This window comes from Ylistrum balloti, unplaced genomic scaffold (genome assembly GCF_031769215.1).
Source record: "Ylistrum balloti isolate Yb309-2 unplaced genomic scaffold, AGI_CSIRO_Ybal_v1 Utg370024, whole genome shotgun sequence".
NCBI classification, from domain to species: Eukaryota; Metazoa; Mollusca; class Bivalvia; order Pectinida; family Pectinidae; genus Ylistrum; species Ylistrum balloti.
Window position 1 is genome coordinate 791,599 of NW_026782090.1, and position 72,089 is coordinate 863,687.

The following is a 72,089-nucleotide window of genomic DNA, read 5'->3' on the forward strand; positions in this document are numbered from 1 at the left end:
GTTTAGGTATAATAACAGTACAAAGTTTAGGTATAATAACAGTAGGTATAATAACAGTACAAAGTTTAGGTATAAAGTTTAGGTATAATAACAGTACAAAGTTTAGGTATAATAACAGTACAAAGTTTAGGTATATAATAACAGTACAAAGTTTAGGTATAATAACAGTACAAAGTTTAGGTATAATAACAGTATAAAGTTTAGGTATAATAACAGTACAAAGTTTAGGTATAATAACAGTACAAAGTTTAGGTATAATAACAGTACAAAGTTTAGGTATAATAACAGTATAAAGTTTAGGTATAATAACAGTATAAAGTTTAGGTATAATAACAGTATAAAAGGTATAATAACAGTATAAAGTTTAGGTATAATAACAGTACAAAGTTTAGGTATAATAACAGTACAAAGTAGGTATAATAACAGTACAAAGTTTAGGTATAATAACAGTACAAAGTTTAGGGTAGGTATAATAACAGTACAAAGTTTAGGTATAATAACAGTACAAAGTTTAGGTATAATAACAGTACAAAGTTTAGGTATAATAACAGTACAAAGTTTAGGGTAGGTATAATAACAGTACAAAGTACAAAGTTTAGGTATAATAACAGTATAAAGTTTAGGTATAATAACAGTATAAAGTTTAGGTATAATAACAGTATAAAGTTTAGGTATAATAACAGTACAAAAGTATAATAGTACAAAGTTTAGGGTAGGTATAATAACAGTACAAAGTTTAGGTATAATAACAGTACAAAGTTTAGGTATAATAACAAAGTTTAGGTATAATAACAGTACAAAAGTATAATAACAGTATAAAGTTTAGGGTAGGTATAATAACAGTACAAAGTTTAGGGTAGGTATAATAACAGTACAAAGTTTAGGGTAGGTATAATAACAGTACAAAGTTTAGGTATAATAACAGTACAAAGTTTAGGGTAGGTATAATAACAGTACAAAGTTTAGGTATAATAACAGTACAAAGTTTAGGGTAGGTATAATAACAGTACAAAGTTTAGGTATAATAACAGTACAAAGTTTAGGTATAATAACAGTACAAAGTTTAGGTATAATAACAGTACAAAGTTTAGGGTAGGTATAATAACAGTACAAAGTTTAGGTATAATAACAGTACAAAGTTTAGGTATAATTACAGCATTAATTGCTTAATCTGGATCGTTCCGTGTTCATCTTTCAACATTCCACACGTATTTGTAATTTCTGAATGGAATATATTACCTCGTTTACACTCCGTGTAACGTATATAATTACCTAGGTCAGTAACGCCCACACCACTTGCTTTAGCTTTGTAAATAATATGTGTCCTACTGGTTGTAATATCACCCGAGGTAAAGTTCATCCAGAAATACTCGATATATTTTGACACCAACTTTCAGCGTGTTATAAATAACCCATTATACCATATCTGACGTGTGAGTCAGATCCATGCAAATAATCGCATTGTTTAGACAATAAGTAGTTAAGTTATATAGCTATAGGCTGGGTCAGGTATAATTATGTAAAAATACATGTGATACCATCCTATGGCTATCGTGCCCTGTAGCTATATCTGTGTAACATATTGAGATATAACACTTGTCTACGTATAAAATTTTCCAGGGCTTTCAGTGGACATTTACTAAGCTTTACACATATTTGGCTCAACAGATTTCGTGCTAAATTTAAACATAAATAAAAACTGCAAAATGCCAGTGATCAGTTTAGTCTGATGACAGATTAAGATATATATGGTTAGATAACATATACAGTGAATGGAAGTCAGTCTACAGTCTTATATAAGATATCACAGCTTTTCGCACAGATCGACCGACTATACATGTATATCTGCTATTGACCTAAAATGTATGTTAATTTTGATCTAGGTAGGTAATATGGAAGTTGAGTGTAAACACTTATCTTCCATTTATTTCCAAATAAAGATGATGATGTATAACTTTGCATATCAAAGCACCGCACGTTTATTTATACACAGAATTAAATTCAAATTTCGTAAGTTAACTGTCGTATATATATACATGTAATTCTGAAACTGACCTAAATTTTTGATTCCATGATTGGCGGTTAATTTGTATCTATAAAGTCACACCTGTGAATACATCACACAAATAGACACAGTAACAAAATCTGCAGGCTTACATATATTTTGTATGTATTGAATTAGTTATCAACTTGTCAATTTACAATACTTCATGTATGTTGATTTAGTGTGTTTTTAACATTATATCGTACCGTAAAGTACAAATTGACATATTGAGTGTACCTGGTCACTTTTATAAATAGAACTTACCTGTAGTTCCGGTGATACAAAATGTTAATAAAACGCTTAAAATCCAAAATATCGTGGCCATTTTGAACTGCTTTTTTACACACACGATGCTTTGGCAGTTAACAATGCACGGAGAATGAGTAACCGGCGTCGAGTGCGTGTGTATAGGAAGTCACCGTGTCACATTCGGGAACACAAACACAAAAGCCACAGGTGAGACGGCAGTAGGGTTGTAAACCGGTATTCAGTTTTACCTGTACGAAGGGAGGTTACTCTGATTGCACGGTAAACGACCGTTTAATACAAACATTGACCTGAATTTTAAACATGCCTTAGAATATAGGATTAGTATTTCGTTCAGCAATAAGAGGGCCCATGGTCAACACCCTACGATACAGCAAACCGTTTATCAACATTTTGCCAATATTTCTCTACACATCTCCGTCTGTAATGAACGGGGATTCGGTATTACGACAAGGTACTTAGTTTTGGTCTTTTGAAGTAAAAGAATACGACAAAAAAGAGAGACCTATGTGTTATTAAGGTTTCTGACCAAAAGCAGCACTGCCGTCGTATTACTCAATTACTATAAAATAGATGTATATTTTTCAGATTTTAAAAATTGAAAAAATTGAAAATTAGCTGATATAAACTTTGTGTAAAGAGCAACTAATACCTATGTTTTTCGCCTAACCTAGAACCGTATGCAGAGTGTAAAATTAATAAACTTTCGTGGGTTGAAGTTTATATGGGGACTTTGGTAATACGTGTAACAGCAAGTTTGGTGTCCCCGTCATTTCGGTTTTCAACACATGGAAAGCAGCATTCTTGTTATATTTAATATTATAGAATTTCTGTACAAAGGATAGTGTAATATAAGTTATATTTTTTGCATGTGTTCAACACATGCACATAATTTTAATTCCCCTCAACAGTGTTGATAATTATTTGTTTCTAACGTAAAATCGACAGTATGTGTTATTGGTATACTAATGGCATGGTAGTTGCGAATCAAACATTGGATTGAACAAGAGTTAGATATAACTTTCTTGGGTATTCCATCATCTCACCGTCAACTGAAACTCACTACTAGTTATCACCGAAAAGCGGAAATTAATCAAACTTGTCCTGCAACATCCTTTTGGGCTGCACCGAACAAAGGATGTGCTCTGTTTGTAACTTGGGTTATACTTATTCTAAATACACAAATCCAGACTCAGATTGAAATTGAAATATTTTATTTATTAACAATAACAAATGACGACAGAAAATATGACAATTACAATTTCCTGTTCATTAACAGTGCACTAATCAACTGTAGTTAATGTTATCCAATCAGAGAGATCCTAAAAAATATACCCAGGACTACAAAGATGGGGATCAAATTACGCCATCATATAGCCAAACAATTCCATTAATGTTGGAATAAATTGCTCGCTATATCCCCATCCATAAAAAATAGACCAAAGAAAAGTTCATCGTTGTAAACAGGAGCTGATGACAACGCTCCCGCTAACATATTTTTATGGACGTTATAACTATGATTTAAGTCTATGATTTACTATACCAAAAAAACACCCAATGTTTTCTCTTAGTCATATAAAACATTAAACGGATATCAAGGTATGTTTTACTGACTTTGCGTGTTTAATGCAATTCCAGTTACGTTTTTTCGACACCTGAATTTGCTATGTATATGTGTTTTTTTTTTTTTTTTTACTATTTTTTTTTATTTTTGATTTCTTTCAGTTTAAAAGCCATGAAGAGATAGAAACATTTAAGAGTAGACTATAATCTAAGACCTATTTTAACCATGTATGGGTTTTTAGAATTTTTCGTATCCGTTATCTCCTTAGTCTGTTATCACCTAAATATACGTGAAGTCTGCCTGCAGACACAAATGGTATTTAGAAATGTTCAGTTTTGTAAAATGGCAATAAAATTGTCTTCACAGCAGTTTGATTCAACAATTTTTGAAGGAGTTAATTCCCTTTGTTGTTCTAGCTTTTTAACAGTTTTACGACAATTTCTTTGAATTTGATAGGCTTAATAACGTAATATTATGTTTTCATTACTACATTGTAATTTTAGAATTTTGGATTTATCTATCTATCAATTTATTTTTCATCGTTTGATCTTATTCAGAAATTTCTTCCCTCAGTTTTTAACATATTTCTTTAATAATTTTCAGACTTGAAAACCATAACGAGAGATTGTGTTATGTTGAATAACAATTTTTTTCAAGGATTTTAATCTTGTCCAGATATTTCTACGGTTTTTCCATCCATCCTGTACAGCACCGTTATTCCTCTTGATATTTTGAATATTACCGTCTCCATTTTTGTATTCTTTTCGATACAATAGATCCCGGATACTTCTAAGTAATGAGACGACCGTATGTTGTTCCGCCCCGCGCTATTCTTGTGTATGCTTGCCATTTATCAATATTATCATAGCCATTTTTCCAAAAACATTCCAAATTCAACATTTTAAATCAATCTCTGTAAAGATTCACTTTATTATAATGAGACTACGAAATCGGCTCTTTAGTTAAATATATATAGAGAACACACATAGCACGTGGTACAGAAACATTACATCATACATATATAATAAGATTATAAAATCAACCTCGTACTTTTTTTTCTAGAGTACACGCATGTATGTGGTATATACACATTATACTCCAATACTGTCTTGCATCATTGATTATGTGATTCTTTTAAAGATTTATTTATTGAATACATTTTGCATGTGTGTTACCCCCCCCCCCCCGCCCCCGCCCCTTCCCCTCTTACATGAATTAGTATCATAATTTACTCTAATGACATTATTTGAACATCAAAACTGAATTTAAATCTTAATTTGGCTTTAATTCAAAGTCCAATTTTATGCATTTCCCCAATTGGGGCCCCGTATTTGATAAGTCGTCGTGCCTTGACCCCGTTAGATATCGTCATTTGCGATTTGAGCACAGTGTACAGAATTGACTTCCAGCGATTTCTGTCGGTCAGTAGAAAACATACTGCCATCTAAGGTAAGACCAGCACACTTGGTTACTTCAACTAGTATGATATGCACAAATGCCCACTTCAATGGCGGACGAGGCATTATGAAAGGCCCCGTAGAGGAAAAAGAACGCCAGGCCACGTGTAGCCTGGTGGGGATCTATGTCTGGGTGGCATCACGTGGAAACAATATAATATATATATATATCATACAGTACTGCAAGGCTAGAAAGGCGATGGCGTCACTGCACAGTTTAGGTGACAATGACACTAAACTATGGAACAAGAAATCAATCGATCAATTGTGCGGTTTTTTGTATGGGTTACCTCCCATTAAACGTTGGTTCCACTTAGGATTTACAATGTTGTGGCAAACACAATTTTCTGAAGAGTTTTTTTCCAGAATAACGAGTACCTGATGTTAAGCAGAGCGAAAACGTTTTCCCTATAATAGAATGTCATCGTGACGTCCACCATCATCGTATCTTATTACATATGTATTTATTTCAATAACACCTCCCCTTCTCTTGTATGTCTTACATACTCCCTCTCAAGGAAATAACTCGTCCTCGAGTTTCCAGGGGTTACAGCGATGCTTGTGGGACACGACTAAGTACTATTCCCGGGTCCCTACATGGGCGCCCAACTAACAGAGGTCTTTTTTTTTTTATCTCGATGCCTCCGCTAGAAATCGAACCCGGGACCCCTGGCTTACTAGTCTAACGCTCGACCAATCGAGCTGAAGAGAAGTTCTCTCTAGCCGAGTGGTATATTGCAGCTAGTATTTTACCAGGGTTACAATAGTATTCGTCTCTATTACATAAACATTATCATGTAACTTCGTGGGGTGACGACACGATATGGATCGTGTTCGGGTTATGATATTTCGGTGTCCCTGACTGAGTTCATCATCCATGGGTACATTAACATATTAGAGTGGGTGCCGCGATACTCTGCTACTTATCGCCGCTAATGGGGGTTTGCGAGAACGTCCTGACACCTGTGTGTAGTAGTTATCGCGATCAGGAATTCTTGAAATAGAGATGATTTTATAAGCACGTGTAGACGTATGTGTATGATTGGCAGTCAAACAAACAGAAAATTATCAAACCTTACTGGTTACTGTTGTTCAACAATCCCAACTCAATCTTGTCCTCACATATACCAGATTTTAGCAGAAAAATGGTCCTTTTTGTAAATGGATATTTAAACTGATGTTTCGTCATTAACAAAGCATTTAGGGAGACAAGAAATTGACGAACATGTGATAAAGTTTTTCTTCTACTTGCATGTATGTATTTTAGACTTAACTGTCTGACTAGATGTATACAACATACGTCTCTAGTCTGGCTGCATTGGAGGACTTGTTCATTATGAGAAAGTTTGGTTGAAGTTGAAAAAAAAAAGTTTAAAAGATTTAATTTTCCTTCTTTCAGACACGCTATCCACTGCTACACTATTCAAGTAGTTTACCCCAGAAATCTCACGGTGCTTTCACGTGATTGTTTCATAGAAGGGAAATAACTCCTCCAAAATTAGGTACCGACAGTTGTCTGGGTGGTTAAATACGTCTTTAATGAAATGATGTTCATTTCAACTGTCATTGAATGCTAGAAATATTGAAATACCTTAATTTGTACACGGTTTGACGTTGAATTATTTGGACATCAAACTGATTATTTTTACGTTATTACCTGTATCACGCGCCCGAAAGATCGAGGCGGATACGACAGAAAGAACTGACATCATTACCCTATCTGGCTAAGGCAAACGCCCAACTCGAAATTCAAACGTGGGATATTACGAAATAAGAAAATATCTTATGGTTTGCACTGTCGGTATAGAATGAAGGATTCACTATAGAAGTTTTTGTTTCAGGAGATTTATTTATTATGTGTAAGTTCTATTTTATTCTGTTCATATTACAGTTCAGTCTGACCAGTTAAGATGGCGTACGTGATCAAGAAGAAAAAATCTGATGTCGTTTTGCCGTACCTGCCACTTAAAGGACAGCTCAAAGATGGACGCAAGGTCATCCTAGATTATTACAAGGACGAAGACGAGGCACAAGTCCATGCTATAATGAAGTATATCGTTAACGAGGAAGGCAATAGCTACCCACAGGAAGACCTTGCTAATGTTGACGACTTCCGGTCGTATTACTTGTCACATGACGTGTTTGTTTGTCGTGACGTCAATACCGCCGAAGTACTAGGAAGCTTTTACGTAAAACCTAATTTCCCCGGCCGATGTTCACATATATGTAATGCAGGGTTTGCGGTGTTGAAATCAGCTCGAGGATTAGGTGTCGGGAAGTTCATGGTTGGACATTATCTTCAAATTTCGCGTGATCTTGGTTACCAGGCTTCATTCTTCAATCTGGTGTTTGTATCAAACGAAGTGTCTGTGAAATTGTGGCGAAGTATGGGTTTCACTGAAATTGGGCGCGTACCCAATGCTGGAAACCTCAAGGGGCGTGGCTATACAGATGCTTTACAATTTTATTATGATTTGACAAATATAGAAAAGAAAGTTTAATTAAAGTGATTGAACAACATTTGGTATTTTAGGCTTTGGTGATCATATCAGAAAGATTTCATATGATAGTTCCTCATTATGTTTTATCAACCGGTGATGAAATTAACTTTTTCATTTTCGATTAAAAAAGATAAATACATTGCAAGGACCACTTTAATTGTTTTGTATTTTGAAAGCTTTCAAAACACTTTAAGAATTACTCTGGTGATTTGCAGTTCCCAGAAACCTGGGACACGGATCGATCAGTCCTGACTTAGGTGTGTCCCCGAGCGAGACGCTTTACCGTAATTGCTCTGGATAACATTTAGCGGACCTCCCGTATGTTGATCAATGAAGAAGCCACTTGCTACTACAATGAAACCCTTCCTCCAAATGACTCGCTGGTAGTTCGCAAGGCGATAAGATCAGCAAACGACTAATCCAACTGAATTCATATACTAGTATCAAAAATTGTTTATCGGAGTATAAAGTTTGCCTCAGACCAGCACCTAATTAAAGCTAAATGCCATACCTGTGTTAAATAGACCTGAATGGTAATAAGATATACAGAATTGTTCTGAAATGTTTTACTAGACGGTCGGGTTGCCTCCCTTACTATGTATGTGTAAGATACATGGGATGAAGTGACGCCTTTGGTGTCGCGTTTGATTAGATAGAAGATCTTCATGATGATTTCCCAAAGGAAAGTGTCCGTTAGATAAAGTAAAAACAAACAAAATAAAATCAACGTGTGTAGTATTGTGATAGACGAATTTATAAGTATTTAGTCCCGAGTGGTTTTTACATAAATACAAAACTCTCCATTCGCTAAATTTTTACGATACACATTCAATGATCCTGTCTTGTGTGTTATCATTGACATCAAATGTAAATCTTTGATTTTGTTTAGTGTATGAGAAATATAAATCCAGTAGAACACAGTTCTAGCAGTAAATCTCATAGATAGCTCCATTGGGATTTATGATCTCATAAATCAAACAAAATGAAAGTTAAATCCTTATATACACAAAAAACATATTTAAACAATAATAGCACACACAATTTAGATACAAACATTACATCGAGTACTCCCTTGACTGATAACTTAAACCCATTCGTCTTCTCCCTAACAACAAATAAGTTCCTGCATTTCAATGTGTGATGTAGCATCACTAACGAGTCCTACAAAGACGAAACAGCTGTGTGATGTAGCATCACTAACGAGTCCTACAAAGACGAAACAGCTGTGTGATGTAGCATCACTAACGAGTCCTACAAAGACGAAACAGCTGTGTGATGTAGCATCACTGACGAGTCCTAGAAGGACGAAACAGCTGTGTGATGTAGCATCACTAACGATTCCAAGATGGACGACATTGCTGTATGATGTCGTTTAATTCATTGTTTTGCTCAACCTGATGTGATTTTAAATTTGTTTGAAAGGCGCTATTCACTTGTTTTTCACTTGTATAGTCCTTCGTATGGTTTAATAGAAGTTTGCGTCCAGGTAGCAGTCAGATAGACAGTTATGCTCTTAAGGAATGATGAGGTTCATCACGGCCAATTATTTTCCTATCACAATGAGATGGCCTGATTATGACACAAAATAAAATAAGTATTTTTGAAGAAAAGAATACTGTAACCATGGCGCCTCCTGCCGTTGCCATGGTTTATAATAGTCGTCCTATGTTGCAACTTCAACACCCAATGGTGGCGATGGGTATGGAGGAAGATTACATATTTTTGGTTTAACAAAGTGTTGAAGCTGTTGTCAACTGGTACAAAAGGAAGATTGTATAAAAGATATAAAAGTGAATTGAATATTTCAAAACAGATTTAGAATTTGAATTCGGTAGGGTCGAACAATGAACTAACCCACATCATACATACAGCCGTGTAGTCCCTCAAGGACTTGTCGGCGATACCATGGGTCTAAATCGTTGAAATTTAGGAAGCGACATAGGAAAATCAAAATTGGTCGAAATCGAGATAGGGAGGTGCATCATTCCAATAATTTAATAATTATTATCGGTATAAATATCTGCGGACCTTTGAGAGATAGATATGAGATGTATGACATTACAAAATTATTTTTTGTCACCGCGCTGATACTGTAGTATCTTTATAGTTATGAGATGTCCTAACCGATTCAACATTTTGAAACTATACATTTTCTGTACAAATAATATGATATTCTCTTAGTTTATTCATTCCAACGCGATGTAGCAGAAAATATAGAAACGGAAGGCAAAAGTCTAAAAAATTGTACAAAAGACACCAGTGAGTAACACCAATCAATGTTGCATGGGTAGAAAGTAAAAGTCAGTCAGTTTAACAACAATGTTGTCCTTCAACGAACCGTCAGTTTATTGTAGAAATCACACAGTCAAGCCAGAAAAATCAAAATATGTCACAATCAAACCTTCAACATAGGAAAATCAATGTACATAGGTCACAATCAAACAGGCAACATGGGAAAATCAAAAGAGGTTAGTACAGATGTTTAGATATGTGACCATTCAGAGAACCTAAAACACCAGGTCACATTTAACAACGAGAACAAAATAACTCGACACAGTTCATTTCTATTAGATTATAAAGTAAATATGATATATATATGTATATATATAATACGTCATTTGAAATACAACAATTACTACTCAGAATAAATCTAATTTTTTAATATGTAAGAAGGTTAAATTGATTTCATCTTTCTGATTTTGTTGTGAACCACGATAGAAATAAACAAACAAGGAAGATTTGTACAAGTCGTGAATACACAGGAGTACAGAATGGTTGAAACCGTGCCAAAATGTCGACAAGATCTATGTAAAATGTGTCGAGGTCTACCGTTTGTTATTATCCACGTGGACTTGATATGACAAAAGACTCATGGTTATTCTGTCGAATTTATTATTGTCAAACAATCTGAAATTAAATGCCACAATTTTCTTAAAATTGTGTACTTTTAATGAACCAAACATTGAGGAAAAGAAAACTTTGTTATGTAAGTGTAAAAATGTACATAAAGAATAGATTTCAAAGCCTGTGGTGTTTGTTAAACATCATAATCAAGTATGGTTCGGATTGATGCCATACTGGCGCAATTCAACATTCAATATCAGTCGCCAGATGATACCATTAAATTCTTGAAATGAACAGCTAATTTATGACTAATGAAATCATTCATTCGTGTTAATTTTTCTCCATCAGATACAAATGTACGGAAGTTGACAGGCAAGGCACACTAGTCATAAGTACAGATCGGCTCTCGCCGAATGTTGTCGCTCTCTGTGTATGTAAATGAGTAAGAGACAGAAAGGTCAGTGTCACGGACATGGATCACTTCTGACCACAGACGCAGTCACTGACGTTGTATAATTTAGAAAGAAGAATGATGATACTGAATAGAGGAGTGGATGTTAGAATTCTATATATATCATTGTGTTACGTATATTTAAACAATGTTTTACAATTACCAGTCCGAATGGTTCTGACTATCTGTCGCGATTTAGTTTTGTCTTTGTTGCGGACCGATAGTCAGAATTCGTTGTTACCGTAAATCTGCCATTCCCGCCAATCTCGCGAGAATTTACTTTTTGATAGGTTTACATATACAAGTCTATGAAAGATTCTGCGTAGTGCCGGCTATTGTAAATATATTCGAAAGTAAAGTTGTCGAGGAAAATGAGTTGAAATACTTTATATGTTTACAACATTTTATTGTTTTGACACGGGCAAGTTCGTGGAGAAATGTTTTTTATCTTTCCGTCAATGTATGATTTATCGTACTGTTGTGAACTGTATAAAACGTTGCCTGAATGTCAAACCTTGCAGTTGTTATTAGTATTTAGTCTTTTTATGCTGACTATCGGTCCGTGACCAGGACAAAATCCTCGGATAGATGGTCAGAGCTCTTCGGACAATTCAATCACGTACATCTTCATGATGAGGCGTAACAAGCTAAGCAGTAAAGTGGCCTGTTGTCTCATCATTTTGTGCACTTATGTGATATAGAATTCAATGAGTGAAAATCAGTAAAGGACAGGGACTGTAATTCTATGGAAAACCTTTGAGATTAGCAAAGAACATAGACTGTGTAAGGTGTCTCATGTTTAGCTTCCGATATTTAAAATTAAAATCTAAAAATACTGGTAATCGTGCTTTCTGATATATCAATGAAGAAATAAACATTAACAGACAAATTAAATTCTTTTATGCTAGTTACTAATCCAAGATAGTTTAGGACTGTTGCATATCTTGTTTAATTCGAAGATCGTACATTTGATTGGTCAAAAAATAAGAATTTGTGATAGTTTAATCACAATGCTCTACTTTCAAATTTCTCATTTGCATATTCAGCGTGTTAACGACGTCAAAATTCATAATAATCAAAATAATTAGACTTTCAACGTCAGGGAATTAACGTCAGGAACAAGTGCGCGGTAAACTTTACTGGCACGATGGATCCTGAGCAAACCAACCCAGTATTCTGAAATCATGTGCAAAATTATCTAATGCTTGCTTATCTAAATATACATATGTGTAATGTAGAATGAGGGGATAAACCTACAGATATCAAATTTTAAACCTCCTTTTTAGCAGAACCCCAGAAACGGTTTGTGATTTCAGATGTCAAAAGTTTCAGAAGATCAATGTTATCCAATTTTGATATATAGCTAGATCACATAATGGATACAATAACACCACAACATATCTAAAAATAGACCGTTCGGTTATTCTAAAAAGCAGGAGTGATGACGAGAAGTTTTTAAGTCTAGTGGCGTTTTCTATTCACTTCAGATTTAATTTATAGTCATATTGAAAGTTCTTCCTCTCTTTCCTCATTAAAAGTGATTTTTCTGGCTAAAGAAATCACTTTTTATTTTACAATATGTTACTATATACTCATAACAACAACACATTTTTGGTGCTGATATCCATTGAAATCAACTTAGAATTTCCTCATATTTTGGTTGAAAAGAGCAAATCTTAGTGTACTTTGCTGTTAGCATGTTACTAAGAAAGCGAGACAAGCAAGACTTATCATTCTAGGACATTCCTGTAAATAAATAGATTTTTCGTACATTTGTGATGATTCCATTACATTCCAATAATTAAGCTTTGATAGGAATAAGTTTTAGTTTCATACTGGTAGCGCATTCATGATAAGCATGGGGAAAAAGGGTTTTCTTTTATACCAACATGAAACTAAAAATATTCCTTCCAGAACTTATCAAAAATTTTCTTAGCTAGCTTTCAAAAATAAAAATAACACATAAATGTATAAATTTGATAATCAAACAAAGGATTATTTTATAACAAATCACTACGCATAACATGACGACATTGAAAGCTAATTCGCGTCATTTCCAGTCATTTAAAAGTCATTCAGAAGTGGACACATCACATTCCAAACGAATATATGTAAATAAATAGATAAATAATGATAAAATAAAATAATATATTTCCCCCCTGATAAACTCATTACGTATTCGCTGTTTATTGTTTCTGTACATTGTATGGTATTTGAATATTTTATGATGTTGTATTCCGTTTTTTACGTCATTAAATGATGTGAATGTGTAAACAGATATTTCATTCATATAAAAAGAAGTTACGACAGATCCGCCGTAGGGTAGTGTGTTGTCATTGACTCTTCCTGTCATTATCACGTGGGCGGAGCTAGATGCCCTTTTTTCATCGAAAAATGAAAAGATAAATCGACAAATCAGAAAGCTGCATTTCGCGTTCAAACGACGACAAAATAATTATGTGAAAATAATGTCCATTTATACAAAAATACTTCTATTCCATAAGCATGCATGTACATCTGTTTGTTACAACTTGTGTGATATTATTCAATGGGATAGCATTTTTAAAGAAAATTTTCTTTGGCTCTATAAAAGTATCGCATTGAATGTCGCATAATTAGCTGTGAATCTTAATGTTGTAATAATACTTTATTCCACGTACGTTTTTGTATTCATGCATAAGCAATACTTTAGCACATAAGCTAGTTCTCAGGACATCACATGTAGTTTTATAGATGAAATAAAGAAATGTAAACTACGTAGATCACAGTGATAAAGTGTATGTTGCTACCGCAATACGTGGTACCATGATGTTTTCATTACATTCGCAATAGACCCTTTGTTCCCAAATTCTCAGTGTTCTACCATGTATTCACAATAGGTAACCGTGTTTCATTATGAAGGATGACACTTAACAAAAAAGAGTGAGATAAACATTTTTTGAAATTATGGAAGAACCATGTATAGGATAAGACGAGGTGAATTGGGGCTTGGAAACAGATTTCTGAAGCGTGATTTCAAGTCCGGTAAAATATGAGGTCATATTGCTTATAAAACGTCACATTCGCTTCTCCTCTCTCACGGATGGATGACTCACGTCATCATCACCACAAAGCATGAAGTACCAGGCTGTTTTGACGTCACACTATCGTTAGAATGTCACGTTCTTTCATAAACATTAAATACTGAAATGTCAACAACCTGTATCGCAACCAAATAAGGATATACACTTGATAGACAACTAACAGAACTGGAGCTTTTCCTATGAAAAATATGCAACCAAACTAACGTGCTGCATTCATTTGTCATTCTCTAGACCTTAAGAATGGCTGATTGTTGAACATTTGCCGTTTCTTCCATGACGGAGAGATACGTATCTGTGCTTGATATACATCATTAAATGGTCTAGGTAGCACGATAGAAGTAAAGCGTAGTAAATGAAAAATGTTGTATACATAATCTTATCAATGAATAATGAATGACCCTTTCAAATAAAACACACAAAGAAAATACCAACATGGCAATCACTTTTGTGCTTTAGTCAATAGGGTAATAAGCGAAACCAACACAACAGATATCGGACTATTCGGTAAAAATATTTTGTCAAATATGGACATCTTTAGAAAGTAGAAGTAAAAATTGCCTATACAAGGATAAAGTCGAGGGTCTCTCTCACCAGTGCAAAATTTGCTCTTCTTGATAACAAGACAAATATCTCAAACAGTGGATCATGCTTCTGCTGACATATTCTAAGGAGCTGGGTTGTCAGTCGTCTATAGTGACAGAAGATATTGGGCATTGAGATACTGAAATTGGTTAAGATGCATCGTTAGAGTGACGCCAAAGACATATGCAGGATGAAGAATAAAAGGATGTAAAGTGTAGGTAATAATGACTCTTACGTTACAGTATTACCTATCATTGACGGTCGTCATAATGATTTCATTGGGACAGATTCTGTTGTCTCGAGCAATATGACGTTGTTCGTTAACGGTTCTCAGTTGTTTATATGGCGGGTGTTGTTGATGAAGCAGAAGTCGAGTACTATTTCGGAAAACCTGGTCTTATTTTCCATTCCTTTTTAGGCTTAGGGCTCTTTTTGTTTTTGTTTTTTTGTTCATATTATTCCCTAGATTCAATGGCTTAGAGATTGATTATTATTCTTTCGGCAAGTCGTGTTTTCTCTCTACATTTCGAAAACTGGTGAGTCTTTTATTATCATCCCCAATTCTGATGAGTATGTCTACATTCCGGACAGTGTGTCATCGATATAATAACATTAATAGTCCATGAAACCGCACCATAAAAGTTGTATTTGTTTATAGTTGACAAAAGACTTCAAACCAACAAAGACTGAAATTAATTGACGTAGGTACACCGCATCATACTTCTAGCTCCTGGTGATTTATGATGTAAAAGATTGTACTCTCTCCTGGTCATCCGCGGTCACAGGACAGTGCAAAAGCGACAAATAATGGATTATTTGGGTCCGGCGTGAAGGCCTTATTTATTTTGTCACCTGCTCGCCCTGATATACAAGGGGTATATATATAAATAGCTGGAGTGTCGGATGTTAGTCCCCATAAAGATTCCGGTCAGTATGGATACCATCAGACTATTCGTTATATTCGCTACTGCAGCATGTATTGTGTCGGCACAGCCGCGCGGTATGGGAGCACTGATGGGTTCAGCTATGGACCCTAGGGTTAGCAATAGTATGGTCCCTGGTATGGGAAATGGACAGGAAAATGGAAAAGAACAGATGCCAAATTTGGCTCCTGGAAGTGGAAGTAATATGGGTAGCCGACTGTTTATGATGAACTATTTGAGACAACAAGAATGTAAGTTTTAATTCATTGGCGTTAGTATTAGATATGTCTCTCTGTTCTCCAGTAATGTTTTTATTTATTCATTCATTTATTTCTTTATTTTGGTCATAAACAGAATTTATAGGATTTAGAAAATGAATTTCCTACTTTGCAAACGTATAGTTGAGAAAGATAAAAGGTAGTTTTTAACTTCATTTACAATCATCATGTCATTTTCTACAATGTAAAACATTGTACAAGATCAAGTAAATAGTGCCTTTAAATATATAGATACAATAGTGCCAAACAATGAATTGATCTTCATCGTACTGATGTCTCGTCCTCATTAGACCCGTCAGCGATGTTCAAGGCCTAAACTTTGAAACCTTGAAACGACTGACAAAAATACAAAATAAGCAATAACATTGTTGGATAGTGTTTTATTTAATTATAAGAAAGCTTAATTGTCTAAGAATTAATAATGCCACATTCTCTTGGTGATTTCTTTGAAGTAGAGTATATGGTTATTTTATAATGTTACAACACAGTGGCAGGAGATGTGTGAACAAATGTATGTTATTCCTATCAAACGTTTTGTTTTATAATTGTCTGTATGTCAAGCGTCAGTTGAATTTGTGACACAAAATCGCGATAAAGATATACAAATTATTTGTCTGGGAGTCTAAGAATATTACAGAAAGGCCAGATACTTGCATTTTCTGTTTTGAGTGATTTTTTTATGATTTATTTGTATTTACCCTTTTCATACTTTGAAATATAGCACCAACTTTATACACATAAAAATGTCGTTGTACGATTTCTAATTATATAGTAGTTATTATTATCTAATCACATTTTTCTGTGTGGAACTCGAGGCACGTCGTCATATTCCTCCGATATCATGTTCGTCAACTTTTAATTCTATATTGTTTTATTTCAGTGTTGCTGCCGTACATGATGTGCCAGACATGTTTGCAGTATTCTAACTTCGTTACCTGCATGATGATAGAAATGTGTTCATTCGTCAACTGATGTAGTGTTATCATGTAAAAGACTCTATTAGACAATGACCTTTTCTTATGAGAGGGTAGTTTGAAAAGATTTGGTAGATATTGTCAGTGCTGTTTACTGCGTTATATCACGCTATAATTGTTCTTTAATAAAATGACTTGTTTTATTATCTATCTGTGTCAGTCGTTTTGTATTTTATGATGTCAAAAGTTCGTACATTTATATTATCAAAGCCAAAAGTAATACAAAAACACTACAGTATCAAAGTCTTTTAAGCTATTTCCGATACAGGTAAATAAATCACCAAATACACCTCATTATAACTGGAGAACTGCGGTTACAATTGATCTTTTTTTAACATCCCATGAAGATATTTATTTCAGTTCAGTTTTGATGACAAGAAAGTCACATCGGTTGACAGATTATTTGGTAACTAAAAACGAATTTGATATTTTGTTTACCTCAAACAATACAACTATTCGTTGTAAAAATAGCAACATTCCCGATCCTCCCAACAACAAAGATGATGAAATTGGCCTGCCTCTAACGGTCTATAACTTACATGGGTCACATACATCAACTGATTGAAACAGAGCTTAATTCAAACATGGCATTACTCAGTATTCCTTTTAGTATATATTTGATAACAAGCTGTCAATTTAATTCACTGTAAAGTTTCCAACAAAAAATCATCTTTATGCAGTTAATAAAATACTCTGTTTAAACGTGTTTGTAACGCAATGATACACATTTTAAAATGCTATGAATATTTGGTGCCCTGGAATTAAATACTGTTGCATGCGAGGGCTCATAGGCAATACGGAGGTCTTTGACAAAATTTTCTTCCATAACGTGTTACCTATCATGAGCGAGTGTAAGTATTAAGAAAATGGTCACGTGACACTAATTAATCATAACAAACACAAAATTTTAAAATGTACGATGCTTTAATAAATAATAATGACAAAGTGTTTGATGATTTTGAAATACTAATTTCAATGACGCTAATGTAATGTTTCTGTCTGCACTCTTCATTACAGTTTGTATAACGTCATCAGAATCAGATAGTTGTCCACACATCTTGGTATGAAATAACTACGTTGATGCAATGCTGTTGTTGGTGACATTGGCAAAACAGTTGTTATTGCAAACTGTTGTGATATCCAGATAAAAGTTATGAAAGACATGGTGTCCTAACATCGGTACTAGCTTTAAGTCTCGTGACTAGTTTCCACACATTCCCATCATAGAGCAAGTCACCATATTTCCTGTGGCAGTCCTCATACACATCTGGCACATCATCAAGGTCCTGACTGTAAAGTAAAAAAAAATTGTGTCTCTTTAAAACCGACAAAATAGCTTATTTATAGACAAACATATATAGGAATAACTATGCTATGAACATCGTCTATAGGTTGAAGGCACATGTTTTCAAATCCGCATGATCGAATGAATAAAGAAAAGTGCAAATCCATGTATTATTATTATTATAACTGTGATTCAGGATTCAAGTACAAAACTGTGTACTTGAAAAAAACGAAAGTAAAATCAGACATTTTTCTTTCACTGTGATATTTTTACATTGTACATCACTGCAGATTGAAGTGAAAACACCCGAACTCGTGGCTATCGTATTTTCCCAATGTTATCAAATCGAAGAGATATAAAGAAATCAATGAAATGATGTAATTAAAATCGTTAAATACATATATTATACTTAAATTATGATACAGAAACATGAGAGTTGATAAATCAAAATATTAACTGGCATTAAAGGACAGTTTTTATATAAAGTAAGTTTTAATATTGAGGATAGCTAAAAATTGTCATTATAATCATGATCAAAACTCATAGAACAAAATGTGAAAGGTTTACACGGGAACTCCCAAAAAAGGTATAGCAAAAATAAGACCAGGTGTTCCGGAAGATTGTACACAGAGGAATCTTAGAATAACATATACAATTCAAATCTATATTGTACGTACTTAAACTTATATCAGTGTTTCCACGAATCTAGTATGCATTTCTTCTAAGTAAATTCGTTGTTCGGGTAAGTATTGCTGATAATAGAAAAAGTGTAGAACTATCGACCAAACACCATGTTAGAAAGAATGATATACTTACATTCAGGTGAATCAAACATCGACATCATCATTAAACCCTGCATTCCATTTTGAGCAGACACGCAGCTGATCAAGGCCAAAGCCAGAACAAGGACGACCAAACAAGTCTTCATGGTGCTAGAGCAGCTGTAAGCTTGAGAACCTCAGAGATGAACAAGTGAGAACTGATGCCAGACAAGTGCTCCGGACCCTATATATATACCAAGAGTCTTGAAGGAGGTGCATGCAATCTGTCCCTTGCAGGCACCAGTTAACAGTGTGTGTCTGTGTCCACACCTTACATACTGTTAGATGATTGACAAAAAGACAATTCTGTATTGATATGACGACCTGGTCCTGTCGAATAGAACACAACATGGTCATTTCTGTTGACATCCATTGACAGGTCAATACGATAGTCTGGGTCAGAACACCATAGTTGTATCATTGACACCACATGTCTTGTTCTTATAGGTTGTCCAATAAATTGAAAAGTTTCTACTATAAAATAAATTTCATATGAATTTACACGTCAAATGTAAATTGGCATTTTATATATTATTGTTAAAAAACTACATGTAAATATTTATCTGAAAAGGTCAGAATAAAAGTTAATAGTGACCATATATCAAATTCCTGTATTTAAGACCTCAGAACCCGATTCTAAATGAGGTTGCACATGATTAATCTACAATGTTGGACTCCATTTGCTTTAATTCAAATACACATAACCAACTTCAGAGGAAAATCAAGATGAGTGAAGTGATCGTCTTCATCGCAAATCATTGTGTAATGACTGAATCGAGTGATATCAAATTATGATGGTTTTTGCTGTATTGTGCATGTTTATCTAAATGTAAGTTTTCAGTGATATCATGGATGATGAAACCGTCAAAAACATAATATATGTAGTTTTATCTTTAATATGTCAAACTTTCCCTTATATGTTTACGTCTAAAACAGTTACTCTGCAATGTACAATCCACGTCGTCATTTGTAATTAAAAAAAAATCTTTTTTGTACTTAACAATGTCTAACAGTACAACAATCTTTAACTCTACAATGGACGAAGGCTTTTTTTCCAATACAGACGAATCAATTGTTCATATCTAATATTCAAAATCAGCATTGACAAAAATTGAGGCGTTAGGACTGCCATTTGACCCTTTTCTATTGATCGCCATGATAAACGATGGCCATCTTGAAGAAATGCTTGTTTTACAACCAAACTTTGTCGAAGGAATTATATTATCGTCTATCTTCAATTTCGTTATTTCAAAAGCAATGTATTGATGCTTGCAATTGTGTTATCTTCTATGAATATAAATACCGAACCTAATATAGATATTAAGTTATTGAATTTTGCCTTTATTTACTAATAAAACAACAGTCGGGACAACTTCAAGCTCTTGCTAATATTTGTAAATATAGGGTGGAAGAAGGAAATTGCTGAAGTTAATTTGATGTGAAATATTAAATTTTTTTTTATAAAATTCTAAAGTTTGGTACATAGGTAAATGAATGTAACTTATGATTTCAAGGTAGCAGACTATTTAACTCGTTTTTTTTCTTGATTCAATAAAACATTCCAACATTTTTTGTATACATATCGCATCCAATAGACATATTTTAATGATCCGAGATGTATGACAACATAGAACCAAGCCTATACATCAGACTGCGTAGAGACCAGAGACTCATTGTATGTGTGATTGTCACTTCACGTAATAGCTTACATGTCACGTGATTAACGACACGTGATGTTATATGTCATAGACATCAAAGTGTCAGAGAAATGTCACACTATAAACTGAAAACAGACGTTTATGAAGGTAGTGTTCAGATTTCGTACAAATGTTCTTCAAATTTCAGTTGTTATTATTAAAGTATTTAGATAAAATTTCTTATTTTACTGAAATAAACAAGTGATAAAAATTAGTTGACATTTCGTGGAGATTTGGCAAATGTTCCTAACCCATTGTCCGGTGGTAGGTATTCTTAGAAAAAACCACCTACTTACAGATTCTATGAATATCATTCAATGAGGAATTTGCGCCAAAATGCTTGTGCTTCTTCGATAGAAACAATGTCCTTGATAAAATATTTTACAAATAACAATACATCAGAAGAGAGGATATTTTGTGGTATTTTATGTTGTCGTGACACCGAAGTTCATAACATGATTGCAGATTTAACGCATTGGCACATTTAAATACACTTCCACTTTCCGGAAATCTTAATAATATTTATAACGATTAACTAAATCTAATGGATCAATGTAGCTTTAAGATTACCTAAAATTACGTTAAAATAAACATCAATTATCAAAGGCATTTTTATAGTTAAAGGATTTCATGAACAAAAATGCGACATTGCTCAATGGAATTAAAAGTCAATATTCTGATATCACGCCATGCAGCTAGGTTAAGCAATGTGTTAAGACATTAATTATATAAAGTTGTTAAAGCATGTTCACTGATAAGCTTTCCATTCGGGAGTTATTCATTCCGGTTGAAAATAACTTAAGGTTACAGAAATCATTATCAGAGATACAACTCTCTCAATATAGTTAAAGAGTTAAAATCAAATTATCATGATTTGGTCAAAATAGCATCAACATTTATTTTAGTCATTTTAATATGTTTTACCTTTTTTTCTTGTAGTGGTCAAATACAGTCAAATTACACTATAGTCTAACTATATTATAACTAATGTTATATCTATAGGACACTTTAAGGTCGGGTAACATGTATATGACCTATAAATTCTTTATTGAAATCTGATTTCAACTTACAAATAAAATTAGTTGATATTTAAATCATATTTGTTAAAGTTAAGGTTACATATCATAGTGTTCAAAGTTTAGTTATTATTACGTGTAAGTTTTGAGGTCAGTCTACAGGTAACGTGTCACGTGTTGGTGGTCATGATATTAGTAAAGTTAAGCTATATTTGTTATATCAAAATTATATTCATATTGACCAAGTTATGGTTTAAGCGAAAACTGTACGAAAGACATCCAAATGAATATCTCCCATTTAATACAAATCTGGATAAGACACAAAAGAGCTAAACAATGGATTATACTGCGTCATACAGCCGTATAGTGTCAGTAATACTATGAAGCCTAAATATTAAACCTACATGTAGGGGGTGAGTGAGGAAAATCCAAAGAGATAGAAATAAATGTCCAGATGGAGAGGTACACTAGCCCTTGTGTTTTAGTGGTCAAACGGAGTTTGATGTGACTTGTAGAAGTGAGCGTTTAAGCTAGGTTAAACATTTGTAGAAATGATTTCAGTAGTAACCCGTAATTTCTCATTATAAACATATCGGCTATTGCTGAAGCCAGCAATATAATCATATATCTGTTCTATAACATTGACTTTCTAATTACCAGGTATTTAAAACAGACAGACATATAAACAGATTTGATACAGGCCACAAACGTGTATAGCACCTGTCAATGAAATAGCATTTGATAAAGTACTGTAGAGCCAAGTAAGGAATCACAAATGCATTTAAATCCATCAAGAACGGCGTTGTGTCGTTTTTAGGTTACATATTTGGAATAAATGTCTGACTTCTCACATTATTTTCTTCGATATTTTGACTTCCGCTATTTTAATATACTCCCGTGTGTATCATTTATTATCTATAACAGTTGTAGTCTATCATTCACACTTAACTAAGAAGAATTCCTGTGATTGGACATGTATATGTCAGGTTGACATATCGACTTCAGCCTGGGGCTTTTGTCTATAGATCATGGTGGTCACTCTATATGACCCTCAAGGATTCTTTAGTGTCTCGGAAAGCTGGTCACTGGTTCGGTGCAGTGTGAACTATAGTCGGCCTCTATATCTCTATTTCTGATGTATATAAAGTGGAAAAACAATCCAACTTGAAAATATTGAACAAAAGACACACAATTAAATAACACCTTTCATTACAAATTAAGAATTGGATATAGTAAAAACCAAAGTACAAATAACAGCTTCCTCTCTTCAGGATCCGTCCGAGATGCTACGGACTTAACCTGAAATCATTAAACATAGAAGGCACTGTTTCTGTATCCTTTTTTTTCAATTGAGCTCAAAATCAATCTCCATTAAAATATATATGTGATGGTGAGTTCAATTTAGACTGTCCTGACACCGTTTTATGTAGTTGCACCATATACTAGTTTCTTAAACGGTAAAATAATGAGACGGAGAATAAAGTAATAACGTTTCTCTCCGCAATCACGTGATATCTAAGTAATGTAACATGGATTAAAAAAGAAAGAAGCCATTCAAATGAGCTTTCTGTGTTTTAAGAATTAAAATACAATAAATATAAACTTGAATTCGATGCAAATAGTTTACAGTATCAGTACAGTCATTGGGGTTAGATAATAGTAACACTTGGGCTGGGCGTTAATGAGAAATCAGACGTCATATTTGTCATACAAGATTAATGTAGTAGCGGCGATCCTATTTGATGTCTAATATCGTTAAAATCTACACCACCATACCGGATGTAGAAAACACAGGAGGGAGTTAGATTTTTTTTTTATTGATGTCAGTTTTATGGAATTGCTACGTTACCTATGGATGTATTGTAGTATGTAGTGATCAGGTGTGTAAAAATGTGTGATAGGTAGATCAGTAGAACTGTCTACCATCTTTGTAAATCTTCAATATTTATATTGCACTAGGTAGCATACACTGCTTTGTTGACAGTAGATAGTGGCTAGCTTGAAATCCGACGTACTGTTTGTTACACCCAGCTTCTGTTCCCGATGTGGACAGTATACACTGTGGTTCAGGACAGAACTTACATGGTGGATTTATCAGTTAAACATGAAGTTCCTATCCTTGTTCCCACATGTTTAACTATAATGTACAATGACGACATCTGTATCTTTTTCTACATCAGATTAAGTGTAATCAAATTAAAGACTTTCCCTGTAATATTTACCTGTCTATAGAGACTAGTAACATTTGGATCCTAATGTAATCATTTTTATTTTAATTAAACTTCTATATAGAGGTCACCTGTCTATAGAGACCACCTTTCTCTGATCCCTAGAGTGATTTATGTATATAAATGTGATTGTATAAGGAAAAATGTTAACTCTAGCCTTATGCTAATAATACCATACATCATCTATTGATTTTGTCTACAGAGAAAAATATTGTGCTGCTTTTTCACGAAGTAACGCTGAAAAAAACCCAAAACGATAAGATATGTCATATAACAAAATATTGACAACAAATATGAAGTTGCTGAAAATAAAATAAAAACAAATCAATTGTAGAGATAACACCTCGATCGATTCGCCTTGGGTTTGTCTCTCTCTCTTAAACCTGTGTAATTCTTTTCCGTGTCGTTTCCTACTGCAGCTGTACCTAGTTTTTTGTCTGAGGTAATGAACGTTAATATCGCACCTTTACTCAAAACATTATTTTGTAGAAATTTTTATTCAAATATTTACCTTGGAAATTTTGAAAAAAAAAGTGTTCAAATATCAAAATTGGAAAAAAATATAATTTTGATTATAAATTTTCTCAGCCATCTTCAAAAAGGTGTGATTTTCACCATATCGTTGTCGCGTTGTGTTGTTAAAATCTGACATTTTATGAGTGAAAAGAGCTTGCTGTACTGAGTAGTAACAAGCAGGTGTGATGGTAATCCCCATCGGAAAAGTGACAAATATAACTATAGTATATGTATACATGTATAATTTCTCATCTGAAACATCTTTTCTGATTGAAGTGATTGCTTACTTTACGGACACATTTTAGGTATTTTTATGATACGAAACTTCAAATAAACAAGTAAACAAGCCTGCAATCGAAAGGCTGGGAGCGCTCCCTCGTCACGTGACCAAACTCAAGTCCATATCTTGTCCAATCGTCTGTTAATTACTTTACATGTACGGTTCACTCACCGCACCATGCTGATTAATATATGTAAAAATGTTTTATTTACGACGTTTGTGGTCTTCGTCAAGTTATTTATTTGTTTACTTAAAGTTTACATGGTTTTGCGTTCTCGTTACAGCGAAGGTCACACGAAGGCACTGTCCTTACAAGGGTCGAGGTCTGAGGTCACAAGAAGGCAATTCAGAGGTGCCATCTAACAACATAAACGCCACAACCGGGATACAACCATACTACAGCGCCTAACAAGATATTATTGGCAGGATGATATAGAGGAGGGGGTGGGGGAGGTATGTAGATGGTCAAGGTGATGCCGAAAAGAAACGGAAAGCTACATAATATACGTTGAAAATGATATAACATCTATTACCTGACAATATCTAAACGTAGCACATACGTAAAACAGGTGCGATAATAAAATATAGATATCAGTAGAACTAATGTTGAGGATCCAGGAGATGCCGAAGAGAAACGGAAAGCTACTTTATGAAACAAACAAGAAAATCAGATACATTCAATTTGTATACTGGAAAAAACATTTGTTATATTTGTACAGTCAAATTATCGTCCCGAAACCCCGTGTATCAAAATCCAAAGTATAATGCCAAATCGGCAAAGAACTGAAAGTGACAGTATAATAGTATGACTACTGTAGGGGGAGGGGGTTGATTGAGATATCTTATCTGGAGCAGGAGAGGTTCCCACACTTAACACGAGGCTTTCATGTATGCTGAACTTCAAAAGTCTTATCCAAGGATCGAAATTTTCATTTGTGCAAGTTTATCGTCCAGATGTGATGGAGTGTGGTCTACTTCAATTTCTAATCATTACAAATGTATGATCCGGAAAATGTTTGAAAAAGATAACCCATATTAAATAGACGATGTCCTTAGTACAGACATATCTCACAAGAGCAATAATGTTAACATTTGTGATTCAGAACTGTGTATACATGTAAATAGAAATGAAATTAGCTTTGATTAGAAAATTATTATCTTAGATGCATAATGCCGTTAATATCCATTCTTAAAAAGAAGAATTGTTCCTGATTATGTTTACCGTAGTCATTGAACGGGGATATTCTCTTTAGAAATGCTTTCAGTTTGCATATATATGAATTGTTTTTGCATAATTTGCGTCATTCCACCCATCACCCCAGAATTCGGAGAAAGTCTGGGTACGCAGCGCGCAATCGCTAACATTGGACACAAGTTTCAGAGGTTGTACTGGTACGCCAGGCGAAAATGATGACAGACAAGTGTGGCCCTTTATGGAATCATAGTGAAGACATGTTGGATAGATCTAGTGAAAAAGTACGACGAGGATTAATAGTATGTCCAACATTTTCTTGTAACTGGGTGACTGAGATGCAGAAAAGGCGAAGGAAAAGTTTCCTTTATTCCTGGTAATAATAAACTCCATGTGTAGCTCTAGAAAACAAAATTGGCGGCTAGTGTAGATGTATTGGCGCTACAAATAGAAGATCGGCTTCTAATGAACAGGGCGTTGAAGAATTGTCTAGGTAAACCTGTTATTATAAACACAAATCCTTTCCAACACGTTTGTTAAATACATTTATGATGTATTATTCAGTATTGTGATACATTTCTGGTGAATATTTAAGCACATTTGACAACACGCTTTGGTAAATGAACGCAAGTTTTATCTGAGACCTATTGTAGGTGTCCGGTTCTATTATCAGAACTATTTCCCCGTGTATTTTACATGACTGAATTCAGGCAATGTACTAATTTCCAAATTTCCAAGAGCTGGACAGGAATAGCACTAAAAGATATTTAAGGAGAAAATGTGAAGACTCTCAAGGCCAGCCTTGTGTTTAAAGACCACTGACTGTCTTGGCGGGCGTCGGTTCTACATAATACAGCATTTTACAATAACTCCTGTAATTTGTGATTGCTTTTCAGTCCATGTTGAGTTTAACTTCACGTTCTGAAACTTTTCTTGAAAGAAGAAAATATTTCTGAAACAACGAAAAACTTTAACGTACTCGACTTATGTGACGTTTAAATTGTGGAGACATGTACTCCCTAACATGAGTGCATTTTCTACAACTGAAATTATTTTGAAAGACACTATCTAAACACACAACGTTACCTCTCTGTACCATAAAACGTTGAGTGTAAATGACACAGTGTGTAAGACTGTCAACAAAAGTACTGTGGGTGGACCAGCTACCAGTATAACTGACTATACAAAACTCAATCAGTTCATTACCTACATGACACAACATCGAACTTCGGTTAACTTTTTATTGCAGGACAACATAACACAGCAGTGAACAAAACTTATAAAGCAAAGAGAGTAAATATAACAGTGTACACTGTATATAGTTATACAGTGACTTTACAATATCTATAATACAGAGTGAGTTATCATAACATGGTATATAATAACAGTGAACAGAGAAGAATTTTGAAAACAATAGTTTCATTTTTTGAGCAATTAAAGATATATTGAATATATGTAAATATGTATTTACTGATATGCACAGTAGTCCAGTGATTTTACCCCAAAATAATCCTAACTTTAAACTAATTCCAATAAAATTTATTTTTGGTATGTATTACTATTTAAACAAAGTGATCAGTTTTATAACAGGAAAAAAAAATTCTCCTGAAATAAAAAAAAAATCAGGAATATTTTTTGTCTGACTACAGGTTTAAGATCATAAGGAATGTCACCTATCTCTTACTATGTACATCTATCTGTATGAAAATCCAAAAATAAATTCTGTTGTAATTAGTCTGAAGTTCTGTTTATGATTGGACAAGAAACATAAAAATATATAAAACGTATTTTATCTACAGTATGTGTTTACATATGGACGAAATTATTGATAAAACATGTAAAGGATGCTGATTCAAAGGGAGATCACTCTTACATCAGTTAGGTATTAAATCAGAGGTAAAATAAACACGATTCACAGATAATGTAAAATGTAAAATTTTGCCAAAATTAGGATTTTGTCTTCTTAACTGATTTGGCATATTACTGCACATGGTGCTTCATTCTGATTTATTTTTTGTAAAAGAGATAGAAAAGCAAAAGAAACAAAAAAAAAAAAAAAAAAGAGAAATACAAACTAGAGGATCATTGAAGTACTCTGACTGGAACTTACTTAGCTGATAATAGACATGTTATACAAACACTTTTATAACAATAATTGATCCCTGATGATATATTACACTTGGGCAGTAGATAACTATTGCCAATTTTCAATAAAAACAAATCTATATTTATTTTACCAGATGAAGGAAAACAGACTAACAGTAAATATTGCAGACCATCCTTCCTCTGCTCCTGCATGTGGTACAATGTATATATCAAAATCTGATGTAAATATCACTTTCTTTACACAAAGTTTGCACATTTTTTTGTAAAACCAATAAACTAAAGTGTAACTGACTATATCATACTATTGTACATTGTATCAACAAAAAGAAAACAAAAAAAGTTTGAGCCAAAGTCAGTTCAGAGTGAGCTGGTTGATTAGTGAGGTGCTGTTCGTTGGGTGTGGATACCGAAAGGTATGCTGGGCAATGAAATCAATCACAACATACACCTAGCGTCACCAGTAAGAGGGATATTTATAGGCCAACTAGTTTCCTCTCTGATGCAAGGCTTTGTCAGGGGCACAATGAATATCAGACACAAAATTAGCTAGCCTGTAACTTTCCCACTGACCGGCGACACTTGGTGTGTGGTGTGATTGAAACTTACTTGGATTATATCAAAAATGTTCTAACATCGACACAGCAATAATCACAATATCACAACTGTAACCGTCATTCATTCAGTATTGCATCAATGATAAAATACAGGCTTTTACATTATTACTCCTGAGTCGAACCAAAATAATAATAATAATAACAGTAAAATAGCAAAGAGAAATTCGAGCATGACTAAAACATGAAATGGGAGCTAGACAGTAAGAGCCATTTGTACTATAGAAAGAGAACCACAACTACTATAATGCTGTGGGTTTTTTTGGACAAAATGAACCTTAATGATATTATACATATCGAATAAAAGAAAAGATTTACAAGTAGTGTAATTTTCTATATCAATAAGGATGTAATGCATTTGTTTCCTTTCATCAAGGAATTCATAAATGATATATAATTGTCTCATTCTCTTATGAAAATATTCTGTCTGTTTAAACAGAAATAAACCAAAAATATTGTACAAAATAATATGTGAAGAAATATATTGTTGAAAAAGTATGCACACAAAATATTTATACATCTGTTGTACATATGTAAAAGATAACAGAGATAAACATACACAAACATTAATGAACATCTATTGTAAACAACAAAGTCTTAAAATTCAAACATCTGTATGTTTGTCATAACTTATGTCAACCTTCCTTGTTTTGGTTTATGACAATAGAATGTAGACCTTTAAACACCTAACGATGTCAATCATCAGAATTTAATCACAAACAAATTTGTTTTAAACTTCTGGAGGTTTCATCTTTTGTTGACCACAATTTCTTTGAGGCTATTATTGTACAATATGCTAAAGGACTAACACATTACCTATAACTTAAGTCAGGAGGTGGACTTATCACATCAAATTGAAATAACATTTATTTGTAATTTTACTGTACAGCAGTTTGATATGTGTGGGCTTATAATCAGACGTTCCCTTATTGCCAAGTATGTAGGCTACCTGTGTTTCTAACACCCAATGACAGATATTTAGTCACCAGATGTACTTTTATTGCACAAAATTAAATAAAAAGTTTTGTTGTTGTTAACATTCTATTTATACTATATTGCTTTGGTAAATGTGACCTATTCTAGTCTCTGTACACAGTGTTCACAACAAACAGGTTACACATGAAAAGTCCAGAATGGGGAAATGAAATGTGATTGAGCCATATATTAAGAACGAAGAGAGGTATTTCATCATCATAATCTCAAGTGCTTTGTAGATATGAAGTAAATCTATGATGACAAATAAAGTACTGATGGAGGGATATAATACTGAGTAAAAAATCTTTCAGAACAAGGAACATACATGTATAATGGCAGTGAGATAAATAAGTTTCATCATATTCAGTATCTTAGATACTCCAGCTGAATTTGAAAATAACAAACCTGACTCGCTTACAGGACTTACATACAGCTGGAGACTTACATAAAGTTTGTTGATCTATCCGTCTTTTAATTTGCTTCTAGAAAAAAAAAGAAATCTGTTTTGTTTCCAACCAAGACGGCAGAAAATATGTGTGTAAGAAGTAATTATGTCTAAACAGTTAAATAATATGACATGTTTCCCTATTTTGCTGTAACGATGTATATTTTGATGACAAGAATATATAAAGAAAAGTCCTTAATATGTCTAATCATGCTTTCTTTGTCTTTTTCTTGCTTGACTTGGATGATCTTCCTTTGTGACTTGAGGTGGACTGTTTTTGAACCATAGCTGAGCTGCTGCGATGGCTGTGGGACCCCCTGTTATGGTGCTCCAGACTTTTCTCGTACAGTGGAACCATGCTGCGCACCATTGCCCAGTAGTTATTCTATTAAATGAATACAAAATAAAAAGACTTGTTATATATGAAATACACCATTTCATTGTAGCATGTGAAGGGAGCATCATTCCCTTGTGTTGCTACCATATCAGTATGGAACTCCTTAGATCCTTAGCCCTATCTTATGCAAATATTGAAACATTGTCTTTTCCAGGGATTTTGTTTATTTTGCAAAAGTCACTTGCCTAGTTTACTTTAGAGTGCTACCTCTTTGACATAAACAGACCAAATGACACCAGTCTTCAAATATGTAGCCTTAAATAGTCAGGGAATAGTAGAGCTGAAAAAGGACATCCCTGCTTAACTTCTTCAATACAAAGCTAACAATTTATCAATCAGTCCTCGTATATCTGTGATATATTACACTATTTTGATAAGAACTGTATGGGTCATTATATATTTTAGTAAGTATAAATGGATATATGATATTTTAGTCTTCTATGTATAGTATGCTTGCTATATCTTAATCTTCATAATTAATGTTGTTTATGTAATATTAATGTGAAATCATTCTGTGATATCTGTGTATATATTACTGCAGGACCATATTGTAAATTAGATATTTCTAAATATGTAATTCTGGATAAATAAAAGGTATTATTATTGAATAGTTTTCCAATGGAGTTAAATATTTGATTACCTGGAGTGTGGTCAGTCTTGGGCTAGGAGGAATTGCCGCTTCAGCCTCAAGTAACTCACCAGTATCAGCAATGTTCTGCAATAGAGCAGAAATGAGAATTTCTAGTTTCTACTATCTGTTTTATAATGAAACATGAGAATAGAACCATGATTAAAAAAATCTTCTAATTTTTTCTTACTACGTCACTGTCACTTTTCATTGTATATGTATTTGTCCTGTATCTACCTTTAGTAAATGACTATATTCACTTTACAGTTTCTAATCTGGAATTAAGCACATTCACTTTACAGTTTCTAATCTGGAATTAAGCACATTTATTTTGTTAAAGTCAAAATCCTGGCTAACAATTGTATAAACTTATATATTAATGATAGCATTGTTTCCTATTGAACTTTGATTTTCAAATTGTTGTTGATGCTTCATTTGTGTTATTGAGTTGCATGATTTCCTTCTTAAGAAAAAAAGACAAAACTTCTTAATACACGCTTGGGAACTTGCTGTGAAACATGGTGAATACTGTTTGTACAGTCTTGCATGAACGTCCTCAACAGACTTCATCCTTTGTCTCTTATGTGCACGAAACCTGTACTGAAAGTGATCATGATATGACCTCTTTAATTCGGTAATAACTAATATAATTCTTAAGCAAAGTCTCAGGAACATATCTGACATCCTTCACATAGCATTTCATTTCAATCATTTCATTTCAATTCAGGTACAACTTTTACTCATAACCTGCAAATGAGGTGTGAATTATCGATGTTATACCTGAAGAAATTGTTCATTCCTTAATCGTGCTCGCTCCCGCTCTGCTGTCTCTTGAAGTATACGACTATCCTGACTTCTTGTGTAAGATAAGCTATAGTTCATCAGAGCCTCCCTCTGGGTCAGTCTTCAAGAAAGAAAAGATGATGATGAAGAAAAGATGATGATGATGATGATGATGATGATGATGATGATGATGATGATGATGATGATGATGATGATGATTGTGTTAAGGTTTATTGCATGTATGATTTCACAAAAAAATCAAAACATATTGGAATGTGTAGAATGTGAACTAGCTGTAGATACAATTTCTTTCAAAATTTGAAAGTAATAGGCCTACGCCAGGCTACGGAATGCCCCCCTCCCTTTCATTCCATTTTCAAAACAACGACTGTAGTTGACTTACATTTCCTCGTGAAGTCTACTTAGCTGAAGTTCAGTTCGGGTCCAGTTCGCAAGCTTGTCATCATATGTTTCCACTGCGTCATATCTAGGATCTGTAGGTCGTTTCATGCCTACGGCACTGGAAGCAGTGCCTGCACTGCAGTCACTGTTATTCTTGTTGACGACGACGCTGTATGGAGAGTACCTTTTCAAGGGAGATAATTTTGAGAACAAAATGGTCTTCGTTAATTACGAAGTTTCTTTTTTCACGTCGATTACTTACATACTAATTTTTAAGCCAAACAAGGAAAAATTATATAACATTTATTACTTGAAAAAATAATCAAGGATGTGAAATAGATCTCATTAGATCATGCAAAATGGGGAAGACACATACACAGGACGGGACTACAAGTTTTGTACTACATCTATCTATCTCAAATAAACGCTTGATTGATATTACCCATTCGCCAAGTCTTTCAAACACTCGGTAATGTTTAGATCCAGGTTACGCAAAATGGACGACGGGGAGGCTGTAGGTCTGATTTCATCGAACATATCGAAAGCTTTCTATTTGTACACGAAATGGTAATCAACACAGTAACATAATGCATAATATGATATCTTCCAATCATATTGTATTTAAACATGACATTTACGCAGTCATATATGACTGACGAAGAACAACATGTTATGTCTGTAATGTACAGCTGAAATAACCCGGAGACTTTTTGTTGATGGTTATGAATTACAGGCTTCCACTTAGTGTTGTCTAGATGAGTGAATTATCTATTGACTGTGATCGGGGGATCAGAGTACGCGTATTCTGACCTACCTTAGTCAGTAAAACATAAGCCCTGATTATGCATGTATTCTGACCCAAAGTTGTACTGTAGTTTTAATGTTAGGTGACTTCTTTAGAAAAGCTGCTGTGCATAAATTATGAAACATAGTTAAAGTATTCTGTATTATTTTTATAAACTGACCTCAATTAGTGATGAAATGTGCCATTTTATGCAAAAGTTGACACTGACAATATAAAAATATCACAGGTTAATCTGGCTCCATAGAGAGGACTGTAAATAAATATGGGTAACTCTTACTTTTAACTTATCAAAATTCACAGAAAGTTCACAAAGTACTGTTTTTTTTATTTATAAATTTTAACAATATCTGGTTTACATTGCAGCAATCACAATCATGCACTTCAATTAATATGCAGGCAGCCGTTTGGATGTAGTATTTAATAGTCTGTTATACAATGTATTGGGATCATTACTTCTTGAGAAGTGCTGGATGGAATTTTCTCATTTCATATCCAGTTATGAAACTCTTCAGAAAAATATTTGAAATGCTGCCATCTTGGATTTCGGTGATGTAAGTTTGTTATTGCTAATTCTCGAGAAGTACTGGATGGACTTTAAGGGCCTCGTGATTCCTAGTTGTGCCCATTTGATTTAAGGACTGATCAGAAAAGCAAACTAGCATGGTGGCCATCTTAGATTTTGACAGTAAGAGTTTGCTATTTCTGGAGAAATATATTTGATGCATCTTTTTCAAATTTCAAATGTAGGTTTCATTGTCAATTGATAACCATCCAATGTTGAGAGTGTATATGTATCAGAAAACAAAGTGATTGTCATATGACAGGCCATCTTGGATATGACAAAGTTTACTTTTGTTATTTCTTGAAACGTAATGAAGAGATCATTCATATATGGTTTACCCTTCAGGTCATTAATTTACCTAATTTTGATCAGAAAAGCATAATGGCTAACAGGCAGACATTGTACAGTTTGTTGATTGAAGTTTATTTTCTCTATTTCCTGAGAAGCATGCATGTATTTACATTATTGATTTTGGGACTAAAAAAATCATCAGAAGTGTTGAATGGATTATTCTCACAATTCATTTGTTCTACTTGGTCCATAGCCTACTGTTCATATGAAGTTATTCCTTTTGAAACTGAGTAGAAAAAAAAAGTTTATTATCATTTCTGTTTCTAGGGTGGTACTCTCAATCAAATTTCATAAATTAAGAGTAAATATGAGGAAAGAGGGAAAAGATCCAACTCACTAAAGAACAGATAAAAAGCATACAATAGTGGGTTTCAAGATCCCTCTGGGATCTCACTGTTTTTTCTCAAACTATTGACATTCTGATTAAAATAGATAAAACATTTTATAAAGTGAAACCAATGCAGACGGCCATTTAGTATTATGTACCACATGAACATTCTTCTGTTATAAAGGGTTTTCAACAGCTACTGTCCTATACAAATTAATTTGTCTTGATGTAGTTTCAAGAAAATGGACTGTAATTACACAGTGTATTTTCTGTAACATGCAATTGATTATTTGTATAATCAACAGGGCATCGTGACAATTTGTTTAAGATTTGATTGTATAAAATTACTTACTATCAGTAATGATTATCATACCATACACTTAAGAATCCATCTTTTCGTTGCAGATATAACAAGGTATTTGCTACAATGGAAGACCAAGAAGATCTGGCTGAAAACCTAGCCTGTGTTCTTTGTCATGGACTGTGTGGTGATAGCACCTATTCCCTGATGAGCTGGCTCCGAGTGGCCACCATCAAAAGCGTACTGCAAGAGTCTATACCAGGAAGAGCTGAGGAATTTGAATCTCCATCTAAATTCATCTGTACCAGGTACAATTTTTTAGCCAGATGACCTGTAGTCATCATGCTTTGTCTGTCATGGTCCGCCATGCGCCATCCGCAGTGCATAAACTTTTGACATTTCAAACTTCTTCTCAAGTTCCACCTGTGGTATTGAGCTCAGACTTGCATGAAATAAGATGGTCCTTACCATGTGTTGTTATTTTTTGGGTATATTTAAAATCCAAGATGGTCGCCATCTTGAAAAAACATATTTTAAATTTCTTCTCCAGTTACACTGCTGCCATGGAGCTGAAATTGGTGGGAATGTTAAGAAAAGGTAGCCAACAAAACAATTTTTGATACAGCAGCCAGGTAGATCATTTTGTAACATGACTTTGCAATCATGGTTTTCCTGTCCAACATCGATTTCAAACTTGTTCTTAAGTTTGAACAGTTGGATTGAGCCCCAACTTTACTGTAACAAATTAGGTAACACTTGTTGCAGTTGCCTACTCCGCACCAAAACTACCAGCTTCATAGTAAGATTTTATTAAAGTAGAAAAAATAATCCTTCTTCCAGCTAAAAGTGTTTGTAGTCAAATGACTGTTAAAGCCCATGGGCCTCTTAATAAATTAATGTTTGTGAGATCGAGCATTGGTGCCTGTGTGATTACCATATGCATTATGATCATCATATGATGAATCATCACACATACATACTGTGTATTTATTCCTAATTAATACTTTTTTCTCCATTCTTGAAATTCAAGGGTTTTTGATCACTTACAACCCATACAAGTTGGAAGTGATCTTGATTGCAACCCCTGAAATTTCGAGGATGCTTTCAGTTGCAGTTGTTTTCTTTTTCATGTCATAAAAGTATTACTGTTTTTAAAGATAAAACAAAACTTGAATTGTGTGGCAGCTGAAATCTAAAACGTAGCAGACAGGATGGGCACAGGACTTGTACATGTTTGGCAGATCTATATTACCATGAATTGTTTGTTTTCTTGGTCTTTAGCCTTGTGAACAGAGTGATTTTGAGGTACAGTAGTTGGTGATTTCCTCATGGGAAACTTGTCATAATGAATATTCAGAGCAATAAGGTTAAAGTGTTTTGTCCAAGGCGAAACCATATCAGCACAGACTGGTTTGTTTCTCAACTTCGTAAAAAACCCAAACTGCCATTGATAGGGATCATCACACCACACACCTTGGGGTTATTTAAGCCAACATTCTCACCAATGAGTTATCTTAGCTCCTTAACAAGCAAGATCATTTTGGGCTGGGTCTTCTTATAGTGTCTGGTTTGTATCTCATTCCAACACATACAGGGGGCTCTTTGCAGCCATCCAGAGCAATAAGGACATTGTCTTGTCCAAGGACACAACGACAGCAGTACCGACTAGTCTGTTTCTCAACTTCCTGAGAAACACAAACTTCCAGGGATAGGGAGTTTTAAACTACTCGCCACAGATCTTCATCAGAGGTTACGTAGGCCAATATTCTACCAACTGAGCTATTACAGCCCCAGTATCATAAAACTTGATGATGTACATTTTGTTTTGGTGGACAGCTTACTGTCAAACCATACACCTGTGTATATGTTTGAAATACACTATGTATTACCTCAACCTACATATCACTGACTTTCATGCCAATAGATAGAAATTAAATTTGATTAATCATCACTTCTTCAAACAAAATATCCAAGTAAAGTGAAATTCAGGTTTCTGATGAATGTTATCATTTACATACAGTAAGTATTTCACAGACATGAGACTTGTACACATTTGATGCCTGTAATGATAGATTTTGTTTTGGTTTTAGGTGTTACCATGCGATGGATGATCTTGTTAAGAAGAAACAGGAAGCTTCTGAAGCAGAAAGTTTTATACAGTCTTTAGCCATGTCAACAGAACAACAAACACCAATAAAACAGGAGAAGAGCACCTGTATGTCTGTCATCACATTGCCGGAGAATAAAAACAGTACTCCACTGAAATCCGGTGAACCCAAGAAAGGTGAATCTAGCAAAAAAACAGAGAAATATAAGACATTTTGTAATTAGGTATTTGTGATGTCTTTAAATCAACCATAAAGAGGTTAGAGTTTTGTAAATGAGCTGAAAGTAATTTTTATGTCCTGTTTTTGACTCTGATGAAGAGGATCTTATAAGATCCGGTATCAGTTAATAAACTTAAATTAATTAGTGTGTACAATGAAATAACATTTTGTCTTTATAGTATTTACATTTTTCCTTCTTGTAGATATTTAAATCTTCATCACTTCAGTTTTAATATTTTTATATTACAGGTGCTGAAAGTGACAGCAGGAACAAGAAAGATTCACTCTTCAAACAACAATCTGTGACATTGACAAGATCAGGAAGAGAGTATGATAAGAGGAAATTGCCAAATATGAAAAATGACACACCACCTGTACCTAAAAAAACACTGAAGCAAACAGAGATTGATTCCAGTTCAAAACAGTTGCCAAGTACAAGTAAAGGGTGCCAGAAAACTCTGCCTTCTAGAGGTCAAGTTAAGAACACTAAAACTTCTGAAATTAATAAAAATTGGAGTCAGGGACAAGGTAGAAGGAGAGGACGACCCAAAAAATTATCAGTAGGCATTCAAGCTTCTGAATCATCTAAAATTTCAGATTCCATCACTAGCACAAATCAAAAAAGAGGGAGAGGCAGACCAAAAAAATTATCAATAAGCACAGCAACTTCTGGATCTTCTAAAGCTACTGGTTCTGTCATCAGCACAAATCAAAAAAGGGGGAGAGGCAGACCCAAAAAAGTAACCAGCAAAGATCTATCAAACAGTGGCATTGATTTTAATGTCACGAAAGACAAAGAAATGTCCTCGACTGTTCTTCATAATAACAATTCATCCATGCTTATAACAGGTATGTTAAACATGAATGATCAGAGACATTCTTTGATGGAAATGGAAACACCAGCAAACGAAGGAAGAAATGGACAGGAAACAAATGTGTCTGATGTAGTAGGGGAGATAACCTCAGATCATTCCTATCATTTTGGAAGTCCAAGAGTGTCTGGACAAGAAAAGATTGAAAGCAACCAACTCAAAGATATATCAGATGAATTTGAGTGCAGGAAAGCTGGTTTTACTGAAGGTGTGGAAAATGATGGAAATCGTTTAGAAAATGAACACAGTGATGATGATCATGAGGATTTAGAGACAGAAGAAACTGTTTCTCCAAACAGTAGTGAAAATATCAGTAATGACAAGAGAAATCCATGCACACAACAAATGGATGAAAAGAGGATGACAACAAGAATCAGATCTGGAACCTTAGCCAGAAAATTTGTAGTGTTAGACAGAGGAAAACTTTCAAAAACAAACAAAGTTGTAATGGACAAACAGTCTTTACAATCAGGTAAAACAGTTTTACAATTAAATCCAGGTAGAGATTGTAGCAGTAGAAGTTCACCAAAGAAAATAGTGTTTCTTAAAGCTAGTGGCTTAAAGGCAAAGAAATTAGAGGCCAGATCCAAGGAAAGTGAAAAACAACTTGACAAAGGAAGCAATGAAGGAAGCACTGATTATAATGCTGAAGGTAAACGTATTTTACCTCTTCCCAAAATCAAGCGAATCAGGAAAAGACGTAAGAATGTTGATTCAGAGGAAATCATTGTTAACCCAGAAATATGGACTTGTAGTCAATGTAAAGCTGTTAGATATGAAGAGAATGAAATACGGGATCACATTCAAATAGAACACAATATCACAGAGACTGAAAAAATTGATCAGTGTTTGTCAAAAAGGGTTGTCCGATTTGTTACACAGAAAAGTGCAAATGCCAACACTAAGGAACGCTGGTGTAATTCTATCAAAGCCAAAGAAATAGTGTCATTTACATGTATGATTTGCAATTTGAAAATCAGCAGAGAAAATAATGCTTTAACTCACGTTCATATGACCCATCATAAAAATAGAAATGATGCTCCCAATTATGTCAAGAGAAATGTTAGTCTTGAAAAATCAGACAAAGAGGGCTTGTTCTCAGAGAATGATGTGAGTGGAACAAACCGGAAAAAGACAAAAAAGACTGCGGAACAGATTAAAGAAGAGAAACTTAAAAGACGTAGAGTTTTAAGGCTTGTGAAAGAGCAATTTCAGACCAAAGTTCATAAGTGGAAATGCAAGATATGTGGGCAAATGTATGTTTCTAAATCTGCTTTAAGGCGACACATTGTCAAGCAACACATTGTGGCAGATTGTGATATCAAAGCAAATACAATTCGTGTACTAGTAGACCGAGAGGTAAAAACAAGTTTAGGGGATGAGGATGAAGATTCCTCACTGTCAAATAACAACGAAAATGACGATGGTTCAGGAGATGTCCAATACTTGAAGACTGCATACTCTGAGCAAACCAGAATGGAGGATGGAAAGAAGGGAGCTATTTCAGGACGAGGCAGGCTTAAACATGGACACAATAAACCCTGGAGGTGTGGGTTATGTACTATTTACTACTTCCACAAGTGTGACGTTTACAGACATCTGATTCAGAAACATGGATTGACACGTGAAGATGCCAAGTCTCATGTAATTCAGGAAAAATGGCAGGAATCTACAAATAAAAAATACTTTGCTACAAAAGTTGAGGTTTACACCATCAACAACCCAGAGGAAGAGGATTATGAGAAATCAGCCGACACTGAAGGCGAGGAAGAATTGGACCCATACAACGAAACACAAAAACCATGGAAATGTATTAAATGTGGAAAGAGACTTCCAACCAAGAAGGCTGCATTACGACATATGCGCTTCCCTCATGAAATATATGGACCATGGGCAAGATACCATGTACGACAGATTGCTCCTGAACAAGGATCAAAGTCAAAGAAAGTAGAAGATGAATTCCACCTTGATCGAGACCTGCTTTGTGTACTCTGTGGACGAGATTACTTCAGTCAAGTGCAAGCCGCACAACATATCAAGGACTGCCATCCTGATATATCGGACACCATGACAGATGATGTCCTTTTAAAAAAATCACAGGGTTCAAGACTGATCGTTTTATCCCTTCCAGGGGAGGTAACTAGAAACTATCATATCGATTCCAAAGGAAGAATCAAGGAAGTTGATTTGGAAAATATACCAAGTTTGAAACAAAAATCCAGCCAATGGGATAAAAAGACATTTACCTTTTTTGACGAGGAGATGGTAGAATCGGAAACTGAAATTATTGATGAAGAACGAGAAACATCCTTAATCACTTCTTCTGAAGAACTGACCATAACTCATGCAGACATCTTTTTCCTGAACTGGGAAAATTACTGCCATGAAGAAGAAAGCACTGAATTGGTAGTTCAGGACGGACAACCATGGCAATGTAGCAGATGTCAGAAAGGGTTATCCAGTAAACTGATAGGAGTTCAGCATGTAGCCCATGTACATGACATCAAAGGTCCTTGGGCTCGACACATCTTACAGAAAACTAATGAATGGAAGAGCCTATTAGAAAAAACCATTCTACCAGAACGTGATTGGCTCTGTGTGTATTGTGGGCGGCACTACAAAACCATAGAAGATGCCCATCGGCATGTTAAAGGATGGCATCCGATGTTAACGGCAAAGGTACAGGAAAGCCTGGTACTTCAGAAGAGTGGGGGATGTAAAGGTATCATCCTTACCACAGGTAATGAAGAGAACCTGACTTTTCTCATTGACAGTTGTGGAAGAATCAAAGAAGTGGACACTAAATCAACAGACTTTGAAGATTTTGTCAGGAGATGTTCTTTTGATTGTCAACAAGACGATAGTGGGACAAATTTAGATGAAGAGTTTGATGTGCATTTTATTGATACAGATGACATATACACACACCAGGCAGAAAGAAAACAGGAAAAAAGAACGTCATCCAGTCAAGTTATTAAATCCCAGAAGATGGTTTCTTTGTTAAGTTCTAAAACAATCATAGCTAACGAACACAGGGAATCAGAACATCAAGAAAATATTACAGACATGACAACAGCTTCTCTAACAACACCAAACTCATTTACAGACATGACAACAGCTTCTCTAACAACACCAAACTCATTAGACTCTTTAGGCACTACAAGGGAGCAGAGAATATGTAATTATAAATGTTCAAATCCAAATTCTCAAAAGAAAGAATATGTGTGCCAGTCCTGTCCATTGGTATTTAGTTCCAACAAGCATGCATCGTATCACCGACTGTATCACAGGCATGCGGTGCGATGGCGTTGTCGGAAGTGTGGAGAGGCATTCTACTACATCAGTCACTTGGCAGAACACATCAACAAAGTTCATAATGGAAGCTTTCTAAGCATCATTCTAGACATGGAGGAAATTCTTGACAACAAACCTAACCCCAATTCGTTAGCTCAAAATAACAAAAATCATACAGAGTCCATATCAGGAAAGGAAGCTCTCATAAAAAATTTGACACAAAATGGAGTGTCTGACGCAGTGATTAACACTATCTCTTTTGTCACAAGTGAAGACAATAGAGAAGAAGACATCAACAGGGGACAACCTTCTTCAGCTGCCACGAACGATGAAAAAGAGGAGAAAGGTTCATCAGAAGATGTAATTGTGGAAGATGGTTTAAGTGGTGCAAAAATCGATAAAGAACCTGACAGCCAATACCCTGATGAACAGGACAACTCCAGCGAGCAGGAAGAAGAAGGATTAAGTGATCAATTAGATTTTGAAAGTGGAAATTACAATCCAAGTGAGAAGAGAAAAGGAAAGATTTCCTGTGAGGTGTGTGGTCTGTTTGTACCAGTTAAAAGTATGCAGAGTCACATGACTCTGTTCCATGGTGTCATGACTTATCGATGTATGGAGTGTCATCAGAATTTCGTCTCACTTGAGGCTGTTGATAACCATGTACATCAGGTTCATGAGGGAAGGTTCGACAATGACAAAAGAGTTCATCCCTGTATTATATGCAACACTGTTTGGAGAAATAGACCTGACCTTCTTGATCATCTGGACAGACACAAGGCTGATGGCTGCTGTTGTACTGTCTGTGGAGAGGCATTTCATAACATGAATAAGCTTAAGAGTCATATGTCTGTACACAACTCGTCTTACCAGAAAGGCAATGATAGACATCAGTGTTTTATCTGTGGAAAAAGCATAGTCACAATGAAAAACTTTATAGCACATACACGGAATCATTATGATGAGCATCACAAAAAGTTTCAATGTGAAGTCTGTAAGAAATTTGTGAAAACCAGGTCATGTTTGGCTGAACATATGAGAAACCACACCCATGAAGATATGCTTTGTCCGTATTGTGCAAAACAGTTCACTTCCCGAGTAAACTACTTGCGGCACATTAAATACCATGAAAATCCGGAATTGTTTTCATGTAAAGAGTGTGGTTTGCAGTTAAGTACATTGACTGGATTACGTCGTCATCAAAAATTTCATCATACTGTTGGACTAGGCAAAACAGTATGTCATATTTGTGGCAAAAGTTTGCGGAATCTAAAATGGCACGTCAAGCATGTACACGGTGACGAAAATCGAAAATCAAAAAGGCCACCAAAGAAAAGTCGTACATGTGAATTTTGTGGCAAAGTTTTTAGGCTTCCTCACATGATGGAGAGACATAAAGTTGTCCACACTGGAGAGAAACCATTTCAGTGTCATTTCTGTAACAAAACATTTAGCTTCAGAACATCATACAAGGCACATCTTAATTCCCATCCTGAGTATATGCCATACAAATGTGCTGTTTGTGACACCCAGTTCCAGATGGAGAAGGATTTCATAGATCATCGAGCACAATGTCGAGGTGGACAAAATGGAGTTGAATTCCCCTTTCAATGCGAGGTCTGTAAACGTGTGTTTAGGTCAACTAGGTCGTTAAGAACACACTTGGACAGGAAACACCAAATGGAGAAGCACAGCCAGCTGCCAGGAAGTATGCGACACTACTGTCAAATATGTCAGAAAGGCTACTTCTACAAGGATTCTCTCACCAGGCATATGTATTCAGCTCATAGAGAGAGAAAAGAGGAAAGTGTCATTGATGAAAATATTATCATTGAGGAGACCAGTGCACCACAGGAAGAGAACAAGGATATTCTGAACTCCACGTATAAATGTGAGCTTTGTGGTAGTGAATTTAATCTCCTGGAGCAGCTTAATGAACATGTGGACACACATCACTCTGATCCAGGGTCAGGTATCAACATTCAAGTATTTACTAAACAACAAGATGGAGTACATGTGAATGACCTTGATAATTCCAGTGTCATTACAATAGAAAATGAAGAGGCAGCACAGCTACTTAGTCAACTGCAACTACAAATGGAGGATGGACAAGAGATGGTGAATGTGATCATTCCTATAATCAAATGATGTGATTCAAAGAGATAAAACACAACTTTTCTGCTATTGGTTATTTTGAAAAGCAATCAGTCTTAATGATATATTGATCCATGCTTAACACATAAAGGCTTTCACTTCAAACTGGACTAGATGTGAATGCAAAATAAGTGTGAATTACCCTGTTTTTAATATACACTCTGAGGTACAAGGAGATTGGTCTACTGTATATGTACCAGTATGGATGGGCTTATTACCAGACATGGGCTTGTTGTCAGATAAATAAAATAAATCCATACTTGGTTTTCATCATATATTGACACAGCATGTATATAAATTCACAATGATCCTGGACACTCCATGGGATATGATCACTTTTGCTTTCTGCACTTATGGAACATGTCATTGCAAAATTGAAGGCACAAGCAAACTAATTTGATTGGTCTAGAGCAGGTTCCAGGAGAAAGAAACTGACCAATCATAGACTAATACACTCCTCTGAAGAATACAAAGGAGAAACACTCTACTTAACAGCCAGAACAACATTTGTTTGATGTACATCGAAGGAACAAACTTGTCTTTTTGTCTTGTCCACAAGATGTAGCACATGCAACCTTCAGTTTTGCCATGACAGTTTTAGAGGTGCAGAGCAAAAGTGATTGTAACTCCTGGAATATCGAGGATGACAATGATCTGGTTTTGTTTTTTCTTGAATTTCCTAGTCTGATATATATATAATCATACCTGTGTTCAGATTTTTGTGAAATGAATTAAAATTTTGGATAACTTCATTTCATTTTTTTAATTGAAGTGTGTGTGATGGAAACTCAATTCATTGGTGAAGCATTTATTTTTAGAAACCAGTGAACATAAAAAAGATCAAAGATTCAAAGTAAGCATTATCAAACCCACTTTTCCATCAATTGATCTTACAGCTTAAAAAGTTGCTTTTCAGCAAGAATATTACAAAACAAAGTTTAAAAAAAAATAAAAGAAAGAAAGAAGAGAGAAAGAACTGTACATGGTTACTGATAAATGATATGTAAAAGAAAAAATAATGTATAGCTAATGTGTGAAAGAGAGAAAAATAGGTCTTCCATGCTGAGTCAACCAATAAAATCTGTAGATACATGCATACATTTGAATTTGTCAATCTCAGTTTTAAACTTTCGTTTTGTTTTGTAAATACATGTACTTTCAAATTCCCATAACACAGAATTCTGATTATTTTTTTTGTGTGGAAATAACACCGGTGAGTGGTGATTCATTTGAAATGTTGAGATTTTTGCATTCATTGACTATTCTTAGTACATGTATCTTATAGTCATCTTCCAAAGTCCTAGATATCAAGTTGTCATTTTTAGCATCAATAATACATTTATGGTAGCCATAATACAAGTTACCTTGGAATTTAATTTCATAGTTGTTATACTAAACATACGCCTTGATCTTGTGAAGTTATAAAAATCAAACTTACAGAATGTAACTGTATATATTATCTACTTGCTGTTTTCATTGTTATAATTATACCATCTTTACTTAGCAGTGTGTATTTACCTATAACTCTATACTGTAAACATGGTTAATTCTGTGGGCAGTTGATTTCACAATTTTTTCGCGGGTTATTTTTACAATTATTGAACCTTCTCATATCAAATGTACACACTTCAGTATGTATAGTTCAATATGTTTGTGATACATCACTAATTCGTAAGCTTTGGTAAAATTTACGTGATCAAAGGACTGCAGTATATTTAGTTTTTAGTGTAGGCCTAAATTCCCCCCAAACGTTAATTTCCATGTTTACTGTACATACGTAGTTATATACATAACCCAGACAACTTTGCAATATTCTGTACTTACAAATTCATTGTACTACAGACACAAGACAAAGAATGAACATCTGAAATATACAGTGTATATCTGAAGCAAACTACAGTTACCTTGTTAATACCTTGTCATTCCCTGTTGTGCTTGTTTAAACACACTACATTGTGAGGTGCTCCTTTAAAACATACTTACCATGTTGAAATTCTGACATTTTCAGTAATGAAGTTCTAATCAATAAAACTGCTTACTATGAAAATGGATGTTTGGTTTTTTGTGGTAAACCCCCTAAAATACTGTAACCTTTGTTGTTAGAAAGAACAACCAAGACCGGATTCTCTTTCTCCGCTCATTAATTCAGTGGATGAATACAGTAATAGCCTGCAATATATAGCAGACAGGTTATATTATGACTAATTTAATTTACAACAGATAAAAGAAAGGTAGGATACATTGAATATGAAACCGATAGTTGTTCGTACTTACCAGAGAAAGAACGAAATACAGAGTGACAGGTTGGGAATAGTTGTATTTATTTCGTTTAACTGGTTTAACGCCCATTATTACCGTCTTTCAGTGGATGAGTATAAGACAGAGACGGGTGAAAGTGAATAAGCACACATGCGCAACTTGCTCACTATCACACCAGATTCACAGCACAAGCTAATTTCATGTCTGCTGATGGCAATGTAAAACAATTAACACCTGGTTACCATTTCTATGCGAGATAAAGTCATCTAAAGTTTCCAACATGATCAGATTGTTTCAGAGAAAGTTATACAAATTTCGGGTAGTAAGAGTTGTACAAAAATAATTTGCTGAAATGATGATGCCAACATTCATATGAAAATTATTTATAACTTGTTTCTTATAAGCGCTTTTTTGCACATATCATCACATCAAATCGCCCTAAGTCCGTTGTCAGTTGTCCGTCTGTCTGTCCGTAAATATTTTTGGTTATCGCTATTTCTTGAGAAGTGCACATGCTGGTTCTCATTCAATTTTGGGACTAATAAGAAAATAGCCAACAGGTGGCTACCTTGGATTTTTACTTTGCAAGTTTGTTATCACTATTTCTTGAGCAATACATGATGGATCATTCTTAAAATACCTATATGGGTTCCATTGGTCCGTAGCTATGTTCTTTAGATTTTGGGTCTGATCAGAAAAACAAAATGGCCGTCGGGCGGCTATCTTGGATTTTTACTTTAAACCGATTTGTTATCATTATTTCTTGAGAACTACTGGAGGGATCTTTCTTAAATTTCATATATATGCTGTCCCTGGTCCGTAATTATGCCCTTTTGATTTTGGGATTAATCAGACAGGCGGCTTTCTTGGATTTTGACTTTTGAAAGTATGTTATCGCTATTTCTTGAGACCTACTACATAGATCTTTCACAAATTACATGTGTATGTTTCCCTTCATCCCAAGTTTTGCTTGTTTGAGTTTGGTACTTAGCATAAAAAGGAAATGTCCTACAGGGGCCATCTTGGACTTTCACTTTGAAAGTGTGTTATCTCTATTTCAAGAAATACTGTTTAGATATCTTTTACATTACCTATGCAGGTTCCCCATTGTCTGTAGTTATACTCTTTTGAGAACCACTGGAGGGATCTTTCTTAAATTATATGTGTATATTTTCATTGATCCCTAGTTTTGCCTGTGTTAGTTTAGTACTGATAAAAACAAAAAAAATGTCCTACAGGCGGCTATCTTGGAGTTTGACTTCGAAAGTTTGTTTTCTCTATTTTAAGAAATATTGCATAGATCTCTTTCAATTTGTATATGTATGTTTCTTTTGGTCTCTTCTTGTGTACGGTTGATTGTGGTACTAATCACAAGAAACAAAATTGCTTCTGGGCGACCATTTTGGATTTGGGAGGTAAATATTATCATCGCTATTTTTTGCAAAGGGATGTTTAGATTTCAAACTTTCAAAAAGCAATCAAGATCTCTCTTGTCAAAGGCTTACCAGACCAAAAAGTAATTATATTTCTTCTCGTTTGTAACTTGCTGAAACGTCAGGATATTTTCAACAGACAAATCAGATTTATATCAGACACAACTGACGGAGACTTTATATTTGATATTACTGTTATGATACAGGCCTAAAGTACAGTCACGGAGTGTTTTCGTTGTTGTGAGACATTCGTTTATAAACCGTTAAAATCGTTAATTGTGTACATTTGTATGGAACACTTAAAATGTATCCATTGACCTATTTACTTCTGTGAATTATCATAAACCGGTGTGAAATGATGTCAAATTGTAGCGTGCAACCTACAGTCACATGCTTACTTCCCCTTTAGCTATTTCAGACCTTTCGGATTTTATCGTAGTTCAAGACCTATATTCCGAAGTGTTCTAGGGAATTCACGTGCTGAAGGGCAAGTAAGTAAACAAATCAAAACAGGAAAACAAATTAACGAAATTGAGCTTATTTTGATAACTTATGCGAAGATGGATCATGATTGAATTTCGTTCGGTATCGCACAGACTGTCAAATGTTCCTAAAGTGTGTGCTATTGATAATGTAACTGCTATACGATATCCAGAGATTATAAACACACAGGGGTACAACAGATGTAAGACCACTGTTTTATTTTCATGATTTAAGCATACTTTGAAATTTGTTGTCGATTGCACGACAGTCGACTGAAAGGTGTGGACTGATAGTGCAGAAGTGCAACGAATTCTGCAAGGGAGGTGATTCGTGAAAGGAAATGTATAGAAACGATTAACTAAATAGGATACCACAACTTGTGTGGAAAGAACAACCATTTTAATTTTTATTGAACAGATGCTGTCCTTGAACTTTAATTATATCAGGACATGAAAAAGGAATTATATACAGTATTAAATTAAATGTTTGTAGTAAATCCAGCTTATTTATAACTATTCTAACATTAAGTTACAAAATTGATTGTATTTCTTTCCAGGGTTACGTAAATTTAATGATGCTTTCTTGTCCCATATTCGTTAAGTAATACAAAAGATACGAATTATTGAGTATGTATATGTGTATGACAGTTTTTTTTGGCATATCCATTTAAATGACCATTCACTTTTAATAGTGATATAGTGACGCTGGCAGGTGCATGTTTTGCAGTAAAATAACCAATAAGCCCACTTGTTTGTCAAAGATTGATCACGACATACAGCAGATATATCATAATCAATCCGTGACAAAAAATGGAAGCTAGCTCTTAGACCAGCAGACATACAAAAATACAACCAGTATGTCATGGGCGGACACATCAACAATAAAGATCTCTAGCTATATAGGTCATCAGATGCCTGGCCCATACCAAAATCTGCTCACAATCTGTCTCTGATCAGGCCATGAGATTTCAGGGATTAAGTTGAGAATTTACATAGGCGGCTCATGTGCGTTTTTAAAAGCAAATGAGTCTTAGGTGAGTGTAGATCACATGAGAAATATGTATTCTGCCAAATCTTAAATATGCTGTGTGTATTTGATCTAACTGCATGGTCTCTTGAACTTTGCTAATTAAGCAAAACTGGACTTTAAACATGTATTTAAATGATTGCATAATATTTTCTGGCAGATATAAACAGCAATTGTTTCAAAAATTATCAATGAGGTACATGTAGTGTATTATCAGCTAAGTGAATTACTGACAACTCTAGTCGTCTCATCATAAAAACAACACTTACTATTTTGAGGAGACCAATGACAGCACATACACAAGCATATTTATATTGTATTATATCACATTAATTCAGTAGAAAGTTCTTTGAAGCATACAAAGGACATAACCTTATGAAGTTCTAGGATAATGATATCTAGTGCTACATTTGTCCTTGAATCCCATGTAATTCTAAAGCTGTGTGCATTGAGATACACTGCCATTTTCCTACATCAGAAAAAAGGGCATTTAGATTTTAGGAGATAAGTATGAGAGTGAGCAGAGTTACTAACATGAACAGACTCACTAACATGATCAAAGTTACATTAAAATTAACTAAAATCACAAACATAAGTCACTAACATAAACAGAGTAACTAACACGAGTCATTAACATGAGTCACTAACATAAACAGAGTCACTAACACGAGTCACTAACATGAGTCACTAACATAAACAGAGTCACTAACACGAGTCACTAACATGAGTCACTAACATAAACAGAGTCACTAACATGAGTCACTAACATAAACAGAGTCACTAACACGAGTCACTAACATAAGTCACTAACATAAACAGAGTCACTAACACGAGTCACTAACATGAGATTGTATAGGCATTCTTTTTGCAGTGGGAGCAAAACCTGAACATCAAAGTGTTCATTTAATTTACTAACACAAACTAACTTGCTACTTGTTAGCAAAAGTCATTTTACATACATTTCTAACTTATTTCTTATATGCTGCTTACTTACTGCTCATGACCATCAGCTGCTCATGTGCAGAAGTAAGCAACTTTTGTACGGGTCATATAGAATTCCTGCTTTGCATAACTACAGAATATCAAGAGGAGTTGTGCAAACTAAAACACCTTACCAATAACTCCTCACTAAAGAAAACAAAATGGTTGACAGATGGCCATGTTGGATTTGTAAAAATATAGGTTTGTGCGATCCTGAACATGGAAATAAGTATGTGGTTTGCTATCACCACAGAGGCATGTACCACTATTTCTGTTGGATGAGGCTTGTGTAGTATACTGTAGGTACTATGACATGCCCCTTTTCCAACAGATATTGTTTTATGACCCTGTTGTTATGGCTATTTCTCGAAGGAACATTCACAAATTTTGTTTGTAACTTATTGCCAGTCATCCTTAACTTTACATGTTTGATTTTAGGACTGACTAGAAAAAAAAAATGTCAACATGTCAGAGCAGCATGAATTCTGACAGTGAAAGTTTGTTATGACTATCTTTTAACGTTCTGAAGTGATAAAAGAGATAAAAAGGTATGTTTGTTTCCCTGGGTCCTAGTTTTTGCCCATGTTTGATCTATCAAAAAAGCCAAATGGTTGACAGTGGGCCATCTTGATCTAGATTGCTATTGATAGTTTCACAAAGTACTGGATGAATTGTTATAAAAATTGGTTTATGAATTTCTTTTGGTCGGGACATGGGTCTTGAATTTAGCAACTAATTTAGAACAAGATATAAAGAATGACAGCTGACAGATCAATATATGATGATTCATGTCATTGATGCAGGTTCTTGAAATTTTTGAAAGTATAATTTCTCTACATGTGGGTTGTGTTTTAATGTGTTGTTAGCTTACCTGGTCCGAAGGAGTGGTGAGCTAATGCCATAGTGCAATGCATGTCTGTCATCCAGCAACTTTTTTTCTCAAAATCACTACTTGTCATAAATGACTGAGCGAGTTTTGACCAAGATTGATCAGAAGCGTCATTTTGGGAAACAAATTTTGTATAAACAGCAGGTCTCAACCCCCAAGGACCTGAGGTGTGGGGCCTGATATAAGAAATTTTGAAATCTTAATCCTCCTGCAGGAATGACTGGATATTGCTCAAATTTGGTCTGAAGCATCAATTGGTGAATGAAAATTTGTGTTGTATAAAGGGTGGGTCTTGGGCCGATAGGGCAGAAGGCATGGGACCCAAAAGGGGAAATAGACCATATACTGGAAAATCCTCCTCCTTGTGTAGGAATGTCAGGATTCTGTCCCCACTCTGTCTGAAGCATTCTTGATTGTAAAAGAATCAATTTTGTATAGATGTTGGCTCTCCATCCCCTGGGTTGGGAGGGGTCCAATAAAGGAAATGGAGCAAACACTTTAAAATCTTTTACCTTCTTCAGGAATGTCTGGATCCTGTCAGATTTCAATTTGAACCATTCTTAATCTTGATTAAAGAAGATTAAGTTTTATATATACAATGGGCCTCAAGGTTCCTTATGGCAGGAGGAGCAGAGCTGAATAAAGGAAGTAGAGCAAATTATTAGAATTTTTTTCTTTTGTTGGAATGCCTTGATTCGGTTCTGATTTGATCTTAAGTGTACCTGGATGAAAGGAACCAAATTTTTTTTCAACCAGGAGTCCCACCATCCTTAGGCCAGAGGTATGGGGCTATACAGTGGAAATCTTGTCAGTTTTTGAAAATCTTTCTTCTCTACATAGACATTGTCCAAGTTTGTTCTGAAGCATTCCTTGGAGAATGGGACTCGATTTAATGTAGAGAGAGGATCCGACTTCCACTTAGCCAGATGAGCAATACAGGCCAAGTGGACCTCTTGTTTCATTCTTGCAACAAACTACACTTTGTACTCTATGTTTGCAAGGCAAATCATCCAAACACAATGGGCCTAACCATTAAATAGTAGCTATCAGATACTTGTTATAAATACTGGGTCTGACTGCGATTGAGTTAGCCAGTGACCTTATAAGAGTTAAAGTCAATAGCAATTAGTCTAATATTGCTACAATGCACTGAATTCCTGTGTTTGATTTGACCTATAAGTCCAACATACTATTAAGACTGAGTAAGAGCAGGAGAGTTTACTAATGTAGAACTAAATGAAAATCATACAACTTTTGTGCAATCACCTTCTTGTAACTTTTGTTTGAAAGTTGATGTTTGAAATATGCCAAATAGAAAGTAATGTAGTAACAAACTCAGTTAAATAAGATGTAACAGCCCATGTTTTAAATGTAAATCAACACTTACAACAGTGGCATGGAATTTACTTAAAATATTTGTGATTCAAATAAGCGAACTTGTATTCATGAACAAATTTACGAATAAAATTCAACATGTGTGTATCATGATCCATCTTCATGCTGGTGCATATTTTTATGCTAACGGTTGTACAGTGGAGTTAATTAACACATTTAATCGTGGATATCTCAATATATTTACATATATATATCTCAATATTGAATAGGTTAAACAGTATTTATCACAAATGGTAAGCTAGTTATTGATCAATTGTAAGCAGTTGGATGGGAGACACCTGTAGCCAATGATATAGCGGCTGCATTTTTATAGAAATTGGAATAAGTGCTCACTGGCTTTAAGCATTGTCTTTAAGGCATGGTCTTATTACCTGGAGGTACACAGGTATGTAACATTATTTACAAGTACATGTACTGTGAACAGAAAGAGTAAGCTGGCTTAAAAAATCCTGTTCATCTTTAACTCTTGTTACATGTAATACAATTTGATATAGAATTATGACATAATCTTTGGCAGTCAGTATTTTGTACTTCTAGTAAAATCAAGATCAGAATGAACATTTTTCTGGAGTCACCTAATTACAATGAATAGTGATTGCAAAATAATTTCAATTTTCAAATTTATCCTACATTTGAAAATTGTTTAATTTGATTTGCATATAATCCCATTGATTATAATCGAAGTTAAATAGTTTTGAAAAGAAGTAGAGTTATTAAATGTTTTACGTAATAACAGATGGTTTGAGATACTAGGATGAATTGTAGATGAGTGAGATCACCCTCTGTACTCAAGGGGTTATACTCACTATCTCTCTCTGTTCCCCTTTAACATTTCCTGTTAAAATTGAAGGCATAAGTCAAGTAATTTGGTTGGTCTAGAGTGGGTTTCAGCCGTAAAACACTGACCAATCATAGACTGATACGCTCCATTGAAGATTTCAAAGCAGTGACAGTCAACTTCACAGCCATGGCCAGTCCGTGTACAAGATACCATTTGTGACCTCAAGATTTGTTTGATTGACATCAAAGAATCAAACTAATCTTGTCACATCCACCAGGTGTTGCACATGGAATATTCAATTTGTCCATGATATGTTCGAGGGATGCAGAAAGTGATACAGAGCATAACCCGGGAGTATCAAGGATGGAGTGAAGTCTGACTGATTGATTGTTCTAGCCATGGTCACAATATTTCTTATTAATACTTCTTGTTGCATTTACACAAACCTTGATAGAAAACATTGGACATTATTAACTCACCTGACTCTGAAGGGCAAAGTGGGATACCTTGGTCTGAAGCATCTTTAGGGGATGTGAAACCAATTTTGTACCAATGATTGGTCTCGGCCCCTTGGACCAGAAGATTGGGGCCCAGTTGGAAGAACCTTTCAATTCCTTTAAAATCTATCTAAATGTTTTTCAGGAATTGTAGTATATTGGCCAAATTTGGCTTGAAGCATGCTTGTGTGAAGAGAAATCATTTTTATATAAATGATGTGTATCATCTCCATGGGGTCAGATGGCAGGGGCCCAATAGGGAGAGTCTGTCAAATTCTTGTTCTTCAGAATTTGCAGAAAAATTTCCTAATTAGGTAAAGCGAAATCAGTTTTATGTAAACGATGGGTCTTGGTAAAGAAAACTTTATTTTGTACAAACAGTGCATCTAACCCCATTGAAAGGAGGGGTGAGCTTAATACAAGGAAATAGATGCATGTATTTTAAATACATTAATCCTTTACCTTAAATTAATCAGTTTCAGCAAAATGAACTAGGAGAGCAATACGGGCCATATGGGACTTTTGTTCTAATTGTAGATTCCAGAGGACTAATTAAAAAAACAATAGTTACTAGATACATGTAAACAATGGTTTACTGGCCTGATGTTGATGTAAAGGTTACTGTACAACCATGTACCTTGGGTTACTGTACAACCATGTACCATGGGTTACTGTACAACCATGTACCATTGGTTACTGTACAACCATGTACCATGGGTTACTGTACACCATGTACCATGGATTACAGTACAACCATGTACCATGGGTTACTGTACAACCATGTACCATGGTTACTGTACAACCATGTACCATGGGTTACTGTACAACCATGTACCTTGGGTTACTGTACAACCATGTACCATGGGTTACTGACCTGACATTGATGTAAAGGTTACTGTACAACCATGTACCAAGGGTTACTGTACAACCATGTACCATGGGTTACTGACCTGATATTGTTGTTGGTTATGGTTACTGTACAACCATGTACCATGGGTTACTGTACACCATATACCATGGGTTACTGACCTGACGTTGATGTAAAGGTTACTGTACAACCATGTACCATGGGTTACTGTACCACCATATACCATGGGTTACTGACCTGACATTGATGTAAAGGTTACTGTACAACCATGTACCAAGGGTTACTTTACAACCATGTACCATGGGTTACTGACCTGACATTGATGTAAAGGTTACTGTACAACCATGTACCAAGGGTTACTGTACAACCATGTATCATGGGTTACTGTACACCATATACCATGGGTTACTGACCTGACGTTGATGTAAAGGTTACTGTACAACCATGTACCATGGGTTACTGTACCACCATGTACCATGGGTTACTGTACAACCATGTACCATGGGTTACTGTACAACCATGTACCATGGGTTACTGTACCACCATGTACCATGGGTTACTGACCTGACGTTGATGTAAAGGTTACTGTACAACCATGTACCATGGGTTACTGTACCACCATGTACCATGGGTTACTGTACAACCATGTACCATGGGTTACTGTACAACCATGTACCATGGGTTACTGTACAACCCTGTACCATGGGTTACTGTACAACCATGTACCATGGGTTACTGTACAACCATGTACCATGGGTTACTGTACCACCATGTACCATGGGTTACTGACCTGATGTTGATGTAAAGGTTACTGTACAACCATGTACCATGGGTTACTGTACCACCATGTACCATGGGTTACTGACCTGATGTTGATGTAAAGGTTACTGTACAACCATGTACCATGGGTTACTGTACCACCATGTACCATGGGTTACTGACCTGATGTTGATGTAAAGGTTACTGTACAACCATGTACCATGGGTTACTGTACCACCATGTACCATGGGTTACTGACCTGATGTTGATGTTGGTTATGGTTACTGTACAACCATGTACCATGGGTTACTGTACCACCATGTACCATGGGTTACTGTACCACCATGTACCATGAGTTACTGTACAACCATGTACCATGGGTTACTGTACCACCATGTACCATGGGTTACTGACCTGACGTTGATGTAAAGGTTACTGTACAACCATGTACCATGGGTTACTGTACCACCATGTACCATGGGTTACTGACCTGACGTTGATGTAAAGGTTACTGTACAACCATGTACCATGGGTTACTGTACCACCATGTACCATGGGTTACTGTACCACCATGTACCATGGGTTACTGTACAACCATGTACCATGGGTTACTGACCTGATGTTGATGTAAAGGTTACTGTACAACCATGTACCATGGGTTACTGTACAACCATGTACCATGGGTTACTGTACAACCATGTACCATGGGTTACTGACCTGATGTTGATGTAAAGGTTACTGTACAACCATGTACCATGGGTTACTGTACCACCATGTACCATGGGTTACTGTACCACCATGTACCATGGGTTACTGTACCACCATGTACCATGGGTTACTGACCTGATGTTGATGTAAAGGTTACTGTACAACCATGTACCATGGGTTACTGTACAACCATGTACCATGGGTTACTGTACCACCATGTACCATGGGTTACTGTACAACCATGTACCATGGGTTACTGACCTGATGTTGATGTAAAGGTTACTGTACAACCATGTACCATGGGTTACTGTACCACCATGTACCATGGGTTACTGACCTGATGTTGATGTTGGTTATGGTTACTGTAAACCATAAAGCTATGGAGAGGTTTAATTTTTTTAGATTTCATGATGATCCTTGATACGATAAAAAACAAAAAAAATCACAATAATTTGAAAAAGAGTGAATTTCTGTTTATCCTTTAAATCAAGTGCTGACCAAACAGTATCATTTTTTTAAAGAACCACAAAATTTGAGTCCCATGAACAATCCGAGTATGGATATCAAGCTCTAGCTAAAAGCATCATGACCTAAAGAAAGAATTAGAGGAACAATGTGTGTAGCTGTAATTGTTAATGATAAAATTTCGGCCAAACTGTTAAAAATGTCTACCAGTAATTTAACAGTGTGAGATAAAATCTCATTTGACACGGATGTTTTACAAAATAATGAACCCTAATTGATTAATGTAATACTCAACTGACTGAGCTGAGTTGAGAATTAGCCAATATTTTGGCATTGTTACAATTCTACATATTATTGTTACAAATAAAGTCTCTCTGATGCAGATAAGTTGATTTTAGTGTTGTGTGTAAGGTGATCACATTTATGTTTTTTCCTTTTCAGGTTAATAAAGAGTTAAAAGAAAAAGAAAAAAGTTGAAGAATTTCTATATAGCCATCATGGTGTATATAGGGGAGGATTTGTGCGAGATTTGTGTTTCACAATTTAAAGACTTGTTATTCTTATAGAGTCAGTGTACTGTTCAAAATCCTATTTTCTTCCAACTATCAGCATGGTTCAGATTGAGGAATTTATTATAGGAGCTGTCAGCACCAGCTGTGCAGGGTTTTTCACTAATCCGTTAGAAGTAGTTAAGACTCGTATGCAGTTGCAGGGAGAACTTCAAGCACGTGGAAAGTACACCGTCCATTACCGTAATGCCTTACATGCATTTTACACCATCGCCAAAAACGATGGATTCATCAAGCTTCAAAATGGCCTCATTCCTGCCCTCTGGTATCAAATGACAATGAATGGAATTCGTCTGGGTACATATCAGGTCATCGTGAACTCTGGATTTACCAAAGACAAAAAGGGAGATGTGGTCATTTACAAAAGTATACTTGCTGGTGCTCTATCAGGATGTGTGGGTGCCTGCATGGGAAGTCCATTCTACATGGTAATCAGAAAAGATGAAATACCAAGTCAAAGTATTTACATAAATAATTTGATGAAGCAATTTTAAGTTATTGCGCATATGCTTGTCCAAACATCTTAACATTTGACATCTTAAATTTATTAATACAAGCATATTTTGTGTTGAAGTTTCTTGCATGAGTTAAGGCCCTTTTCTTATTATCATGTATTTTGTGGTATCTCTGAATGGCTTGAGTCCATGCTGTATTAATTGTTCAGTATTTGAATCTTTGTGCTGTTGCACAGTTTTCTTGCTTCTTAAAATGGTTTTGTATGTTGTAGGTGAAAACACATCTTCAGTCTCAGTCTGTGCAGCAGATAGCTGTTGGATACCAACATGATCATCAGAGTATGCTGGGAGCATTTCGCTCAGTGTACGGCGAGGGTGGAGTTCTTGGGCTTTGGAGGGGTGCTATGGCATCAATGACACGAGTCATGGTCGGGTCTGCAGTGCAGCTGACTACTTTCTCCAAAGTGAAGGAGGCCATTGCCAGAAAACAGGTCAGTGTCGTATGATAAAGGTTATATTTTCCATAGACATCTCATGGATGTGCAGACTATTTTCTAGTTGTTCTGGTCCGTCCAAAGTGATATCGGGACCTCATTAAAAATAAAAAGCTTGTGTACAAGGTGTCTGTGAACTTCAACAGTTATTTATGATATTCTTTCCATAACTTCTCACCAAACTCAAACAGAGGATACAGTATAGATTGTAATACATGTAAATGTGGTTTCACTGTTGACTGACTTCGTAAATAGTGAAGTAAGTGATAAAATGCATGTGATATAATGTAAATGTGGTAGCATTGTTGAAAATGTTGTCTTTAATCACTAAGATAGATTGATATTGTACATTTTCAGGTGTTTGCAGAGGGAAGTGCCTTTGTTTCACTGTCGGCTAGTACAATAAGTGGTGTAGTGGTGACGTGTTTCATGACTCCTTTCGATGTGGTGTCCACTCGGATTTATAACCAAGGTCTAGACTCTCAGGGAAAAGGCCTACTCTACAACGGAGTAGTTGACTGTTATTTAAAAATCTTCAGGGAAGAAGGACTTTGGGGATTTTATAAGGGGTGGGGACCTTCGTTTCTCCGCTTAGTACCTCATACAATGCTCAGTCTTATGTTCTGGGATCAGCTGAGAGACATTTACACAAGATTTAAAATTAGAAATGTATGATAATGTGAAAATTAAAGTGTTCACAACTTTTGAACACATGAAAATACCTTAATAGTTTCACATTTTCCAGACAATGAAATAGTTTTGGATTTTAAGGATATAAAAATCATGTAGAATTTTGAAGTGATATTTAAAATGTTTTTTTTTTTTCTGTTATACAAAGTTTGGGGACTTAGTTATTGTTTTCCCCTATTTTTGTGTATATAAGTATTTTTTTACTTATTACATTGGATTTTTTTTCGTTAGATTATTCTTGCTCTGTAACTCTTCAGTCTCATTACTAACTATGACATTTTTACATTGAAATACATCTGAAAGGGATTTATGTGGGATACTCTTGTTTTAAATGCTGATTAGAATTCATTAAATGTTTTTACATAGAGATATACTAACATTCAAACAAACTGTCAATATTGATAAGCTCAGCGCTTGTGGCACATTTCTAGTCAAAGTAAGTTTAATATTGACTCTTGTGTTTTATTATTTGTTCACTGCAAGTAAAATTGGTGCTCTTGGGGTTGGATGTTGGACCAAAGGATTGCTGAATTTGGAATGTGGTTATAGCTCTCATTTGTTATCCCCCTTTTAGACAGAGTTATCCCCCTTTTAGACAGAGTTATGGTTCTTTTAACATTCATCTGGTATGTCAGAGACCTTATACTAAAAGTGTAAGTTTTTTATGCACTGAAAATACAATCTTGTTAACATTGATTGCTTAGAATGTAAAAGAGAGAAGTTGTTCACATGTGACAAGAAGGTACAAACTTAGGAGAAGTGAACACAGATAAAATTTGGTAATCATATATTGATCTGTTTTGGAGATATTGACAAATTTTAGTAAAGAAATTTGATTTATTTTGCAACAATTGCGAAACAAGTCTTTCCAACTCACATTAATTACACTTGTTGGCGCTGATGGAAGTGTGTAAGGGGTCTTACTGTTGAAGGAATCCAGTGTACCCGGGGAAAACCCATGTGGTCGGGCAGATGACCCTGTACCTTTTCATGTCTGTTCTGGGAAATAAACCCTTGACGTCTAGATGAAAGCCAAGTGTGTTACCATTATGCTACCCGACCACTTAATATATTCACTGTCCCTATATAAGGTATGTATTGTATGGGAGGCGAGTCATCATAGTAGCTAACTCTACAGTGAGAGCTATAAATAGATCCATGTTGTTGTTATACAGTACATCTTTCATTTGCTTATGTTAATCTCATTACATTTTAAGCAAAATTTTTTAAGCCATATCTGGACTAAACAGGATAAGGTTAAATGTACTAATTACTTACATTGGAGCTAAGAGACATAATGTCTATAGGTCAAGTGATGACATTCCTCACACACACATTATGTGTATAACATTTGTTATGTGGTGTAACAGCTACAGTTGTCATTTAATGATAGTTATAGGACTTAAGGCCATTGCAGCTATTTAGTAATGTGCATTGATCTTTTTATCATATCTGTGTATTTTATCCTCAAGAGATGACTGAAGTCATTGAAACTTAGAAGATTCCATGTGTTATATTTGTTATTATATTATGTATTACTACAAACACGTAGCATGTCAGTTGGTGAACTGATAAGATTACAGACAGATCAGTTGTGTGGCAATTGTTACACATCTGTATAAAGTGATGTCATGTCTCTCAGTCACAACAGTTATTTATATTAGCATTGTGTATTGGCCATTGTCTGTGCAATGTCCCAGTCATATTGCATATACTTTGGCTTTATGCTCATCATTGTTTAACATAAAGAAAATATTATGTTTATTTCAAAATTTCCTTATTCCTCATTGAGACCAAAATTTGGCAGTTTGTTATAACCAAAACTTTTTGTCACTGTGACCTACTTTTGTACATTTAAAAATTAAACTCAGTTTTATGATTTGGGTTTCTGCATGGAGAAGCGAATAAGTTGCCTTGGACCTTTGAGGTCATTGGCCTCTTGTTTGATTATGCCTTGAGGTATTGAACTGAAATTGATGAAGGGTTTTGTATGTTGCAGAAACCTTCAGTTTCTTTTTATTATAACTCTTTTTAGGTCATCCACTGTGCGCCGTCCGCCGTGCGTAAACTATTCATTCAAACAACTTCTTCTCAAATACTAGAAGGTCTAGGGGGCTAATACTTGGCACAGAGGATACTGGCATTGAGCTCTACCAAGTTTGTTCAAATGAATGACCTTGACCCACTTTCAAGGTCACAGGGGTCAAATATGTTAAAATATACAAACGACTTCTTCTCAACAAGCAAAAGTCCATGAGTGCTGATATTGGGCCTGTAAGATGCTTGGAGGAGAGGCTACCAAGGTTGTTCAAATGAATGACCTCAACCCACTTTCTAGGTTTGGCTTGCTTTTTGTCAGATGACCGTTAAGGCCCATGGGCCTCTTGTTATAAGCTTGCTGGAGATATCCATGTGGAAATCTGATTAGTGCTTGTTATTTTTCCAGAGTTACAGCCCAATAATCTTTCAGCAATTTTGCTTTGGCACATGAATAACTTCATCAAGAATTGTACTAGACTTGGTTGTTTCATAGCTATCCTTATGCTATTGAGCTATATCACAGTATATATACATGTATAATTATGATGAAATATTTATATTGTACAAGGAACGTAATCAGATGTCAGGCCATGTGTTCTGACATCAAGTCTTGTGTTCTGACATCAGTCTTGTGTTCTGACATCAGGCCTTGTGTTTGTGTTCTGACGTCATATGTTCTGACATCAGTCTTGTGTACTGACATCAGGTCTTGTGTTCTGACATCAGTCTTGTGTTCTGACATCAGGCCTTGTGTTCTGACATCAGGTCTTGTGTTCTGACATCAGTCTTGTGTTCTGACATTTGGTCTCGTGTTCTGACATCAGGTATTGTGTTCTGACATCAGGCCTTGTGTTCTGACATCAGATCTTGTGTTCTGACATCAGGTCTTGTGTTCTGACATCATTTTTGTGTTCTGACATCTGGTCTTGTGTTCTATCAAAATAAAGAAGAATATTTACATTGACATGTAGATGTTTCTGGTTTACTTTCATGAACTTTAACTATTATTGGTAGGTCAAACATTATGGAATAACAAGCATGACTGAAACCAATTTTATATGTCATTATCAATAATTGATAATTTGCTTTTGTGATAGTCTTTTCCTGCCCTTCCCATCCCTTGTATATAGTGTTTCATATGATCTCTGTCACTCATTTTAGAATTTGCTTCTATGGCTCAGTCGGGAGAGCTGTGGATTATTATGCTGGAGATCTGGGTTCAATTCCTGTTAGACCACTTATTAAGAATGTGTATTTTTCCCTGTTCCCTCACACTTTCATCATGGGTGAGATTTGTTCAATATCACATTGATGCATTTCCAATTGATGTGTTCAAATGCATTCATAGTGTAGAGTCTGACTTTTGTGTCAGAGTTTAATTTATATTCAGAATCAAATGTTTTTTCCACTTCATCTGATACAAAGTGCCCTGGTCTTTTATAACTGAAACTTTCAGTTAATTTGTCTCGCCGCTTGAAGGTGTAAGGTTTTTATTGAATTATGTAAATTAAAACATTACAACCAATAGATTTGCATGAAGTCATTCAGGTGCAAAAATTGACTGGCTAAATGTTTTCATCTCATTCTATACATTGGATGTATACTAGTTTAATCTTGTATTAAATCGTTCAATATCTCCTATAATGACCAATATTTGGTTTAACCTTATCCAGATTCTATATTTAAGTTCAACTCATGTTAGTTGAAGTTCATACATGTATCTACTTAAAAGATTCAAGGTGATTCATGAAGTTATTATATTTTGATTAAATGATTCAGTATACATACATAATATATTTTCAAGTCATTTTGAATATGGTACACTTAGTAATGTGTCAGATTTTGACTCATCATTTTATCTAGAATTTTCCAAGTACAACTAGTACCTCAATGATTCTTTTTTATCAGGATTTCTCAGACTTTTCTCATGATGTAATAAAAACGTGTCTCTTGGTTTCAAGGAAAAAAATTTTACGGTCTTGTGAATGTACCAAGATATAGTGAAAATGTAATCTTCGCCAATATATACAGTAGATATTGTGAGTCTGGTGGCATCCAGATGGTTGCTTTGGATTCTAGGGTCAACTATTCTATCTCTCCAGCATTGAGCATGCCTGGTTATATATGTATTACTATTTAGTAGTGATGTCAATAGACATACATTTCAATGTCCTGTAATAAGCCCACCCCTGATTTTTAGTCAGAGGTCAGGGTTGGGCTTCAGTACTTGTTGCAGGATAGCACAGTACCTGTATTGATTTGATATTTCTTTGAAAGGACTGGTCTGGTCTTTCATGGGTGATATTTCTGTAACATGAGAATTGTTACAGTCCTTATAACGATCTCATTGAAAAATATTCTATTTGTGCGTTATGAAGCTGAAGGGGACTGGTGCTTATTATTTGACCTGTTGGTTCTGTTTATATACCCTGTTCTCAGTGGAGAATATGGCATTACTTACCTGGATTGAAGAAGATTTACAGGTGTCATCAGTGAAACACAAGACACCCTTTTGGAACAACTGATCGTATTTCCACTGTACTTGTTCAGGAGTCTATGTGTAAATCTTTCTTTTGTTCATATTTTGCGCTAGTTTTATTGAATTTGACTTTGAAGTCGGTAGCTTCTTTTCTGTTTTTATTTATAGGCAATATTGGGTGGAGGCATCACTTCTATATCTTAAATGTATTGACCTTATTATAGTTTATTTACACATGAGCTGTTTGTTAGCTTTTTCCTCAGAGATTCACTTGGATATAAATGGTCAGTTATCTTTCCTGAAAAATTGTTTTTTTTTTAAATTGCACTGTGACTTTCCATATGTCCATTTGTCTGTAAACAATTTTTGTTATCGCTATTTCTTTAGAAGTACGGGATGGATCTTTCATAAATTTCTTATGGTTTCCCTTGGTCCCTAGTTGTGCTTGTTTGATTTTGGATCTGATCAGAAAAACAAAATTGCTGACAGGCAGCCATCTTAGATACCATTAGAGTTTGTTATTGATATTATGTGCAAAGTACTAGATGGATCTTTCTTTAAATTTTATATGTAAGTTTCCCTGGTTTGTAGTTGTGCCCATGGTATCTTTGGTCTGATCAGAATAACAAAATGGCTGACCGCTGGCCATCTTGGATTTTGACTTTGCAGGTTTGTAATTGCTATTTCTTGAGTACTATTGTATAGATCTTTCTCAAATTTTATGTATAGGCTCCTTTTGGTCTCTAGTTCTGCCCAAAATGGCCCACAGACGATTTTGATTTTGAAAGTTTGTTATCACTATTGCTTAAGAAGTACTGGATGAATCTATCTTAATTTTCCTATGTAGATTCCCCTTTGGTCCCTAGTTGTGACCATTTTGTTTTTGGACTGATCAGAAAAATGAAATTGTGGACAGGCGGCCATCTTGGATTTTGCCTTTGCAAGTTTGTTATCACTATTTGTTATACTGTATAGATTTTTCTCAAATTTTATGTATAGGTGCCTTTGTGTTCCAAGTTATGTCTGCTTGAGTTTGGGACTGATCAGAAAAAACAAAGTGGCCAACAGGCAGCCATGTTGGATTTCGCCCAGAAAAGATTGATATCTCTATTTCTTAAGTACTGAATGGATATTTCTCAAATTTCATATGTATGTTCTCTTTGGTTTTTCCGTGTGCCCGTTTGATTTTGGGACTGATGATAAGTTTGTCTCGGTATTTCATCCTTTGTTTCGCATATTTGTCTTTAAATTCTTACTATGTCTTCTCATAATATATGGAAGTTTTGGATTGTAAGATTAATGGGAGATCAAAATCACTGCCATTGTTACAAAACTTTTTTTTGTTAATATCAAGTCTGGTAATATGACCACTCGTAAATTGTTGTTAATCATGAAATATATTCTTTGTCTTGCAATAAGCCCATCTCCTGATTTTAAGAATTTGTTGACCCCTGGGTTTTCTGAAGGATGTATTATGTATCACGTGATGTAATTGTTTAGGAGATATCTGATTATGTCATAGATATTGAGATATGTAATTAAAATATTATTGATATTACTGAGGCATCAGTAATTATTATGATGCTGGTATAATTATAAAATATCAAATTATTCTCATATTTTTGACAATATGAAAATAAATTTTGTGTGAAAAAATTGCAAAGCATTTTGTCTTCTTTCAATTATCTTTAATTTGAAAAGTATTTTTTGATATAATTGGGAAAGGGAATATCAGAAACGTGCGGTTTAACTCTATACCCGCGATGATAAGTATTTCTGAGTAAACCGAGGAACTAGCGATTTGTTCTGACGTCGTTGGAAAAACACTTTATTTCATTTGCTGTAGATGGCAAAATGACACCGGCAGTTCGGGCAATGAATCCAAGGAGCATACAAGCAATTGTTGTAATAGCCGGTCTTTTTAGGTCACCTGAGACAGTCTCATGGTAACTTAGTCTAATGCCCTTCATCCGGCGTCGTGCATTCGTTAACAATTAACACTTTCGACTTCTCAAAAACCCCTGATCAATGAAATGAAATTTTGCAGAAACCTTCCCCGGCCTAAGATGAACCAAATTTGTGAATTATACGGTCCTCACCCCGGGGGGCCTGAAGGGCGGGGCCAAAAGGGGTCCAATTGACTCAGATTTAAAAAATCATCTTCGCAAGGCCCATATATGGAAGAATCATTTTTTTTTCATATTTGGGAGTATCCTAAGGTGCTTTACCAAAATTTTGAATTTCATGGCCCCAGGGTCTCGCATTTCCCCATGGGGAAGGGCTAAAATTTACTGTACTTTATATAGTAAAACTAGATTTTAGAGCATAATTTGTTTAGTGTCCATTGGCAATATTTAAAATTTAATTAGAATTACGAGTGAAGGATGATGGCTTGATGGTATGAACTTTTTGATTTTGTCTGACCCCCAGGGGCTGATTAGACGGGACCAAAATGAGTCGAATCGACTTAAATTTCAAAAATCTTCTTTTCAAGACACAGATACGGTTTAATCAATTGCTCTTCGTGAATGGAAGCATCTTAAGTTGCTTTGATTACATAAATGAATCATATATTTTTTTCCTGCGGAAGAATATGTCGTTTAGACTTTACTGTAATTTTCATAGAAAAAAATGCGTTTTTTAGCATAACGTTGACTATTTCCCACTGGAAATAATTTTATAGGAATTATCAGAATAGAACATTTCCGATGTTATACATGTATTGACACAGGCTTACTATATTCAGTGTCACAATTTCTGTTTTATGACACTTGATGACTATGGTTTAATCTTTATATTCAATATTGCATATCTCAGGTGACCGTCAAGGCCGCTAGGCCTCTTATTTATGTAAGGCACGTTCTGTGTTGTGTTTTAAAATCTAAATGGATAGTGTGTCGAGACATAAAATTGTGGCTGCAGGAAACAATATTGATATGAAAAATAACATAGTTAAGCTATATTACTGTAAGCTACAGCTTTGTTTGTCGATTGATTGGTTGACGGCTTTTTCAAAGCATGCAAGTCAGGCAATGTCGAGAAATGTTGATAAAATGTTGTAAAAGGAGAGATCAGCAAAAACTATTATCAACAGAATCTTGATTCAAACAAAAGTTCGATGAAAAAAGGAATGAATCACACGGAGATTCCTTTAAACGTGTAGGGAACATAAGACCACGCGTTCCGGAATAAAAAGCGCATTCTACTTCATCGACGACACATGTCATGTTAATCTTGGTCAATCTTAAGTTACTTGGATTGACAGATTCTTATGACGGACGTATGTTAATGAAACAGAAGACGCTCAACATTCTGGAACAACTAGTAGGTCACAGAAAGTAGGCTGTGTTGGATTCTCTTTCAGAGCGGATAAAATCTTCCCGGCGGATCCGACCACAAAATGAAGGAAGCCTTGCCGATTCTGGTTCGAATCTGTCAAAAAAAAAATAAAAAAAAAATAAAATAAAATAAAAAAATAAAAAAAAAAAACCATTAATAATTGATAATCCTTAATTACATGGGATAAGCAACAAAAACATCAATACTAAAGATACGTCACTCCTTCGTTCATATCAGATTACCACGCTTTACGAGAATTCATGTAAACCTATGAATAGCTACTCTAGCTGTTCAGTCTACCCTTATCAAATCTTCTCGCTATTATCCTTAATACTATCGTATCTTATCTTATTGCTGTATTGCTTATTCAAAAAGTGGAATTAATGTTATGTAGATTTTAGGAACTCCAAAGAGCCATCTACCAATCGTGAATACCCTCAGTGTATTATATAAGAACTTATATAAATTGACGGAAGGTATATTCCTTTTCTAATAACGAAATAACCTTTCTTGTCAAAGAAAGGTGAACGGTGCTTCATATACGTATGCTTGTGAACTAGACTACAGTGTATTTCCTGAAAAACGGAGAGAACAAATACAGAGAAGAGAAAATATTATTTCTGGTTGATGAATGTCTTCATCGAGCTAGATGGTAAGATCTTCCATTTGACTAATGGCATACTTCTCTCTTGGCCGACTTGTTCCTTTCACACGAGGCTGGATTATTGTAGATAAACTGTTTAACAGCACTTGAAAATACATATTCAGTAGAGTCAAACGGTGAATTAAGCTGGAGCATACAGCTTTTTCATCCTTCGGCCTCATCAGTGATGCTAAGGGCCTAAACAGCGAGTAACGACACTCCAAAGTGATCGAAAGAAACATCAAAATCTAGGCGGGGATGTGCATTATTCCCACGATTAAATAAGAGCTTATCAAAACAAGACACAAAGAGCATGCTTAATCATCCTATTTCATTTTCAGATATATTGACGTAGTTTTGTCTTTAAATAATACGATACTTATTGTCATTTCCCGTCGTATATGCCCACCAAAAGTCCTGGACATGTATTACAATCATGCTAATTGTCTTTCTTTACTATATCTATTACAAAGCTTGGAGGAAAATAAATATTAAAAGAAATTCGTTTGAGTTAATAAAGTACATTTGTTCGACCAGTTGTAAAATATACGGGGAACAGGGCATAACATTTCATGCAGAGAAACTTATACTTTCAAATTGAAGATACCTGCATAAAAGTATTTTTAACAATACATGTCCCGTTCATGAATCAATCCAACCTTATACTGGTCATTATCCTATAGACCATTGAAGCTCTTCATGCCCCTAAAATCATTTGTTAAATCCTGCATTCTTCAAGCCACAACAAGGATAATTACTTTCAACGTCTGTAATCCTTTTAGTTGTCTGACACCATAGTCCCTAGTCACATACGATACGTGAACATATTTATGTCACACCATTTTTGATGATGGAAATGAAAAAAAGGAAATACATCCGAAATTCATAGTATTGTGAACTACTGGAGTAGGAACCTAAGGATACATATATGCCTGATTCATGGTTGTTGCCATGGGTACTAGCTCGTTTTTCGAATATTTTGTATGTTGAAATTAGCAAATTTTTTTTTGATCTGCCCAATTTTCATTTCATATGAAAATTTTGTATATTTTCCTTTTCGCATTTTAAAGTTGCCATGGCAACCAAAATTTGAAATAAATGAAAAACGTTAATATTGTGCGTAGAAAAGAATTATATCAAGAAGCATTGAAAAAAAGTTATTTACTATAAAGATATAAAAGTTATTATAAAGTTTTATTTTGGTTTAAGTAGTGATATAGAGAATGGCCATAAGAGAACCATAATTAAATGTAGTTAGAATATGGAATTAATTTTTCAACGTGTTTACTATATGTGTTTTAGTTGTCATGATGATCAAACTTGGTTGGTCATTTAAATGTCTAGACATTTTCTCTTCACTTGTGGGGTTTTTAATTGAAAGCTAGAAGAAACAATTGAAAATACCTTTATGTCAACATTATCGTAATCCAAACTCAAATTCAATTTAACTAGGGCAGCATACGAACAAAAGAAAGGTTTACACTTAGACTACTGTAAAAAAAGTACAAGGAGGATAAGACCAGGTGTCTGTGAAGATCTGTATCTCCTTTAAAGTATGGGGTGTCGAGGTAGATATTGACAATCTGGAACCGTCTGCTAAAATGTAAGGCTTCTTCTTAGTGGTTATCTTCCAAAGATTCACTAGACTCCGTCTCATTCCAACCTCATCACATCCGGAACCTCTGATTACAATGACAAGCTTACTGCCAACACGACAAAATACTGCTGGAATAGCAATAATTCCCGATGATTTCGTATTACAAGCAAGGCTCATCTTCGGGATGGAATCTAGCCTTTGGTACCTCTGGTTTCCTGTTGAATGGATTCTGCCTTCTCTTCCTTCACATTGTCAGATTTCTTCTTGCGGCATTCAGATGCAATATGACCAACATTCTTGCAGTAAAAACATATCCTTTCCTTTGATCCCTCAGGTGTACCTACGGCTGACTTACCTGGTGTAGAAGTAGACGCTGAATGCCCAGACGTTGGTGGTTTGTGCCCTCCAGGTTTAGGTTTGCAGCTTTTGTCCTTCTGGATTCCGCATACTGTTCTGCAAGTGATGAATCCGTTCCTGCAAGAACAACATCACGTCCTGAATACAAATAAGAAGAAACTGGTCCCTCATAACCAAGTCCTTCAACCCATCATACGTCTTGTTGGTTCTGGTGAGCTCGATCCATCTTTCCAAATAGTTGCCTAACCGTATAGAGAACTGGGAAAAGTTTCCCGCGGGTCTTTACGAACGGAAGCTTTTCCTGAACCCCTCTTCCGTCATGCCGAACCTTCTAAGCAAAGCAAGGCCATATGTTCAGCTTGAATCAGCTCCAACTTGTGCCTATGATCATATTTTGCTTTCTTGTCAGCTCTGGCCTCTTCCTGTACTTCAAACTCCTTTTGCTTTTGTCGTTCTTGTCTTTCTCTCTTACGTTCGTCCCTTTCCCTGGCCTGCTTTTCTTGGACAAATGATCGTAGTGCCTCACCATCCAATTTTAACTGTTTCCCCATTTCCATCAAATCCGCAAGTGAAGTCATCCTGAATACAACAAAATCTCACAATGCTGCACATGAATTATAAAATCTTACACAAAGCGATCCCAATACAACCACTATGTACAAATACTCACCTGCAATTCCTTGTGGTACCTTAAACGTATCTGTGATATTCGGAAGACGACGTTCCAGGTGACTAACATAAAGAATAGAAAAGCCGGTATCCGTCAAGCAATCTAGCCTGACATATCAATTCAAACAATTCTTTTCCCAAACAATTAACGTTGACATATCCCACCACTGTCACCAAATTGTTAACGTAGTACAAGCGTCGGTTGGTTTTCCGGGTGTTCATGATGTTCATGTAGCTTAACAATCAGGGCGACGGTGATCCAGCTAATGATGTACAGACAACTCAACAGAGGAAACACAACAGTCGCTAACCCGCAATCCAGCTCAATCCAGAGTCACTGGTAAATACACCACTTCTAGCAGTATGACGCTCGTATACACCATACATGGCATTATCACCGTGTCCACGACACGACAGCAAACCTCAATTGTTTACGAATACTTCCAATTACAGCATGATGATTCCCGCATAGACGAACGGCTGACCTTGACCCTGACGAAAGGTGAACATCCTGGTCGGTCCTGACTCCTGACAATATCGCGTGGAAACCACTTGTCTGGTCCTGACTCACTAGCTAAAGCTGCTAGCCCGCCATGTGTAGCTACAATAAGTGAATTGATACAAATATTTAAACATATCACCAACATTTCCATACTTCCTTAATAACTAGCATAACATAGATTCTGAATACTAATCTAATTTACCTGAATTAATTAACAATAATGTAAACTATCTGTCACAAACACTGAATATGTTTTAAATACGTAATGATAATGTGCGGCTCCAATTTATTCATGAAATAACATGACATCGCACTATACGCAAACTAACACCTCATGGTTTCTCATACATTTTCCACCCGCGCGCATATTCGCTGCGTTCAACACTGTGGCAATAAAACAGTGTTTCCATACTTTTCAGAAATAAGTTAAACGAACGATACAGGCTACATATTTGCATTTCTAATAATCAAGTATGTATCTATAACCCATATACAATAGTAGTACACACACTTTATGAAGTTAACATAACGACATACATACAACTTATTTCGCCTAAATAATTAACAATGGTCACGGCTGACTGGAGCGTACAGAAACCTAGGTTGTTTGACTCGATGATAACACGTTACAAGAGAAAGAGTGATAGTTTACTTACCATTGTCTGTCTTCTGTACCTGTTTCACATGCTGTAAAAAAGCGATAAATCCATATCGGGTACACGAGCCAACTAAACAGTGTATGTTATATTCAACAGATCACCTCATGCACGTCGACTTGTGACGAATTTCCGCCACACTCCGCTGCCTAACTATTAGCGTTACTTACCCCGGCTATAACGATAAAAACAAGATAATATAAACAATGAATTCACTATATAATAGCCACAATATGCGTGCTTGAGAGGCAGACATCTCAGATATGACTATATGCACATTTGTCTGTTTTTTTGAAGCAGTCTGCCTGTGCTGTTTCATAATGAGTAAAAACTGGAAGAACCGGCTTTATTGGTTGTCTTCATGTGAGAAAATGTCCGATTTCCAACACGATATGTTTATGCAACCATGGTGAGATATCAACCATGACTTTAGTGATAAAGCCTCTTGTTAAACTTATTATAATGATTACCTAATGTGTAAAATATCACAATTATTGTCGTAGTCTTCTTACCGGTTGCTTTCAGCAAATGTACTCATGTGATAAAAAAAAAAAAAAAAAATCAGCATCCTTAACTGAGTGCAATATCATTTAACATAAATTTTGTGTGGCTATACAAATATTAAATTAAGATGAAATTTGCACTTCCTAAAAGTTATCGCAAGTTGATCAACATTTTGAACTGCATGCTTTATGGCTTCACTGAGGCGAATTTTTTAAAAAAGTTTTATTCATCATGAAATTCGACCTATCTCCGTGGTGTCGTCGCCGTCTTCTAAACGTTATTGTATTCACTCGTCTTTCTCTCTGATGACCGTGGTTTGATTCCCTGAACGGATTTGGGTGCTCTAGCCAATCTACAAAAAATCCAAATAAATTTATTTGACACCTTCAATAATACACTCAAACGAGAAATAGGCATAAGACTTTACATTACAATAAACACAAAAAAAACATCACCCTCAGAAACACTATCATCACCCCATTTCCTGCCAAAAACAATCTTTGACAAATCATTTCACACATCACTAAACTCATCAATCACTTATAGTTTACCCACAATTGATGTTACGGACCATGACGCAGACAACACAGACTTAGAAGATGATACATCCTCAACAAGGGGACAACACAACAAGGAGGCAACAACAATTAACAGATCACACAAAGACCACAAAACTCCACAATCCAAAGCTTCTGGATCACAAACAGAAATAAAGCACAAACAACCCCAACCTGTCCCCAAGGATAATTTAAAACCCAAACCATTGAAATATTGACCAATATGAATAATAACAGGGGAGAAAGTTAAAAAGGCCACGGTTGTTCTTTAAAGCCTGCAGACTCAGAGCTAACATTTCAGACCTCAAACAGTTATCAATGGAGCACCGCAATATAAAAAAGTATAACACGGGAACAAACCACACAAAATATTAGGATATTACAAACTCATTCGATTTCACATACCACAAACGAGGATTAGCGATCTATACAAAAAAAAAAAAACCATCTCGCGTGAAGAAAATATTAAAATAAGTGACATCTCACCAAAATTGAATTGATAGGGACACATATACACAGTAAAGATATATTCACAACAGTCTTAAATAAATTTAACAGAACAATCAAGAAAATCAATCAATGCATTTGGATAGATTTCTGTAACTCACTAAATTTAACAGAACAATCAAGAATATCAATCAATGCATTTG

General features: G+C 35.1%; 5 protein-coding genes across 5 annotated transcripts; 4 read left to right on the forward strand and 1 right to left on the reverse strand.

Moving 5' to 3' along the window:
* The first annotated feature begins 5,248 nt into the window (after window positions 1-5,248).
* LOC132548707 (uncharacterized) lies at window positions 5,249-7,923 on the forward strand. The gene is made up of 2 exons (XM_060212585.1): window positions 5,249-5,324; window positions 7,224-7,923. The coding sequence occupies exon 2, from the start codon at window positions 7,243-7,245 to the stop codon at window positions 7,831-7,833; it is 591 nt and encodes a 196-aa protein (XP_060068568.1). The 5' UTR covers window positions 5,249-5,324; window positions 7,224-7,242; the 3' UTR covers window positions 7,834-7,923.
* Window positions 7,924-15,726: 7,803 nt separating this feature from the next.
* On the forward strand, window positions 15,727-16,966 carry LOC132548670 (uncharacterized). The gene is made up of 2 exons (XM_060212549.1): window positions 15,727-15,967; window positions 16,875-16,966. The coding sequence occupies exons 1-2, from the start codon at window positions 15,727-15,729 to the stop codon at window positions 16,964-16,966; spliced, it is 333 nt and encodes a 110-aa protein (XP_060068532.1).
* Window positions 16,967-29,215: 12,249 nt separating this feature from the next.
* Window positions 29,216-32,483, reverse strand: LOC132548678 (centrosomal protein 15 kDa-like). The gene is made up of 4 exons (XM_060212559.1): window positions 32,352-32,483; window positions 31,946-32,069; window positions 31,178-31,252; window positions 29,216-30,525 (listed from the first exon to the last, which is right to left on the reverse strand). The coding sequence occupies exons 1-4, from the start codon at window positions 32,456-32,458 to the stop codon at window positions 30,349-30,351; spliced, it is 483 nt and encodes a 160-aa protein (XP_060068542.1). The 5' UTR covers window positions 32,459-32,483; the 3' UTR covers window positions 29,216-30,348.
* A 405-nt stretch (window positions 32,484-32,888) lies between these two features.
* Window positions 32,889-45,391, forward strand: LOC132548691 (zinc finger protein Xfin-like). The gene is made up of 4 exons (XM_060212571.1): window positions 32,889-32,917; window positions 34,802-35,005; window positions 36,788-36,981; window positions 37,274-45,391. Exons 2-4 carry the CDS (start codon window positions 34,824-34,826, stop codon window positions 43,336-43,338), a joined length of 6,441 nt encoding a protein of 2,146 aa, XP_060068554.1. The 5' UTR covers window positions 32,889-32,917; window positions 34,802-34,823; the 3' UTR covers window positions 43,339-45,391.
* An 11,030-nt stretch (window positions 45,392-56,421) lies between these two features.
* Window positions 56,422-58,203, forward strand: LOC132548709 (solute carrier family 25 member 35-like). Its single transcript, XM_060212588.1, has 3 exons — window positions 56,422-56,885; window positions 57,185-57,403; window positions 57,764-58,203. The coding sequence occupies exons 1-3, from the start codon at window positions 56,499-56,501 to the stop codon at window positions 58,079-58,081; spliced, it is 924 nt and encodes a 307-aa protein (XP_060068571.1). The 5' UTR covers window positions 56,422-56,498; the 3' UTR covers window positions 58,082-58,203.
* Window positions 58,204-72,089: the final 13,886 nt, after the last annotated feature.

Coding starts and splice junctions, on each gene's coding strand:
- LOC132548709 (XM_060212588.1), top strand. CDS start 56,499: ATGGTTCAGATTGAGGAATTTATTATAGGAGCTGTCAGCACCAGCTGT. Junction 56,886..57,184: donor TGGGAAGTCCATTCTACATG/GTAATCAGAAAA, acceptor TGTATGTTGTAG/GTGAAAACACATCTTCAGTC. Junction 57,404..57,763: donor AGGCCATTGCCAGAAAACAG/GTCAGTGTCGTA, acceptor GTACATTTTCAG/GTGTTTGCAGAGGGAAGTGC.
- LOC132548670 (XM_060212549.1), top strand. CDS start 15,727: ATGGATACCATCAGACTATTCGTTATATTCGCTACTGCAGCATGTATT. Junction 15,968..16,874: donor CTATTTGAGACAACAAGAAT/GTAAGTTTTAAT, acceptor GTTTTATTTCAG/TGTTGCTGCCGTACATGATG.
- LOC132548678 (XM_060212559.1), bottom strand. CDS start 32,458: ATGAAACGACCTACAGATCCTAGATATGACGCAGTGGAAACATATGAT. Junction 32,070..32,351: donor AGTAGACTTCACGAGGAAAT/GTAAGTCAACTA, acceptor TCTTTCTTGAAG/ACTGACCCAGAGGGAGGCTC. Junction 31,253..31,945: donor GGAATGAACAATTTCTTCAG/GTATAACATCGA, acceptor GCTCTATTGCAG/AACATTGCTGATACTGGTGA.
- LOC132548691 (XM_060212571.1), top strand. CDS start 34,824: ATGGAAGACCAAGAAGATCTGGCTGAAAACCTAGCCTGTGTTCTTTGT. Junction 35,006..36,787: donor TCTAAATTCATCTGTACCAG/GTACAATTTTTT, acceptor TTTTGGTTTTAG/GTGTTACCATGCGATGGATG. Junction 36,982..37,273: donor ATCCGGTGAACCCAAGAAAG/GTGAATCTAGCA, acceptor TTTATATTACAG/GTGCTGAAAGTGACAGCAGG.
- LOC132548707 (XM_060212585.1), top strand. CDS start 7,243: ATGGCGTACGTGATCAAGAAGAAAAAATCTGATGTCGTTTTGCCGTAC.